The following is a 71,691-nucleotide window of genomic DNA, read 5'->3' as shown; positions in this document are numbered from 1 at the left end:
CTGATACAAGCCCAGCCTGACATCCCCTTGTCCCCGCTTATAAGTTGAGTAAATGAGCGACCCTCGACCTCACTGGCATGACAAAGGATGCCCTCAATCCAAGTTGATCTTAACTGTCTAACCTCTTGACCCCCACGCCACAATGTGGTCAGCTGCAACTCAGCCCTGAACGAGAGCAGAGGAACTGAATACACAGCAGTGAGGTGGACATTGCATTCCCAGAGAATATTGTTCAAGTGTGAATTTTGTTCAGCTCACATTCGGATCACTGCAGGGACTATGTCTCCTGTCATTTAAATGTCTTTGATCCCAATAACAGTCTAGTTTTGTTGTACATTTTGTGTGTTTTATCTGTGTTTCACCACATGATTTTCTGTTGCTGTCATTCCCATTAGGATGTGTGAATTCAGTACCAGATAATACTTCAGTTCTGAATTTTCCTTGAGGATTGTGTAGGACGTACTAAGTGTCAGTCAGAATGGAAGAAGGTCTACTGTTTATTTAACCCTTTGCTGTCCTTCTCCTGGGACTGTATGAATGGGGAAGTGTAGAGGAAGTTTTACTCTGTATCTAACCCAATGCAGTTTCTGTCTTGGCAGTGTTTGTTGGGGACAGTGTTGAGGTAGCTTCACTTGAAATTTAAGAGTAGAGGAAGCTTTATTCTGATTGTCATCCCATGCTGTCCTTGTCCTGGGAGGTTTAGATGGCATCTATAATTGAAGTGAATGCAGACTTGGCTGTGGGAGTGGAGGGTACTTCTACCTGAGCACACCTATCTTTGAGATTGCTGTGCTGATCAAGACAATCTCAGACACCTTCATTCACTTTTCCAACCAACCACAGGGTGGTTAAGGATGGGTATAAATGCTAGCATTGCCAGGGATGCCCACACCCCATGCATGAATAAATACTTTATGTTTAAATGTTACATTCACGTTCCAAACCCTCTAATGTATGATTACTTACATGGAAAATTCCTGTCTGCTAGAATTTCATTTTAAAACATAGGATTGTGTCAACCATGTAGAAATATAACAAGAACAACAAATGGAGAAGTTAACAGGTAATGAGCAGGACCAGAATGCTGAGTCAGCCTGACCCCCAAGGCTGAGAGAGTTCTCCCAGATGTTGAAGTTACACCAGTGCCTTTTACTCTTGCAGCTTCCCCAAAAGTTTGTCCCTGATGTAAGATCATTCAATGACCCGAAGTATGAACTGTTTTTATCTCCATAGCTGGTGCCAGACTTGCTGAGTAATTCCAACCCTTCTGCTCTTCCCTTTTATGGGATTTGAGCTTCCCTAAGTCAATGTAATGAAGAACTGCAGATGCTGGAGATCTGAAAAACAAAAGTGCATCAAATGCTGGAGAAACTCAATAGGACTGGCAGCACATGTGGATAGAGAAGCAGAGTTAGCATTTCAAGTGCTGTGACCCTTCTTCACAACTGTTCTGGACTCAGGCCAGGATATTGTCTTTGTTTCTTTCTCTCTCTCTCCACCGGTGTTGACAGACTGGCTGAGTTTCTCCAGCAATTTCTGTTATGACACTTTCATAAGGTTGATGTTTGTTATCCATCCCGAATTGCAAGGTATCTTGCTTGTGCCAATTCAGAGGGCAGTTTAAGAGTCAACCACATTGCTGTGGGTCTGGAGTCACATGTAAGACTGACCATGCAAGGATGGCAGATTCCCTCCTGAAAGGACATTGGTGAACATGGGATTTATGACAATTGTCGTCAGTGCCATCGATACCATACTGAGACTAACTTTGTGTTCCCCATTTATGATTTGAATTATTCACATCTCACCTCTTGCTGTGTTCATCCTGTGACATTATGACTACACTGTTGTTTCCCATTCTTTGCTATTTTGTGTTTGCTGTGCACGTCTTTGTCCTCTGATGTTTGGGAAATTGAACCTGTTTAAAAGATTGCCCTAAACCTGTACCTTTGACCTAATCTTTGGTCACCTGTCCTAATCTGTGCTCCGGTCTTGTGATTTTTAAATGAATTCTCATTATGTTCATTTGAAGCACTGTGACATAGTTCACTGTACCACAGGTATTATTTGATTGCTGCTTGTGTCCCTATCTTAATATCTGAAAGTACAGGGTCATATTTTAAATGTAGAAGACAAAAATGAGGATTATTTCTTTTCTTTCTGAGGGTTGTGTGTCTTCTTCAAAAGGCAGTGGATTCAAGATCATTAAGGCAGAGGTAGATAGGTTCTTCATAACCAAGTGGATGAAAGATTGTCGGGGATGTGTTGGAATGTAGAGTTGAGGTTGAATTCAGATCAGCCATGATCTTATTGAATGTTGCAGCAAGCTCAAAGTGCCGGTTGGCCTACTCCCACCCCTTATATGTTTGTATCAAGCAGTCTGTGTCTCCCCTCTTATAGCTATGAACTGGGTCATTCCTTTCCAATATTGCCCCTTGTAGACAGTTAATTTCACACCAGATGGCCCCCTATTGGGAGCAGGCACATTGTTGCAATTGCAGTATTTCTTGTGTTAATTTTGTTGCTTCTTACTCAGTGTTGCTGAGAATCTTCGAAATAAAAACCAAAACACTTGTATTATTATCGCACCAATGGAAGTGTAGGTTTGGATGTATCATTGTTGAATTAGCCATTCCCATCTTTTCCAGAATTCTGTGTTTAAAGCCCTCGAGTCTGGTTTCCACCCCTGAAACAGTTCTTATCAAGGTCATATTTGACATCCTTTGAAACGGTGATAGCGATAAACATTCCCTCATCGACCTGCGGACAGCCTTGATCAGAGTTAATGACAGTACTGACCCTCTCCAGCATCACTCTATCCTCTGGGAGGGTCTGGTTTTAGCGTCTTCCATTCTGATTTGTTTTAACGTAGCTGCTGTTGTTGGCATCTATACTGATAATATCCAACTGTGCCTGAACACCACTTCTCTCCCGACTCCTCTATCATTCATAATTTACCAATAATTTTATCTGAATGCCTGCCCAATTTCCAGCATTGGATAACCGTAGACATTCCCTTAGTTAAATATTGTGAAGTGTGAAGCCATTGTTTTAGTCCCCAAGTTCGACCTGAGCCCCCGTCCCCCCACCCCCGTCCCCACCCCCACCCCAGTAACTCTGTTGACAGCCTTCATGTCACTTTAAAACTAGGATCGATAGATTCGTGAAGAGTCGGGGGATGAACAGTTGCAGGAAAAGGGCAGGAAAGTGAATGTGGGGAATGCCAGATCACCCAGAATCCTACTGAATGGAGAAGCAGGCTCAAGGGGCTGAATGGCATATTCCTGTTCCTATTTCTTATGGTTCCCGAGCCCTTACCTCTGATACAGGACACTGACTTCAGTGTGTGCCATTACTGAGAGTGCTGATGTTCCCTTGTGTAATATCAACAACTTAGCAGCTGCTAAAACCTCTTGCTCCTTTATTACCTCCAAACACAATATGCCAATGTGTTCAGGGGAGGCGATGGCCGACTTTATTGTCACCAGACTATTCACCCAGGTAATGTTCCGGGGACTTGGATTCACAACCTGCCACGGCAGACGGTGGAATCTGAATTCAATATAAATCTGGAATTAAGAGTCTAATGATGAAATCGTTGTGGTTTGTTGTAAAAACTTATCTGGTTTCCTGCTGTCGGAAACTGGTCTGATCTACATGTGATTCAGATCAACTGTCAGATGGTTGAATCTTCACTGCCCTTTCAATCAAAACCTCCACGATAACCTCCCTACTTTTATACTCCATTTAAAGGCCACTCTCCCTTCTGCCTTCCCTATTAGTCACTGTGCTCCCAGAAGCAGGATTGTGGATCAGTTTAAAGTAGGTTCTATATCTCTGATTACATCGGTACACAAGGCAGTGAAGAAAGGTTTAGGCACACTGGCTTTCATCAGTTCGGCAAGTTATGTTGCAGGAATACAGGACGTTGATGAGGCTGCACCTGGAATATTGTGATCAGGTTTGGTCCCCTTGGTGTTCTGACTTCTGACTTCTTCAACTCTGGGTTTGTGTTGAACTTGATGGGATACTTTGTCCAACTCAGCATGTTTAAACAGTATCTCTCAGAGGGATTCATCTGAAACTTTTCAGGAGGTGAGCTCAACAAGATTGAACTATTCAAAGTTACTTGGACTCTATTTAAAACTTACATCAGGACCAGTAGTCAGAGACACGTACAGCATGGAAACAGACCCTTCGGTCCAACTTGTCCATGCTGACCTGATATCCTATATTAATCTAGTCCCATTTAACAGCACCTGACCCATATACTCTGGCACCTTATTTCATATATGTACCACCCTCTGAATGAAGAAGTTGTCCCTTTAATATATTTCGCCTCTCACCCTAAACCTATGCCCTCTAGTTCTGGACTCCCCCATCCCAGGGAAAAGACCTTGTCTATAACCCTGTCCATGCCCCTCATGATTTTGTAACCTCTACTAAGTCACTCCTCTGCCTCCGATGCTCCAGTGAAAACAGTCCCAGCCTATTCAGCCTCTCCCTGTAGCTCAAACCCTCCAACCCCCAGTAACATTCCTGTAAATCGTTTCTCATGGAGAAGTCAACGTTTCAGTTCTGAAGAAGGGTTAATACCCAAAACGCTGACTTCTCCACATCCTGGTGCTGCCTGGCTTGCTGCATTCTCCCAGCCTCCTGCTTGCCTACTTTGGGTTGCAATATGTAGTGGCTCAGTGTTTACCACTGCAGCGTCACAGCGCCAGGGACCCAGGATTGATTCCAGCCTTGGCTGACTGTCTGTTAGGAGTTTGCACATTGTCGCAGTGTCTGCGTGGGTTTTCACTGGGCGATCCTGTTTTCTTCCATAGTCCAAAGATGTTCAGGTCATGTGGATTGGTCATGCTTAATTGCCCATAGGGTTAGGTATATGAGTCAGAGGGAAATGGGTCTGGATGGGTTACTCTTCGGAGGGTCGATGTGGACTTGTTGGGACAAATGGCCTGGTTCCACACTGTAGCTAGTCTCATCTGCACTACTTTGTCACTAATGAATGGCAGAGTCGACTCGACGGGCCGAATGGCCGAACTTCTGCTCCGATGGTCTTGCGGTCTTAGGTTTCTCTGGATCATTTCATTTGGCAATGTGCAGTCCCTGGCTCAATGAGCAGCAGCTTCCAATGAAAACAAAGCTCATATGATGGTTGAACTCCTCCAGAGTGGAAACAGGTCCTTCAGCCCAACACATCTGCACTGATTCTCCGAATGGCAACCTACTCAGATCCATTTTCCTTACCTACATAAATTGCACACAGACCTCCAAGGGTAGAAGTATTCCTGGGTTCCTGGTGCCATGAGGCAGCAGTGCTAACCCTGAGCCACCATGAGGTTGTGGTTTCGGGGGGTGGGGGAGGCAATTGCAGTCCAGCAGAAAACAAAAACAGCCCACCTACTCTCCCACTGCACCCACTGTCAGAACTGGCAGGAGGTTCAGTCCTTGGGGGTGACTAAAGGCAGCGTCACCGGTGGGATCTGATTGCTGGGAGCGCTGGTGCCCCCGCTGGTGCTTCTGCAAGTTGCAAGAAAACATGAACCTCTTCCCACACTCGGGCCAGCTGAAGCGCCTCTTCCGGTGTGGACACACTGCTGCTTCAGCAGGGCGGAGGAATTGCTGAAGGACTTCCCGCACTGAGGGCAGCCGAAAGGCCTCCCCCCTCCGCCCCTTCCATCCCCCCAGGTGGACCAGCTGGTGATTCAGCAGTGTGGAGGAGCAGGAGAACGGCTTCTCCCCGGTGTGGACGGACTGGTGCATCAGCAGAGCTGAGGAATTGATGAAGGCCTTCCTGCACTTAGGCAACTGAACGATCTCTCCCCCATGTGGACCCACCAATGGGCCAGCAGGTCGGAAGAAAAAGCAAAGCCCTTCCTGCAATCGGGGCAGAAGAACGGCTTCTCCTCAATATGGACCCACTGGTGTCTCAGCAGGTGGGAAGAACTGCTGAAGGCCATCTCGCACTTGGGGCCGGAGAACAGCCTTCCACGGTGTGGACCAACTGGTGCGTCCGCAGGGCAGAGGAATCACTGAAGGCCTTCCCACACTCAGGGCAGCAGAAGGGCCTCTTCCCCTCTGTGGACCCATTGGTGCTTCAGAACCCTCTCAAATTTCACAATATCCTTCTGCTAGCAGGGAGACCAGAATTGCACACAATATTCCAAAAGTGGTCTAAAAACTGTCCTGTACAGCCACAACATAACTTCCCAACTCCAATACTCAGTCAGAGGATTGCGAAAGCTTTCAAAACCCAAACAAAACAAACAGGAAAGAATGGAGGTATAAACCGAATTTTTGAGAGTCAGCTTGAAAGCATCAATGAGAAATCGGCGGAGGGGGTTTATTGGGGACCCGTTCTCCTTAAATACACTATATCCGTATTTCTCTTGTGCTCTTCGTAGTTTCTCTGTGCTGCAGTGTGTAGTGGCTAGTTGAAATAATGTCCTGATGCAGCTTCGTTTGTGGGTGTTGGGATGATTGCCTCTGTGGTTTAGTATTTGGTTTGTGTGTGTTGTTCTCCTATAGATGCTAGTTTGAAGTTCCCCATTGACTGTTCGCTCTACTGTGACATCTAGGAATGGCACCTTGTTGTTCTCCTCCCCTTCAAACCAGGAGCACCACCACCACCAACCCCCCCCCCCAACCCCCTCAGACCATAGTCTCACGACTTGGAACACCAATATGCAGACTTGTCAAAGGCCTCCACTGAGGACGAAAACAGCAAGTCGAAGATTCACTCCACTCCATTTACTCCTACCAAGAATTCCGAAACACCAAAGACACGAAGATAGAAGAGGATGGAATAATGTTGCCCTTTGACAGAACAGCCCTGTTCACATCCATTAACATCAACGTGGCCAAAGAAAACTGAAGACACTACTCGAAGAACCAAAGACACAAACACAGCACCAACTTCATCAGCAAAGATAACACTGTCAAGCTCGTGGAGCTGTGCTTTACCACCAACTTCATATTCAATAACAAGCCCTACAAACAAATCAACGAAATACCCATGATACCACCAGCAGCATCAGGATTCCGAGCAGAAGCAATAATGCAGAGACTCGAACAAATAGCCCTTCCAACGATCCAACCCAAACTTTGAGTCCGCTACAGCGATGACACATTTGTCATCAAAAAATGAAACGAATTAGAAGAAACCTACAACACCATCAACAATATCCTTACTGGCATAAAATTCACAAAAGAGGAGAACAACGACAAAGTGCCGTTTCGAGATGTCACAGGAGAGCGAACAGTCAATGGTAAATTCAAAACAGCGTCTACAGGAAAACAATGCACACGAACCAAGAACTTAACTGCAGAAGCAATCATCCCTCCACATACAAACAAATCTGAATCAGGACACTATTTCAACGAGCCACTACACACTGCAGCACCCAGAAACTACGAAGAACAAAAAAAAACTGCAGTGAGCATTTAAGAAAAACGGGTAGCCTATAGACCCCCTGAAAATAGCTTCCCAGACTGGGAATCAAACCCAGACCGCAGCGGTGAGAGCACCGAATCCTAACCACTAGATGCAGCCCTGCCTTGATAGATCTACTGAAAATTTCTTCCCTGCCTGGAAATCGAATCCGGGCCATGGTCGGTCGAAGGCTTTCACCTGTGTATCCAACAATGTCATTTCTTGTATCCATTGCACCTGATGCAGTCTGCTCTACATTGGGGAGACTGGAGACTCCTCGCAGAGTCAAGTCACAGCGCTTGAGGGAACATCTCCAGGACACCGGCACCAATCAACCCCATTGCCCTATGGCCCAACATTTCAAACCCCCTCCCACTCTGCCGAGGACATGCAGGTCCTGAGCCTCCTCCATCGCCGCTCCCTCCCCACCCGATGCCTGGAGGATGAACGCCTCATCTTCCGCTTGGGGTCAATTCAACCCCAGGCCATCAATGTGGACTTCATCAGTTTCCTCATTTCCCCTCCCTCCGCCTTGCCTCAGTTCCAACCTTCCAGCTGAGCGCTGTCCTCAGGACCTGTCCTACCTGCCAATCTCCCTCCCCACCTATCCGCTCCACCCTGCTCTCTGATCTGTCACCTCCATCCCCACCCCCATTCACCTATTGTACGTTTTGCTACCTTCGGCCCAGCACACCCCACCCCCAATTTATCGCTCCACCCTGGGGGAGGAGGAGGGGGTCCTGCCTCTATTCCTGATGAAGGGCTTTTGCCCGAAACGTCGATTTTCCTGCTCCTCGGAAGCTGTCTGACCTGTTGTGCTTTTCCAGCACCACTCTGATCTAAACTCTGGTTTCCAGCATCTGCAGTCCTCACGTTTGCCTACCCAATAAACCCAGTGTGCCAATTTCACATCAACAAACTGACACAAGTAGACACAACGTCTGCAGAAACCCTAGCCGCATTTCTTTACATTGAAGACATCTGGGAAATGATGTCCAGACTACTCAAACCTCTCAGCAGCATGGTCGCCCACAAATTTACCAACACATTTAAACAGCGGCTAATGAACCTGAAATACCCGATACAAACAACCAGAAAAGTTTGTTATTTATAAAATACCTTACAAGGAAATATATATATGAACTCTGCCACACAGGTCTCTGTGGAAAGAAATGCTGGGATGAGATAAGGAAGATTTTTTTCAGCCAAAACGAATCGGTACTGACTGCACAGCCATTTAAAATCAACGCTCTGTGTTGGGAAAGTGAAATGTGCCCGTGAGCAGTGTATAGGGTCTTTCAGCTTCCCCTCCTCTGACAGCGCTGTGACTTGACTCTGATGTTCTCAGGGACATTTACTGATACGAGACAGTGAAAAGATTCTCATTCCTGCAGATTAGGAATTGTACCCATACGCCGGTTTCAGGACAATGAGAAAGATTAATTGGGATGTGTGAAGAAGCTGTGAGCTGCATTTGAAACAAGTAGGTGGAGTCAGATACGTCATCCATTGCCCCATGGTCCTGAGAGTACCTAACGCCACCATGCTCTGACGTTAACACGGACATGCGCAGCAATGGGTTCATTCAGAAAGTGAACAACCAAAGATAATCACCGTCACTGATTCCCTTCCACAGGCCCAACTTTGTGAAGCAGTACCTTTCACTGGCAAAGGAAACACCCATGTCTTCAGGTGCCTGCTTTATTTCGAACTCTATTTCAAGCCCCTCACTCTTCCAGTGTCATTTCCAAACACTTTGCTCATAGTCTCCAAAGAAGCTCTGCGGGTATCTGCTTGTTCCACCCGAACAGGCAGTGGGTTGCAGATTCCCACCAGTCCCAATTTGAGTGAAATATTTTTCCCCCTCCACTGATTTGAATCTTAAAGAAGAAGCGGGGGAGCAAACTCCCTTTCTTTTCGACGACATTTCTCATTTTGTACTCGGCAGGGTTCACACCTGCGTGGGGAAACCGCAATGGATTTCAAGTCCATCGCATCAACCACTCGGCCCACGATTCAGTACCACACTGACAGCTTGACTTCCCAGGTCTGTCTGCCTGTGGAGCTGAGAAAGAGTGAATCATCGCAGAGTTTGTTTGATTCCAATCACTTGACAGTGATTCGAAAGGGTTAAATATCGGCACATGGTGTTTGCAGATAATTAGGTGTTTCTCCCGAAAAGATGAAATGAACTTTCAGTGAGAAATTGCAGGAGGAACTCAGCAGGGCAGGCAACATCTGTGGAAAGAGTATCAGAGGCAACATTTCAAAATTTGGTTTTCTCCGACAGGTACTGTCAAACCTGTTGATTTTCTGTTTGGGTCTCGTCTTCTCAGCATACGCAGTCCCTTAGGTTAGACATGAAGTCAATTCGAAACCCCTTTTGGAGAAGATTTCCGTTTGGGGAACATTTTCCTGACCCCATTAAAAGCGCACAGCATCGAAGCCAAAGGAGAACAGCGAACACCCCGCACCTGGGTGGGCTCAAACCACCAACCTTTTAATCAACAGCCGAACGCGCTGACCAATTGCGCCACAGAGACAGGCGCAGATGCGGGCGGCACCATCGCTTAGTGATTTTATAATTCAGCCTCCCCGCCTAGAATTACAATTGTCCTCTATCAGTTTAACTTTTCCATAATGAAGCCTGGGAGATGCATTCTGGAGATACCGGGGGCTGTCTGCAGACACATCCATGTCACGAGGAACTAGCTTTCTTACTCCGGGGCCGTCGCCCTTCGAGCCTTTCAGTGTTTTGCCTGTTCCCGAGTTCTCTCATTGGCTCGGAGGCGAGGAGGGGTTTGAATTCCTGATGTGCAGGAACGACAATTCTTTCAATGTCTCAGATCAGTTCGTGTACCGAGAACATCAGAATCAACCTCCCGGCCTCTTCAACAAGGGGACCATGTCTGGACTGTCGGACAGGTCATCTTTCATTCTCCTCTAAATCCGCTTCCCAAAGTGTTTCTAAAGGTTCACAAAGCTGGAGACTGGGATTTCTGTTTTGCTTCATGAACATTTGAACATTTTTCCATTTCCTAACTGACAATATTTTGCCAAAATCTCTTCCCAATTGTACGACTTGCCTCATGTCCAGGGATGAGGAATTTCCATTCTGGGGAGACATTCCCAATGGTGAGAATGTTCGCTTTGGAGCAAACAAGGATAACTGGAGATTTCCTGGGGCTGTTGGTAATGATGGTAGAAGAAGCGGTGGGAATGGGCAGATTAATGATCAGAAGAACCAATTGCCACTGACCAGAGTCAGTTACCAGAGGACAGGGATTGAAGTTCTTGAATGAAAAGCAGCACTTGTGCCGAATAAACACAGAGAATACTGCAGAAAGCCAACAGGTCGAGCAGTATCTGTGGAAAGGTAAACAGAGCTGACGTTGTGAGTCTGATACGTTGTTTGTTCAGAACCCGAGTTTCCTGCATGGCAATCAATTCCCAGACATGAGAAAACGGGTCTTTATTGAGACGGGTTTTGTGAAGATTGAGCGATAATGCAACCAACAGGAAGTTATTTAAAATCGCCAGTGAAGAAAGCATAGCCAGCAGGTTAACACCCTGGGCGGGGAGCCCCAAATGATCTCTACGCCAACACCTTAAGTGTTCGGCCACAACTACACGCCCAAAGTTGAGGTCTAAACTTTCTCATGGAATAGTTCTAACAGGAAAGGTGAGTATTGGGCTTGTCCTGTCCGCGCCATAGTCCCAACGTTTCCTGTTCCCCTGGATTTGATCAGGACAGAGGAGGCTGATGGGAGATCGAATTGAACTACACACATCGATGAGAGATAGAGCGGCTGGGAAGGATCCATTCCCATGCGTAGAGAGATTAATAATCAGGACCGAAAATAAGGAGCCACTTCAAGAAATTTGGGGTTCATTCAGCAAAGCTAATGTAGAACTGTTCACAGAAAATTGTGATGAAAGTCTCTCGAGTTATTTTGATGAGAAGTGTTGATGATGCTAATACAATCGATAGGATGAACGTAGATTGGTCAATGTATTTGGTGACAGTTCTGTTCTAGCCCTGTGAGCGAAACCTGGATCTGAAGGAGTAGAAGGGACATTAACAACATCGATCTGAAATTGGACACGTGACAAGGAACAGAGCCATCATTAACAGTTGGCTTTTGAACTGGAGAGGGTTTCTCGTGAAATTAGCTTGAGGCTTGAGGTATGCAAGGTCAAGATAATTTAGGTAAAACATGGAAACACTATCCTCATTAGCAGACAGTGAAAGGATTACAAGACACAAATTAAACATTTTCGACAAGTGATACAGGGGACTGGGAAGATAAGTATTAGAAACTGGCAACAACAAAGTTCTGCAGCACAACACTGACATTCAAAGACCGAAAACATCCAGGTCCTGATTAATCAGATGGCATTGTGGTGCTATTCTGCAAAACATCTACTTGCAATGTCCTACAAAAGAGTGACAAAACCCATCGCTGTCAGCCTAGGATAGAAAATCCGAAGGGATGAACGTTTGCTGATTTTCTGAAGATTCACAGAGCTTAGAAGGGGTTTTGGTGATTGTTTCTTTTCCACTCCCAGGAGCCGCAGTGGTTGAGGCGTTGAGTTGGGGAGAATAAGATGTGCCCGTAAACAGCGTGTGGGGCTATTTCAGCTTCCCCTCATCTGACTGCGCTGTGAGTTGACTCAGATGTTCTCAGGGACATTTACTGACGCGAGACAGTGTAAGGATTCTCATTCCCGCAGATCGGGAATTCAAACCGTATGCCGGCTTCAGGACAATGAGAAAGATTAATTGGGGTGTGTGAAGAAGCTGTGAGCTGCATTTCAAACAGGTAGGTGGAGTTTGGTGCGCCAGTCCCTGTGCGCATCCAACGCCACCATGCTGCAGAGTTCTGACGCCAACACGGACATGCGCAGCAATGGGAACATTCACAAGGTGAACAACCAAATATAATCACCGTCACTGATTCCCTTCCACAGGCCCAACTTTGTGAAGCAGTATCTTTCACTGGCAAAGGAAACGCCTTTGTCCACAGGTACCTGCTTCATTTCGATCACGATTTCAAGCCCCTCACTCTTCTAGTCTCATTTCCAAACACTTTGCTCATAGCCTCCAAAGAAGCTCTGAGGGTATCTGCTTGTTCCACCCGAACAGGCAGTGGGTTGCAGATTCCCACCAGTCCCAATTTGAGTGAAATGTTTTTCCCCCTCCACTGATTTGAATCTTAAAGAAGAAGCGGGGGAGCAAACTCCCTTTCTTTTCGACGACACTTCTCATTTTGTACTCGGCAGGGTTCACACCTGCGTGGGGAAGCCGCAATGGATTTCAAGTCCATCGCATCAACCACTCGGCCCACGATTCAGTACCACACTGACAGTTTGACTTCCCAGGTCTGTCTGCCTGTGGAGCTGAGAAAGAGTGAATCATCGCAGAGTTTGTTTGACTCCAATCACTTCGCAGTGATTCCAAAGGGTTAAATATCTGCACATGGTGTTTGCAGATATTTCGGTGTTTCTCCCGAAAAGATGAAATGAACTTTCAGTGAGAAATTGCAGGAGGAATTCAGCAGGGCAGGCAACATCTGTGGAAAGAGAATCAGAGGCAACATTTCAGAATTTTGTTTGCTCCGACGGGTACTGTCAAACCTGTTGATTTTCTGTTTGGGTCTCGTCTTCTCAGCATACGCAGTCCCTTAGGTAAGACATGAAGTCAACTCGCAACCCCCCTGTGTGGAGAAGATTTCCGTTTGGGGAACATTCTCCTGACCCCATTAAAAGCGCACAGCTTCGAAGCCAAAGGAGAGCAGCGAACACACCGCCCCTGGGTGGGCTCGAACCACCAACCTTTCGGTTAACAGCCGAACGCGCTGACCAATTGCGCCACAGAGACAGGTGCAGATGGGGGCGGCACCATCGCTTAGTGATTTTATAATTCAGCCTCCCCGCCAAGAATTACAATTGTCGTCTATCAGTTTAACTTTTCCATAATCAAGCCTGGGAGATGCATTCTGGAGATACCGGGGGCTGTCTGCAGACACATCCATGTCACGAGGAACTAGCTTTCTTACTCCGGGGCCGTCGCCCTTCGAGCCTTTCAGTGTTTTGCCTGTTCCCGAGTTCTCTCATTGGCTCGGAGGCGAGAAGGGGTTTGAATTCCTGATGTTCACGAACGACAATTCTTTCAATGTCTCAGATCAGTTCGTGTGCCGAGAACATCAGAATCAACCTCCCGGCCTCTTCAACAAGGGGACGGTGTCTGGACTGTCGGACAGGTCATCTTTCATTCTCCTCCAAATCCGCTTCCCAAAGTGTTTCTAAAGGTTCACAAAGCTGGAGACTGGGATTTCTGTTTTGCTTCATGAACATTTGAACATTTTTCCATTTCCTAACTGACAATATTTTGCCAAAATCTCTTCCCAATTGTACGCCTTGTCTCATGTCCAGGGATGAGGAATTTCCATTTTGGGGAGACATTCCCAATGTTGAGAATGTTCGCTTTGGAGCAAACAAGGATAACTGGAGATTTCCTGGGGCTGTTGGTAATGATGGGAGAAGAAGCGGTGGGAATGGGCAGATTAATGATCAGAAGAACCAATTGCCACTGACCAGAGTCAGTTACCAGAGGACAGGGATTGAAGTTCTTGAATGAAAAGCAGCACTTGTGCCTAATAAACACAGAGAATACTGCAGAAAGCCAACAGGTCGAGCAGCATCTGTGGAAAGGTAAACAGAGCTGACGTTGTGAGTCTGATACGTTGTTTGTTCAGAACCCGAGTTTCCTGCATGGCAATCAATTCCCAGACATGAGAAAACGGGTCTTTATTGAGACGGGTTTTGTGAAGATTGAGCGATAATGCAACCAACAGGAAGTTATTTAAAATCGCCAGTGAAGAAAGCATAGCCAGCAGGTTAACACCCTGGGCGGGGAGCCCCAAATGATCTCTACGCCAACACCTTAAGTGTTCGGCCACAACTACACGCCCAAAGTTGAGGTCTAAACTTTCTCATGGAATAGTTCTAACAGGAAAGGTGAGTATTGGGCTTGTCCTGTCCGCGCCATAGTCCCAACGTTTCCTGTTCCCCTGGATTTGATCAGGACAGAGGAGGCTGATGGGAGATCGAATTGAACTACACACCTTGATGAAAGATAGAGCGGGTGGGAAGGATCTATTCCCATGCGTAGAGAGATTAATAATCAGGACCGAAAATAAGGAGCCACTTCAAGAAATTTGGGGTTCATTCAGCAAAGCTAATGTAGAACTGTTCACAGAAAATTGTGATGAAAGTCTCTCGAGTTATTTTGATGAGAAGTGTTGATGATGCTAATACAATCGATAGGATGAACGTAGATTGGTCAATGTATTTGGTGACAGTTCTGTTCTAGCCCTGTGAGCGAAACCTGGATCTGAAGGAGTAGAAGGGACATTAACAACATCGATCTGAAATTGGACACGTGACAAGGAACAGAGCCATCATTAACAGTTGGCTTTTGAACTGGAGAGGGTTTCTCGTGAAATTAGCTTGAGGCTTGAGGTATGCAAGGTCAAGATAATTTAGGTAAAACATGGAAACACTATCCTCATTAGCAGACAGTGAAAGGATTACAAGACACAAATTAAACATTTTCGACAAGTGATACAGGGGACTGGGAAGATAAGTATTAGAAACTGGCAACAACAAAGTTCTGCAGCACAACACTGACATTCAAAGACCGAAAACATCCAGGTCCTGATTAATCAGATGGCATTGTGGTGCTATTCTGCAAAACATCTACTTGCAATGTCCTACAAAAGAGTGACAAAACCCATCGCTGTCAGCCTAGGATAGAAAATCCGAAGGGATGAACGTTTGCTGATTTTCTGAAGATTCACAGAGCTTAGAAGGGGTTTTGGTGATTGTTTCTTTTCCACTCCCAGGAGCCGCAGTGGTTGAGGCGTTGAGTTGGGGAGAATAAGATGTGCCCGTAAACAGCGTGTGGGGCTATTTCAGCTTCCCCTCATCTGACTGCGCTGTGAGTTGACTCAGATGTTCTCAGGGACATTTACTGACGCGAGACAGTGTAAGGATTCTCATTCCCGCAGATCGGGAATTCAAACCGTATGCCGGCTTCAGGACAATGAGAAAGATTAATTGGGGTGTGTGAAGAAGCTGTGAGCTGCATTTCAAACAGGTAGGTGGAGTTTGGTGCGCCAGTCTCTGTGCGCATCCAACGCCACCATGCTGCAGAGTTCTGACGCCAACACGGACATGCGCAGCAATGGGAACATTCACAAGGTGAACAACCAAATATAATCACCGTCACTGATTCCCTTCCACAGGCCCAACTTTGTGAAGCAGTATCTTTCACTGGCAAAGGAAACGCCTTTTTCCACAGGTACCTGCTTCATTTCGATCACGATTTCAAGCCCCTCACTCTTCTAGTCTCATTTCCAAACACTTTGCTCATAGCCTCCAAAGAAGCTCTGAGGGTATCTGCTTGTTCCACCCGAACAGGCAGTGGGTTGCAGATTCCCACCAGTCCCAATTTGAGTGAAATGTTTTTCCCCCTCCACTGATTTGAATCTTAAAGAAGAAGCGGGGGAGCAAACTCCCTTTCTTTTCGACGACACTTCTCATTTTGTACTCGGCAGGGTTCACACCTGCGTGGGGAAGCCGCAATGGATTTCAAGTCCATCGCATCAACCACTCGGCCCACGATTCAGTACCACACTGACAGTTTGACTTCCCAGGTCTGTCTGCCTGTGGAGCTGAGAAAGAGTGAATCATCGCAGAGTTTGTTTGACTCCAATCACTTCGCAGTGATTCGAAAGGGTTAAATATCTGCACATGGTGTTTGCAGATATTTCGGTGTTTCTCCCGAAAAGATGAAATGAACTTTCAGTGAGAAATTGCAGGAGGAATTCAGCAGGGCAGGCAACATCTGTGGAAAGAGAATCAGAGGCAACATTTCAGAATTTTGTTTGCTCCGACGGGTACTGTCAAACCTGTTGATTTTCTGTTTGGGTCTCGTCTTCTCAGCATACGCAGTCCCTTAGGTAAGACATGAAGTCAACTCGCAACCCCCCTGTGTGGAGAAGATTTCCGTTTGGGGAACATTCTCCTGACCCCATTAAAAGCGCACAGCTTCGAAGCCAAAGGAGAGCAGCGAACACACCGCCCCTGGGTGGGCTCGAACCACCAACCTTTCGGTTAACAGCCGAATGCGCTGACCAATTGCGCCACAGAGACAGGTGCAGATGGGGGCGGCACCATCGCTTAGTGATTTTATAATTCAGCCTCCCCGCCAAGAATTACAATTGTCGTCTATCAGTTTAACTTTTCCATAATCAAGCCTGGGAGATGCATTCTGGAGATACCGGGGGCTGTCTGCAGACACATCCATGTCACGAGGAACGAGCTTTCTTACTCCGGGGCCGTCGCCCTTCGAGCCTTTCAGTGTTTTGCCTGTTCCCGAGTTCTCTCATTGGCTCGGAGGCGAGAAGGGGTTTGAATTCCTGATGTACACGAACGACAATTCTTTCAATGTCTCAGATCAGTTCGTGTGCCGAGAACATCAGAATCAACCTCCCGGCCTCTTCAACAAGGGGACGGTGTCTGGACTGTCGGACAGGTCATCTTTCATTCTCCTCCAAATCCGCTTCCCAAAGTGTTTCTAAAGGTTCACAAAGCTGGAGACTGGGATTTCTGTTTTGCTTCATGAACATTTGAACATTTTTCCATTTCCTAACTGACAATATTTTGCCAAAATCTCTTCCCAATTGTACGCCTTGTCTCATGTCCAGGGATGAGGAATTTCCATTTTGGGGAGACATTCCCAATGTAGAGAATGTTCGCTTTGGAGCAAACAAGGATAACTGGAGATTTCCTGGGGCTGTTGGTCATGATGGGAGAAGAAGCGTTGGGAATGGGCAGATTAATGATCAGAAGAACCAATTGCCACTGACCAGAGTCAGTTACCAGAGGACAGGGATTGAAGTTCTTGAATGAAAAGCAGCACTTGTGCCTAATAAACACAGAGAATACTGCAGAAAGCCAACAGGTCGAGCAGCATCCGTGGAAAGGTAAACAGAGCTGACGTTGTGAGTCTGATACGTTGTTTGTTCAGAACCCGAGTTTCCTGCATGGCAATCAATTCCCAGACATGAGAAAACGGGTCTTTATTGAGACGGGTTTTGTGAAGATTGAGCGATAATGCAACCAACAGGAAGTTATTTAAAATCGCCAGTGAAGAAAGCATAGCCAGCAGGTTAACACCCTGGGCGGGGAGCCCCAAATGATCTCTACGCCAACACCTTAAGTGTTCGGCCACAACTACACGCCCAAAGTTGAGGTCTAAACTTTCTCATGGAATAGTTCTAACAGGAAAGGTGAGTATTGGGCTTGTCCTGTCCGCGCCATAGTCCCAACGTTTCCTGTTCCCCTGGATTTGATCAGGACAGAGGAGGCTGATGGGAGATCGAATTGAACTACACACCTTGATGAAAGATAGAGCGGGTGGGAAGGATCCATTCCCATGCGGAGAGAGATTAATAATCAGGGCCGAAAATAAGGAGCCAATTCAAGAAATTTGGGGTTCATTCAGCAAAGCTAATGTAGAACTGTTCACAGAAAATTGTGATGAAAGTCTCTCGAGTTATTTTGATGAGAAGTGTTGATGATGCTAATACAATCGATAGGATGAACGTAGATTGGTAAATGTATTTGGTGACAGTTCTGTTCTAGCCCTGTGAGCGAAACCTGGATCTGAAGGAGTAGAAGGGACATTAACAACATCGATCTGAAATTGGACACGTGACAAGGAACAGAGCCATCATTAACAGTTGGCTTTTGAACTGGAGAGGGTTTCTCGTGAAATTAGCTTGAGGCTTGAGGTATGCAAGATCAAGATAATTTAGGTAAAACATGGAAACACTATCCTCATTAGCAGACAGTGAAAGGATTACAAGACACAAATTAAACATTTTCGACAAGTGATACAGGGGACTGGGAAGATAAGTATTAGAAACTGGCAACAACAAAGTTCTGCAGCACAACACTGACATTCAAAGACCGAAAACATCCAGGTCCTGATTAATCAGATGGCATTGTGGTGCTATTCTGCAAAACATCTACTTGCAATGTCCTACAAAAGAGTGACAAAACCCATCGCTGTCAGCCTAGGATAGAAAATCCGAAGGGATGAACGTTTGCTGATTTTCTGAAGATTCACAGAGCTTAGAAGGGGTTTTGGTGATTGTTTCTTTTCCACTCCCAGGAGCCGCAGTGGTTGAGGCGTTGAGTTGGGGAGAATAAGATGTGCCCGTAAACAGCGTGTGGGGCTATTTCAGCTTCCCCTCATCTGACTGCGCTGTGAGTTGACTCAGATGTTCTCAGGGACATTTACTGACGCGAGACAGTGTAAGGATTCTCATTCCCGCAGATCGGGAATTCAAACCGTATGCCGGCTTCAGGACAATGAGAAAGATTAATTGGGGTGTGTGAAGAAGCTGTGAGCTGCATTTCAAACAGGTAGGTGGAGTTTGGTGCGCCAGTCCCTGTGCGCATCCAACGCCACCATGCTGCAGAGTTCTGACGCCAACACGGACATGCGCAGCAATGGGAACATTCACAAGGTGAACAACCAAATATAATCACCGTCACTGATTCCCTTCCACAGGCCCAACTTTGTGAAGCAGTATCTTTCACTGGCAAAGGAAACGCCTTTGTCCACAGGTACCTGCTTCATTTCGATCACGATTTCAAGCCCCTCACTCTTCTAGTCTCATTTCCAAACACTTTGCTCATAGCCTCCAAAGAAGCTCTGAGGGTATCTGCTTGTTCCACCCGAACAGGCAGTGGGTTGCAGATTCCCACCAGTCCCAATTTGAGTGAAATGTTTTTCCCCCTCCACTGATTTGAATCTTAAAGAAGAAGCGGGGGAGCAAACTCCCTTTCTTTTCGACGACACTTCTCATTTTGTACTCGGCAGGGTTCACACCTGCGTGGGGAAGCCGCAATGGATTTCAAGTCCATCGCATCAACCACTCGGCCCACGATTCAGTACCACACTGACAGTTTGACTTCCCAGGTCTGTCTGCCTGTGGAGCTGAGAAAGAGTGAATCATCGCAGAGTTTGTTTGACTCCAATCACTTCGCAGTGATTCCAAAGGGTTAAATATCTGCACATGGTGTTTGCAGATATTTCGGTGTTTCTCCCGAAAAGATGAAATGAACTTTCAGTGAGAAATTGCAGGAGGAATTCAGCAGGGCAGGCAACATCTGTGGAAAGAGAATCAGAGGCAACATTTCAGAATTTTGTTTGCTCCGACGGGTACTGTCAAACCTGTTGATTTTCTGTTTGGGTCTCGTCTTCTCAGCATACGCAGTCCCTTAGGTAAGACATGAAGTCAACTCGCAACCCCCCTGTGTGGAGAAGATTTCCGTTTGGGGAACATTCTCCTGACCCCATTAAAAGCGCACAGCTTCGAAGCCAAAGGAGAGCAGCGAACACACCGCCCCTGGGTGGGCTCGAACCACCAACCTTTCGGTTAACAGCCGAACGCGCTGACCAATTGCGCCACAGAGACAGGTGCAGATGGGGGCGGCACCATCGCTTAGTGATTTTATAATTCAGCCTCCCCGCCAAGAATTACAATTGTCGTCTATCAGTTTAACTTTTCCATAATCAAGCCTGGGAGATGCATTCTGGAGATACCGGGGGCTGTCTGCAGACACATCCATGTCACGAGGAACTAGCTTTCTTACTCCGGGGCCGTCGCCCTTCGAGCCTTTCAGTGTTTTGCCTGTTCCCGAGTTCTCTCATTGGCTCGGAGGCGAGAAGGGGTTTGAATTCCTGATGTTCACGAACGACAATTCTTTCAATGTCTCAGATCAGTTCGTGTGCCGAGAACATCAGAATCAACCTCCCGGCCTCTTCAACAAGGGGACGGTGTCTGGACTGTCGGACAGGTCATCTTTCATTCTCCTCCAAATCCGCTTCCCAAAGTGTTTCTAAAGGTTCACAAAGCTGGAGACTGGGATTTCTGTTTTGCTTCATGAACATTTGAACATTTTTCCATTTCCTAACTGACAATATTTTGCCAAAATCTCTTCCCAATTGTACGCCTTGTCTCATGTCCAGGGATGAGGAATTTCCATTTTGGGGAGACATTCCCAATGTTGAGAATGTTCGCTTTGGAGCAAACAAGGATAACTGGAGATTTCCTGGGGCTGTTGGTAATGATGGGAGAAGAAGCGGTGGGAATGGGCAGATTAATGATCAGAAGAACCAATTGCCACTGACCAGAGTCAGTTACCAGAGGACAGGGATTGAAGTTCTTGAATGAAAAGCAGCACTTGTGCCTAATAAACACAGAGAATACTGCAGAAAGCCAACAGGTCGAGCAGCATCTGTGGAAAGGTAAACAGAGCTGACGTTGTGAGTCTGATACGTTGTTTGTTCAGAACCCGAGTTTCCTGCATGGCAATCAATTCCCAGACATGAGAAAACGGGTCTTTATTGAGACGGGTTTTGTGAAGATTGAGCGATAATGCAACCAACAGGAAGTTATTTAAAATCGCCAGTGAAGAAAGCATAGCCAGCAGGTTAACACCCTGGGCGGGGAGCCCCAAATGATCTCTACGCCAACACCTTAAGTGTTCGGCCACAACTACACGCCCAAAGTTGAGGTCTAAACTTTCTCATGGAATAGTTCTAACAGGAAAGGTGAGTATTGGGCTTGTCCTGTCCGCGCCATAGTCCCAACGTTTCCTGTTCCCCTGGATTTGATCAGGACAGAGGAGGCTGATGGGAGATCGAATTGAACTACACACCTTGATGAAAGATAGAGCGGGTGGGAAGGATCCATTCCCATGCGTAGAGAGATTAATAATCAGGGCCGAAAATAAGGAGCCGCTTCAAGAAATTTGGGGTTCATTCAGCAAAGCTAATGTAGAACTGTTCACAGAAAATTGTGATGAAAGTCTCTCGAGTTATTTTGATGAGAAGTGTTGATGATGCTAATACAATCGATAGGATGAACGTAGATTGGTCAATGTATTTGGTGACAGTTCTGTTCTAGCCCTGTGAGCGAAACCTGGATCTGAAGGAGTAGAAGGGACATTAACAACATCGATCTGAAATTGGACACGTGACAAGGAACAGAGCCATCATTAACAGTTGGCTTTTGAACTGGAGAGGGTTTCTCGTGAAATTAGCTTGAGGCTTGAGGTATGCAAGATCAAGATAATTTAGGTAAAACATGGAAACACTATCCTCATTAGCAGACAGTGAAAGGATTACAAGACACAAATTAAACATTTTCGACAAGTGATACAGGGGACTGGGAAGATAAGTATTAGAAACTGGCAACAACAAAGTTCTGCAGCACAACACTGACATTCAAAGACCGAAAACATCCAGGTCCTGATTAATCAGATGGCATTGTGGTGCTATTCTGCAAAACATCTACTTGCAATGTCCTACAAAAGAGTGACAAAACCCATCGCTGTCAGCCTAGGATAGAAAATCCGAAGGGATGAACGTTTGCTGATTTTCTGAAGATTCACAGAGCTTAGAAGGGGTTTTGGTGATTGTTTCTTTTCCACTCCCAGGAGCCGCAGTGGTTGAGGCGTTGAGTTGGGGAGAATAAGATGTGCCCGTAAACAGCGTGTGGGGCTATTTCAGCTTCCCCTCATCTGACTGCGCTGTGAGTTGACTCAGATGTTCTCAGGGACATTTACTGACGCGAGACAGTGTAAGGATTCTCATTCCCGCAGATCGGGAATTCAAACCGTATGCCGGCTTCAGGACAATGAGAAAGATTAATTGGGGTGTGTGAAGAAGCTGTGAGCTGCATTTCAAACAGGTAGGTGGAGTTTGGTGCGCCAGTCCCTGTGCGCATCCAACGCCACCATGCTGCAGAGTTCTGACGCCAACACGGACATGCGCAGCAATGGGAACATTCACAAGGTGAACAACCAAATATAATCACCGTCACTGATTCCCTTCCACAGGCCCAACTTTGTGAAGCAGTATCTTTCACTGGCAAAGGAAACGCCTTTGTCCACAGGTACCTGCTTCATTTCGATCACGATTTCAAGCCCCTCACTCTTCTAGTCTCATTTCCAAACACTTTGCTCATAGCCTCCAAAGAAGCTCTGAGGGTATCTGCTTGTTCCACCCGAACAGGCAGTGGGTTGCAGATTCCCACCAGTCCCAATTTGAGTGAAATGTTTTTCCCCCTCCACTGATTTGAATCTTAAAGAAGAAGCGGGGGAGCAAACTCCCTTTCTTTTCGACGACACTTCTCATTTTGTACTCGGCAGGGTTCACACCTGCGTGGGGAAGCCGCAATGGATTTCAAGTCCATCGCATCAACCACTCGGCCCACGATTCAGTACCACACTGACAGTTTGACTTCCCAGGTCTGTCTGCCTGTGGAGCTGAGAAAGAGTGAATCATCGCAGAGTTTGTTTGACTCCAATCACTTCGCAGTGATTCCAAAGGGTTAAATATCTGCACATGGTGTTTGCAGATATTTCGGTGTTTCTCCCGAAAAGATGAAATGAACTTTCAGTGAGAAATTGCAGGAGGAATTCAGCAGGGCAGGCAACATCTGTGGAAAGAGAATAGAACATAGAACATAGAACATAGAACAATACAGCACAGAACAGGCCCTTCGGCCCACGATGTTGTGCCGAACTTCTATCCTAGATTAAGCACCCATCCATGTACCTATCCAAATGCCGCTTAAAGGTCGCCAATGAATCTGACTCTACCACTCCCACGGGCAGTGCATTCCATGCCCCCACCACTCTCTGGGTGAAGAACCCACCCCTGACATCTCCCCTATACCTTCCACCCTTCACCTTAAATTTATGTCCCCTTGTAACACTCTGTTGTACCCGGGGAAAAAGTTTCTGACTGTCTACTCTATCTATTCCTCTGATCATCTTATAAACCTCTATCAAGTCACCCCTCATCCTTCGCCGTTCCAACGAGAAAAGGCCGAGAACTCTCAACCTATCCTCGTATGACCTACTCTCCATTCCAGGCAACATCCTGGTAAATCTTCTCTGCACCCTCTCCAAAGCTTCCACATCTTTCCTAAAGTGAGGCGACCAGAACTGCACACAGTACTCCAAATGTGGCCTAACCAAAGTCCTGTACAGCTGCAACATCACCTCACGACTCTTGAATTCAATCCCTCTGCTAATGAACGATAATACTCCATAGGCCTTCTTACAAACTCTATCCACCTGAGTGGCAACCTTCAAAGATCTATGTACATAGACCCCAAGATCCCTCTGTTCCTCCACCTGACCAAGAACCCTACCATTAACCCTGTATTCCGCATTCTTATTTGTTCTTCCAAAATGGACAACTTCACACTTGGCAGGGTTGAACTCCATCTGCCACTCCTCAGCCCAGCTCTGCATCATATCTAAGTCCCTCTGCAGCCGACAACAGCCCTCCTCACTGTCCACAACTCCACCTATCTTTGTATCATCTGCAAATTTACTGACCCACCCTTCGACTCCCTCATCTAAGTCATTAATAAAAATTACAAACAGCAGAGGGCCCAGAACTGATCCCTGCGGAACTCCACTTGTAACTGGACTCCATGCTGAATATTTACCATCTACCACCACTCTCTGACTTCGACCGGTTAGCCAGTTTTCTATCCAATTGGCCAAATTTCCCTCTATCCCATGCCTCCTGACTTTCCGCATAAGCCTACCATGGGGAACCTTATCAAATGCCTTACTAAAATCCATGTACACTACATCCACTGCTCTACCCTCATCCACATGCTTGGTCACCTCCTCGAAGAATTCAATAAGACTTGTAAGGCAAGACCTACCCTTCACAAATCCGTGCTGGCTGTCCCTAATCAAGCAGTGCCGTTCCAGATACTCGTAAATCCTATCCCTCAGTACCCTTTCCATTACTTTGCCTACCACAGAAGTAAGACTAACTGGCCTGTAATTCCCGGGGTTATCCCTATTCCCTTTTTTGAACAGGGGCACAACATTCGCTACTCTCCAGTCCCCTGGTACCACCCCCGTTGCCAGTGAAGACGAGAAGATCATTGCCAACGGTACTGCAATTTCCTCTCTTGCTTCCCACATAATCCTAGGATATATCCCGTCAGGCCCGGGGGACTTGTCTATCCTCAAGTTGTTCAAAATGTCCAACACATCTTCCTTCCTAACAGATATCTCTTCTAGCTTATCAGTCCGTTTCACACTCTCCTCTTCAACAATACAGTCCCTCTCGTTCGTAAATACTGAAGAGAAGTACTTGTTCAAGACCTCTCCTATCTCTTCCGACTCAATACACAGTCTCCCACCACTGTCCTTGATCGGACCTACCCTCGTTCTCGTCATTCTCAGGTTTCTCACATACGCATAGAATGCCTTGGGGTTATCCTTGATCCTATCCGCCAGGGATTTTTCATGCCCTCTCTTAGCTCTCCTAATCCCTTTCTTCAGGTCCCTTCTGGCTATCCTGTATCCCTCCACTGCTCTGTCTGAACCTTGTTTCCTCAACCTTATGTAAGCCTCCTTCTTCCTCTTTACTAGACATTCAACCTCCCTCGTCAACCAAGGCTCCCTCACACGACCATTTCTTTCCTGCCTGATCGGTACATACATATCAAGGACACGTCGTATCTGCTCCTTGAAAAAGTCCCACATTTCCACCACATCCTTCCCTGACAGCCTATGCTCCCAACGTATGCTCCTCAAATCCTGTCTTACAGCATCGTAATTTCCCTTCCCCCAATTGTAAAAACTTCCTTGTTGTGTGCACCTATCCCTCTCCATAACCAAGGTGAAAGTGACAGAATTGTGGTCGCCATCACCAAAATGTTCACCCACTAACAAGCCCACCACTTGTCCCGGAGGCAACATTTCAGAATTTTGTTTGCTCCGACGGGTACTGTCAAACCTGTTGATTTTCTGTTTGGGTCTCGTCTTCTCAGCATACGCAGTCCCTTAGGTAAGACATGAAGTCAACTCGCAACCCCCCTGTGTGGAGAAGATTTCCGTTTGGGGAACATTCTCCTGACCCCATTAAAAGCGCACAGCTTCGAAGCCAAAGGAGAGCAGCGAACACACCGCCCCTGGGTGGGCTCGAACCACCAACCTTTCGGTTAACAGCCGAACGCGCTGACCAATTGCGCCACAGAGACAGGTGCAGATGGGGGCGGCACCATCGCTTAGTGATTTTATAATTCAGCCTCCCCGCCAAGAATTACAATTGTCGTCTATCAGTTTAACTTTTCCATAATCAAGCCTGGGAGATGCATTCTGGAGATACCGGGGGCTGTCTGCAGACACATCCATGTCACGAGGAACTAGCTTTCTTACTCCGGGGCCGTCGCCCTTCGAGCCTTTCAGTGTTTTGCCTGTTCCCGAGTTCTCTCATTGGCTCGGAGGCGAGAAGGGGTTTGAATTCCTGATGTTCACGAACGACAATTCTTTCAATGTCTCAGATCAGTTCGTGTGCCGAGAACATCAGAATCAACCTCCCGGCCTCTTCAACAAGGGGACGGTGTCTGGACTGTCGGACAGGTCATCTTTCATTCTCCTCCAAATCCGCTTCCCAAAGTGTTTCTAAAGGTTCACAAAGCTGGAGACTGGGATTTCTGTTTTGCTTCATGAACATTTGAACATTTTTCCATTTCCTAACTGACAATATTTTGCCAAAATCTCTTCCCAATTGTACGCCTTGTCTCATGTCCAGGGATGAGGAATTTCCATTTTGGGGAGACATTCCCAATGTTGAGAATGTTCGCTTTGGAGCAAACAAGGATAACTGGAGATTTCCTGGGGCTGTTGGTAATGATGGGAGAAGAAGCGGTGGGAATGGGCAGATTAATGATCAGAAGAACCAATTGCCACTGACCAGAGTCAGTTACCAGAGGACAGGGATTGAAGTTCTTGAATGAAAAGCAGCACTTGTGCCTAATAAACACAGAGAATACTGCAGAAAGCCAACAGGTCGAGCAGCATCTGTGGAAAGGTAAACAGAGCTGACGTTGTGAGTCTGATACGTTGTTTGTTCAGAACCCGAGTTTCCTGCATGGCAATCAATTCCCAGACATGAGAAAACGGGTCTTTATTGAGACGGGTTTTGTGAAGATTGAGCGATAATGCAACCAACAGGAAGTTATTTAAAATCGCCAGTGAAGAAAGCATAGCCAGCAGGTTAACACCCTGGGCGGGGAGCCCCAAATGATCTCTACGCCAACACCTTAAGTGTTCGGCCACAACTACACGCCCAAAGTTGAGGTCTAAACTTTCTCATGGAATAGTTCTAACAGGAAAGGTGAGTATTGGGCTTGTCCTGTCCGCGCCATAGTCCCAACGTTTCCTGTTCCCCTGGATTTGATCAGGACAGAGGAGGCTGATGGGAGATCGAATTGAACTACACACCTTGATGAAAGATAGAGCGGGTGGGAAGGATCTATTCCCATGCGTAGAGAGATTAATAATCAGGGCCGAAAATAAGGAGCCACTTCAAGAAATTTGGGGTTCATTCAGCAAAGCTAATGTAGAACTGTTCACAGAAAATTGTGATGAAAGTCTCTCGAGTTATTTTGATGAGAAGTGTTGATGATGCTAATACAATCGATAGGATGAACGTAGATTGGTCAATGTATTTGGTGACAGTTCTGTTCTAGCCCTGTGAGCGAAACCTGGATCTGAAGGAGTAGAAGGGACATTAACAACATCGATCTGAAATTGGACACGTGACAAGGAACAGAGCCATCATTAACAGTTGGCTTTTGAACTGGAGAGGGTTTCTCGTGAAATTAGCTTGAGGCTTGAGGTATGCAAGGTCAAGATAATTTAGGTAAAACATGGAAACACTATCCTCATTAGCAGACAGTGAAAGGATTACAAGACACAAATTAAACATTTTCGACAAGTGATACAGGGGACTGGGAAGATAAGTATTAGAAACTGGCAACAACAAAGTTCTGCAGCACAACACTGACATTCAAAGACCGAAAACATCCAGGTCCTGATTAATCAGATGGCATTGTGGTGCTATTCTGCAAAACATCTACTTGCAATGTCCTACAAAAGAGTGACAAAACCCATCGCTGTCAGCCTAGGATAGAAAATCCGAAGGGATGAACGTTTGCTGATTTTCTGAAGATTCACAGAGCTTAGAAGGGGTTTTGGTGATTGTTTCTTTTCCACTCCCAGGAGCCGCAGTGGTTGAGGCGTTGAGTTGGGGAGAATAAGATGTGCCCGTAAACAGCGTGTGGGGCTATTTCAGCTTCCCCTCATCTGACTGCGCTGTGAGTTGACTCAGATGTTCTCAGGGACATTTACTGACGCGAGACAGTGTAAGGATTCTCATTCCCGCAGATCGGGAATTCAAACCGTATGCCGGCTTCAGGACAATGAGAAAGATTAATTGGGGTGTGTGAAGAAGCTGTGAGCTGCATTTCAAACAGGTAGGTGGAGTTTGGTGCGCCAGTCTCTGTGCGCATCCAACGCCACCATGCTGCAGAGTTCTGACGCCAACACGGACATGCGCAGCAATGGGAACATTCACAAGGTGAACAACCAAATATAATCACCGTCACTGATTCCCTTCCACAGGCCCAACTTTGTGAAGCAGTATCTTTCACTGGCAAAGGAAACGCCTTTTTCCACAGGTACCTGCTTCATTTCGATCACGATTTCAAGCCCCTCACTCTTCTAGTCTCATTTCCAAACACTTTGCTCATAGCCTCCAAAGAAGCTCTGAGGGTATCTGCTTGTTCCACCCGAACAGGCAGTGGGTTGCAGATTCCCACCAGTCCCAATTTGAGTGAAATGTTTTTCCCCCTCCACTGATTTGAATCTTAAAGAAGAAGCGGGGGAGCAAACTCCCTTTCTTTTCGACGACACTTCTCATTTTGTACTCGGCAGGGTTCACACCTGCGTGGGGAAGCCGCAATGGATTTCAAGTCCATCGCATCAACCACTCGGCCCACGATTCAGTACCACACTGACAGTTTGACTTCCCAGGTCTGTCTGCCTGTGGAGCTGAGAAAGAGTGAATCATCGCAGAGTTTGTTTGACTCCAATCACTTCGCAGTGATTCGAAAGGGTTAAATATCTGCACATGGTGTTTGCAGATATTTCGGTGTTTCTCCCGAAAAGATGAAATGAACTTTCAGTGAGAAATTGCAGGAGGAATTCAGCAGGGCAGGCAACATCTGTGGAAAGAGAATCAGAGGCAACATTTCAGAATTTTGTTTGCTCCGACGGGTACTGTCAAACCTGTTGATTTTCTGTTTGGGTCTCGTCTTCTCAGCATACGCAGTCCCTTAGGTAAGACATGAAGTCAACTCGCAACCCCCCTGTGTGGAGAAGATTTCCGTTTGGGGAACATTCTCCTGACCCCATTAAAAGCGCACAGCTTCGAAGCCAAAGGAGAGCAGCGAACACACCGCCCCTGGGTGGGCTCGAACCACCAACCTTTCGGTTAACAGCCGAATGCGCTGACCAATTGCGCCACAGAGACAGGTGCAGATGGGGGCGGCACCATCGCTTAGTGATTTTATAATTCAGCCTCCCCGCCAAGAATTACAATTGTCGTCTATCAGTTTAACTTTTCCATAATCAAGCCTGGGAGATGCATTCTGGAGATACCGGGGGCTGTCTGCAGACACATCCATGTCACGAGGAACGAGCTTTCTTACTCCGGGGCCGTCGCCCTTCGAGCCTTTCAGTGTTTTGCCTGTTCCCGAGTTCTCTCATTGGCTCGGAGGCGAGAAGGGGTTTGAATTCCTGATGTACACGAACGACAATTCTTTCAATGTCTCAGATCAGTTCGTGTGCCGAGAACATCAGAATCAACCTCCCGGCCTCTTCAACAAGGGGACGGTGTCTGGACTGTCGGACAGGTCATCTTTCATTCTCCTCCAAATCCGCTTCCCAGAGTGTTTCTAAAGGTTCACAAAGCTGGAGACTGGGATTTCTGTTTTGCTTCATGAACATTTGAACATTTTTCCATTTCCTAACTGACAATATTTTGCCAAAATCTCTTCCCAATTGTACGCCTTGTCTCATGTCCAGGGATGAGGAATTTCCATTTTGGGGAGACATTCCCAATGTTGAGAATGTTCGCTTTGGAGCAAACAAGGATAACTGGAGATTTCCTGGGGCTGTTGGTCATGATGGGAGAAGAAGCGTTGGGAATGGGCAGATTAATGATCAGAAGAACCAATTGCCACTGACCAGAGTCAGTTACCAGAGGACAGGGATTGAAGTTCTTGAATGAAAAGCAGCACTTGTGCCTAATAAACACAGAGAATACTGCAGAAAGCCAACAGGTCGAGCAGCATCTGTGGAAAGGTAAACAGAGCTGACGTTGTGAGTCTGATACGTTGTTTGTTCAGAACCCGAGTTTCCTGCATGGCAATCAATTCCCAGACATGAGAAAACGGGTCTTTATTGAGACGGGTTTTGTGAAGATTGAGCGATAATGCAACCAACAGGAAGTTATTTAAAATCGCCAGTGAAGAAAGCATAGCCAGCAGGTTAACACCCTGGGCGGGGAGCCCCAAATGATCTCTACGCCAACACCTTAAGTGTTCGGCCACAACTACACGCCCAAAGTTGAGGTCTAAACTTTCTCATGGAATAGTTCTAACAGGAAAGGTGAGTATTGGGCTTGTCCTGTCCGCGCCATAGTCCCAACGTTTCCTGTTCCCCTGGATTTGATCAGGACAGAGGAGGCTGATGGGAGATCGAATTGAACTACACACATTGATGAGAGATAGAGCGGGTGGGAAGGATCCATTCCCATGCGTAGAGAGATTAATAATCAGGGCCGAAAATAAGGAGCCACTTCAAGAAATTTGGGGTTCATTCAGCAAAGCTAATGTAGAACTGTTCACAGAAAATTGTGATGAAAGTCTCTCGAGTTATTTTGATGAGAAGTGTTGATGATGCTAATACAATCGATAGGATGAACGTAGATTGGTCAATGTATTTGGTGACAGTTCTGTTCTAGCCCTGTGAGCGAAACCTGGATCTGAAGGAGTAGAAGGGACATTAACAACATCGATCTGAAATTGGACACGTGACAAGGAACAGAGCCATCATTAACAGTTGGCTTTTGAACTGGAGAGGGTTTCTCGTGAAATTAGCTTGAGGCTTGAGGTATGCAAGGTCAAGATAATTTAGGTAAAACATGGAAACACTATCCTCATTAGCAGACAGTGAAAGGATTACAAGACACAAATTAAACATTTTCGACAAGTGATACAGGGGACTGGGAAGATAAGTATTAGAAACTGGCAACAACAAAGTTCTGCAGCACAACACTGACATTCAAAGACCGAAAACATCCAGGTCCTGATTAATCAGATGGCATTGTGGTGCTATTCTGCAAAACATCTACTTGCAATGTCCTACAAAAGAGTGACAAAACCCATCGCTGTCAGCCTAGGATAGAAAATCCGAAGGGATGAACGTTTGCTGATTTTCTGAAGATTCACAGAGCTTAGAAGGGGTTTTGGTGATTGTTTCTTTTCCACTCCCAGGAGCCGCAGTGGTTGAGGCGTTGAGTTGGGGAGAATAAGATGTGCCCGTAAACAGCGTGTGGGGCTATTTCAGCTTCCCCTCATCTGACTGCGCTGTGAGTTGACTCAGATGTTCTCAGGGACATTTACTGACGCGAGACAGTGTAAGGATTCTCATTCCCGCAGATCGGGAATTCAAACCGTATGCCGGCTTCAGGACAATGAGAAAGATTAATTGGGGTGTGTGAAGAAGCTGTGAGCTGCATTTCAAACAGGTAGGTGGAGTTTGGTGCGCCAGTCCCTGTGCGCATCCAACGCCACCATGCTGCAGAGTTCTGACGCCAACACGGACATGCGCAGCAATGGGAACATTCACAAGGTGAACAACCAAATATAATCACCGTCACTGATTCCCTTCCACAGGCCCAACTTTGTGAAGCAGTATCTTTCACTGGCAAAGGAAACGCCTTTGTCCACAGGTACCTGCTTCATTTCGATCACGATTTCAAGCCCCTCACTCTTCTAGTCTCATTTCCAAACACTTTGCTCATAGCCTCCAAAGAAGCTCTGAGGGTATCTGCTTGTTCCACCCGAACAGGCAGTGGGTTGCAGATTCCCACCAGTCCCAATTTGAGTGAAATGTTTTTCCCCCTCCACTGATTTGAATCTTAAAGAAGAAGCGGGGGAGCAAACTCCCTTTCTTTTCGACGACACTTCTCATTTTGTACTCGGCAGGGTTCACACCTGCGTGGGGAAGCCGCAATGGATTTCAAGTCCATCGCATCAACCACTCGGCCCACGATTCAGTACCACACTGACAGTTTGACTTCCCAGGTCTGTCTGCCTGTGGAGCTGAGAAAGAGTGAATCATCGCAGAGTTTGTTTGACTCCAATCACTTCGCAGTGATTCCAAAGGGTTAAATATCTGCACATGGTGTTTGCAGATATTTCGGTGTTTCTCCCGAAAAGATGAAATGAACTTTCAGTGAGAAATTGCAGGAGGAATTCAGCAGGGCAGGCAACATCTGTGGAAAGAGAATCAGAGGCAACATTTCAGAATTTTGTTTGCTCCGACGGGTACTGTCAAACCTGTTGATTTTCTGTTTGGGTCTCGTCTTCTCAGCATACGCAGTCCCTTAGGTAAGACATGAAGTCAACTCGCAACCCCCCTGTGTGGAGAAGATTTCCGTTTGGGGAACATTCTCCTGACCCCATTAAAAGCGCACAGCTTCGAAGCCAAAGGAGAGCAGCGAACACACCGCCCCTGGGTGGGCTCGAACCACCAACCTTTCGGTTAACAGCCGAACGCGCTGACCAATTGCGCCACAGAGACAGGTGCAGATGGGGGCGGCACCATCGCTTAGTGATTTTATAATTCAGCCTCCCCGCCAAGAATTACAATTGTCGTCTATCAGTTTAACTTTTCCATAATCAAGCCTGGGAGATGCATTCTGGAGATACCGGGGGCTGTCTGCAGACACATCCATGTCACGAGGAACTAGCTTTCTTACTCCGGGGCCGTCGCCCTTCGAGCCTTTCAGTGTTTTGCCTGTTCCCGAGTTCTCTCATTGGCTCGGAGGCGAGAAGGGGTTTGAATTCCTGATGTTCACGAACGACAATTCTTTCAATGTCTCAGATCAGTTCGTGTGCCGAGAACATCAGAATCAACCTCCCGGCCTCTTCAACAAGGGGACGGTGTCTGGACTGTCGGACAGGTCATCTTTCATTCTCCTCCAAATCCGCTTCCCAAAGTGTTTCTAAAGGTTCACAAAGCTGGAGACTGGGATTTCTGTTTTGCTTCATGAACATTTGAACATTTTTCCATTTCCTAACTGACAATATTTTGCCAAAATCTCTTCCCAATTGTACACCTTGTCTCATGTCCAGGGATGAGGAATTTCCATTTTGGGGAGACATTCCCAATGTTGAGAATGTTCGCTTTGGAGCAAACAAGGATAACTGGAGATTTCCTGGGGCTGTTGGTAATGATGGGAGAAGAAGCGGTGGGAATGGGCAGATTAATGATCAGAAGAACCAATTGCCACTGACCAGAGTCAGTTACCAGAGGACAGGGATTGAAGTTCTTGAATGAAAAGCAGCACTTGTGCCTAATAAACACAGAGAATACTGCAGAAAGCCAACAGGTCGAGCAGCATCTGTGGAAAGGTAAACAGAGCTGACGTTGTGAGTCTGATACGTTGTTTGTTCAGAACCCGAGTTTCCTGCATGGCAATCAATTCCCAGACATGAGAAAACGGGTCTTTATTGAGACGGGTTTTGTGAAGATTGAGCGATAATGCAACCAACAGGAAGTTATTTAAAATCGCCAGTGAAGAAAGCATAGCCAGCAGGTTAACACCCTGGGCGGGGAGCCCCAAATGATCTCTACGCCAACACCTTAAGTGTTCGGCCACAACTACACGCCCAAAGTTGAGGTCTAAACTTTCTCATGGAATAGTTCTAACAGGAAAGGTGAGTATTGGGCTTGTCCTGTCCGCGCCATAGTCCCAACGTTTCCTGTTCCCCTGGATTTGATCAGGACAGAGGAGGCTGATGGGAGATCGAATTGAACTACACACCTTGATGAAAGATAGAGCGGGTGGGAAGGATCCATTCCCATGCGTAGAGAGATTAATAATCAGGGCCGAAAATAAGGAGCCACTTCAAGAAATTTGGGGTTCATTCAGCAAAGCTAATGTAGAACTGTTCACAGAAAATTGTGATGAAAGTCTCTCGAGTTATTTTGATGAGAAGTGTTGATGATGCTAATACAATCGATAGGATGAACGTAGATTGGTCAATGTATTTGGTGACAGTTCTGTTCTAGCCCTGTGAGCGAAACCTGGATCTGAAGGAGTAGAAGGGACATTAACAACATCGATCTGAAATTGGACACGTGACAAGGAACAGAGCCATCATTAACAGTTGGCTTTTGAACTGGAGAGGGTTTCTCGTGAAATTAGCTTGAGGCTTGAGGTATGCAAGGTCAAGATAATTTAGGTAAAACATGGAAACACTATCCTCATTAGCAGACAGTGAAAGGATTACAAGACACAAATTAAACATTTTCGACAAGTGATACAGGGGACTGGGAAGATAAGTATTAGAAACTGGCAACAACAAAGTTCTGCAGCACAACACTGACATTCAAAGACCGAAAACATCCAGGTCCTGATTAATCAGATGGCATTGTGGTGCTATTCTGCAAAACATCTACTTGCAATGTCCTACAAAAGAGTGACAAAACCCATCGCTGTCAGCCTAGGATAGAAAATCCGAAGGGATGAACGTTTGCTGATTTTCTGAAGATTCACAGAGCTTAGAAGGGGTTTTGGTGATTGTTTCTTTTCCACTCCCAGGAGCCGCAGTGGTTGAGGCGTTGAGTTGGGGAGAATAAGATGTGCCCGTAAACAGCGTGTGGGGCTATTTCAGCTTCCCCTCATCTGACTGCGCTGTGAGTTGACTCAGATGTTCTCAGGGACATTTACTGACGCGAGACAGTGTAAGGATTCTCATTCCCGTAGATCGGGAATTCAAACCGTATGCCGGCTTCAGGACAATGAGAAAGATTAATTGGGGTGTGTGAAGAAGCTGTGAGCTGCATTTCAAACAGGTAGGTGGAGTTTGGTGCGCCAGTCTCTGTGCGCATCCAACGCCACCATGCTGCAGAGTTCTGACGCCAACACGGACATGCGCAGCAATGGGAACATTCACAAGGTGAACAACCAAATATAATCACCGTCACTGATTCCCTTCCACAGGCCCAACTTTGTGAAGCAGTATCTTTCACTGGCAAAGGAAACGCCTTTTTCCACAGGTACCTGCTTCATTTCGATCACGATTTCAAGCCCCTCACTCTTCTAGTCTCATTTCCAAACACTTTGCTCATAGCCTCCAAAGAAGCTCTGAGGGTATCTGCTTGTTCCACCCGAACAGGCAGTGGGTTGCAGATTCCCACCAGTCCCAATTTGAGTGAAATGTTTTTCCCCCTCCACTGATTTGAATCTTAAAGAAGAAGCGGGGGAGCAAACTCCCTTTCTTTTCGACGACACTTCTCATTTTGTACTCGGCAGGGTTCACACCTGCGTGGGGAAGCCGCAATGGATTTCAAGTCCATCGCATCAACCACTCGGCCCACGATTCAGTACCACACTGACAGTTTGACTTCCCAGGTCTGTCTGCCTGTGGAGCTGAGAAAGAGTGAATCATCGCAGAGTTTGTTTGACTCCAATCACTTCGCAGTGATTCGAAAGGGTTAAATATCTGCACATGGTGTTTGCAGATATTTCGGTGTTTCTCCCGAAAAGATGAAATGAACTTTCAGTGAGAAATTGCAGGAGGAATTCAGCAGGGCAGGCAACATCTGTGGAAAGAGAATCAGAGGCAACATTTCAGAATTTTGTTTGCTCCGACGGGTACTGTCAAACCTGTTGATTTTCTGTTTGGGTCTCGTCTTCTCAGCATACGCAGTCCCTTAGGTAAGACATGAAGTCAACTCGCAACCCCCCTGTGTGGAGAAGATTTCCGTTTGGGGAACATTCTCCTGACCCCATTAAAAGCGCACAGCTTCGAAGCCAAAGGAGAGCAGCGAACACACCGCCCCTGGGTGGGCTCGAACCACCAACCTTTCGGTTAACAGCCGAATGCGCTGACCAATTGCGCCACAGAGACAGGTGCAGATGGGGGCGGCACCATCGCTTAGTGATTTTATAATTCAGCCTCCCCGCCAAGAATTACAATTGTCGTCTATCAGTTTAACTTTTCCATAATCAAGCCTGGGAGATGCATTCTGGAGATACCGGGGGCTGTCTGCAGACACATCCATGTCACGAGGAACGAGCTTTCTTACTCCGGGGCCGTCGCCCTTCGAGCCTTTCAGTGTTTTGCCTGTTCCCGAGTTCTCTCATTGGCTCGGAGGCGAGAAGGGGTTTGAATTCCTGATGTACACGAACGACAATTCTTTCAATGTCTCAGATCAGTTCGTGTGCCGAGAACATCAGAATCAACCTCCCGGCCTCTTCAACAAGGGGACGGTGTCTGGACTGTCGGACAGGTCATCTTTCATTCTCCTCCAAATCCGCTTCCCAAAGTGTTTCTAAAGGTTCACAAAGCTGGAGACTGGGATTTCTGTTTTGCTTCATGAACATTTGAACATTTTTCCATTTCCTAACTGACAATATTTTGCCAAAATCTCTTCCCAATTGTACGCCTTGTCTCATGTCCAGGGATGAGGAATTTCCATTTTGGGGAGACATTCCCAATGTTGAGAATGTTCGCTTTGGAGCAAACAAGGATAACTGGAGATTTCCTGGGGCTGTTGGTCATGATGGGAGAAGAAGCGTTGGGAATGGGCAGATTAATGATCAGAAGAACCAATTGCCACTGACCAGAGTCAGTTACCAGAGGACAGGGATTGAAGTTCTTGAATGAAAAGCAGCACTTGTGCCTAATAAACACAGAGAATACTGCAGAAAGCCAACAGGTCGAGCAGCATCTGTGGAAAGGTAAACAGAGCTGACGTTGTGAGTCTGATACGTTGTTTGTTCAGAACCCGAGTTTCCTGCATGGCAATCAATTCCCAGACATGAGAAAACGGGTCTTTATTGAGACGGGTTTTGTGAAGATTGAGCGATAATGCAACCAACAGGAAGTTATTTAAAATCGCCAGTGAAGAAAGCATAGCCAGCAGGTTAACACCCTGGGCGGGGAGCCCCAAATGATCTCTACGCCAACACCTTAAGTGTTCGGCCACAACTACACGCCCAAAGTTGAGGTCTAAACTTTCTCATGGAATAGTTCTAACAGGAAAGGTGAGTATTGGGCTTGTCCTGTCCGCGCCATAGTCCCAACGTTTCCTGTTCCCCTGGATTTGATCAGGACAGAGGAGGCTGATGGGAGATCGAATTGAACTACACACATTGATGAGAGATAGAGCGGGTGGGAAGGATCCATTCCCATGCGTAGAGAGATTAATAATCAGGGCCGAAAATAAGGAGCCACTTCAAGAAATTTGGGGTTCATTCAGCAAAGCTAATGTAGAACTGTTCACAGAAAATTGTGATGAAAGTCTCTCGAGTTATTTTGATGAGAAGTGTTGATGATGCTAATACAATCGATAGGATGAACGTAGATTGGTCAATGTATTTGGTGACAGTTCTGTTCTAGCCCTGTGAGCGAAACCTGGATCTGAAGGAGTAGAAGGGACATTAACAACATCGATCTGAAATTGGACACGTGACAAGGAACAGAGCCATCATTAACAGTTGGCTTTTGAACTGGAGAGGGTTTCTCGTGAAATTAGCTTGAGGCTTGAGGTATGCAAGGTCAAGATAATTTAGGTAAAACATGGAAACACTATCCTCATTAGCAGACAGTGAAAGGATTACAAGACACAAATTAAACATTTTCGACAAGTGATACAGGGGACTGGGAAGATAAGTATTAGAAACTGGCAACAACAAAGTTCTGCAGCACAACACTGACATTCAAAGACCGAAAACATCCAGGTCCTGATTAATCAGATGGCATTGTGGTGCTATTCTGCAAAACATCTACTTGCAATGTCCTACAAAAGAGTGACAAAACCCATCGCTGTCAGCCTAGGATAGAAAATCCGAAGGGATGAACGTTTGCTGATTTTCTGAAGATTCACAGAGCTTAGAAGGGGTTTTGGTGATTGTTTCTTTTCCACTCCCAGGAGCCGCAGTGGTTGAGGCGTTGAGTTGGGGAGAATAAGATGTGCCCGTAAACAGCGTGTGGGGCTATTTCAGCTTCCCCTCATCTGACTGCGCTGTGAGTTGACTCAGATGTTCTCAGGGACATTTACTGACGCGAGACAGTGTAAGGATTCTCATTCCCGCAGATCGGGAATTCAAACCGTATGCCGGCTTCAGGACAATGAGAAAGATTAATTGGGGTGTGTGAAGAAGCTGTGAGCTGCATTTCAAACAGGTAGGTGGAGTTTGGTGCGCCAGTCCCTGTGCGCATCCAACGCCACCATGCTGCAGAGTTCTGACGCCAACACGGACATGCGCAGCAATGGGAACATTCACAAGGTGAACAACCAAATATAATCACCGTCACTGATTCCCTTCCACAGGCCCAACTTTGTGAAGCAGTATCTTTCACTGGCAAAGGAAACGCCTTTGTCCACAGGTACCTGCTTCATTTCGATCACGATTTCAAGCCCCTCACTCTTCTAGTCTCATTTCCAAACACTTTGCTCATAGCCTCCAAAGAAGCTCTGAGGGTATCTGCTTGTTCCACCCGAACAGGCAGTGGGTTGCAGATTCCCACCAGTCCCAATTTGAGTGAAATGTTTTTCCCCCTCCACTGATTTGAATCTTAAAGAAGAAGCGGGGGAGCAAACTCCCTTTCTTTTCGACAACACTTCTCATTTTGTACTCGGCAGGGTTCACACCTGCGTGGGGAAGCCGCAATGGATTTCAAGTCCATCGCATCAACCACTCGGCCCACGATTCAGTACCACACTGACAGTTTGACTTCCCAGGTCTGTCTGCCTGTGGAGCTGAGAAAGAGTGAATCATCGCAGAGTTTGTTTGACTCCAATCACTTCGCAGTGATTCGAAAGGGTTAAATATCTGCACATGGTGTTTGCAGATATTTCGGTGTTTCTCCCGAAAAGATGAAATGAACTTTCAGTGAGAAATTGCAGGAGGAATTCAGCAGGGCAGGCAACATCTGTGGAAAGAGAATCAGAGGCAACATTTCAGAATTTTGTTTGCTCCGACGGGTACTGTCAAACCTGTTGATTTTCTGTTTGGGTCTCGTCTTCTCAGCATACGCAGTCCCTTAGGTAAGACATGAAGTCAACTCGCAACCCCCCTGTGTGGAGAAGATTTCCGTTTGGGGAACATTCTCCTGACCCCATTAAAAGCGCACAGCTTCGAAGCCAAAGGAGAGCAGCGAACACACCGCCCCTGGGTGGGCTCGAACCACCAACCTTTCGGTTAACAGCCGAACTCGCTGACCAATTGCGCCACAGAGACAGGTGCAGATGGGGGCGGCACCATCGCTTAGTGATTTTATAATTCAGCCTCCCCGCCAAGAATTACAATTGTCGTCTATCAGTTTAACTTTTCCATAATCAAGCCTGGGAGATGCATTCTGGAGATACCGGGGGCTGTCTGCAGACACATCCATGTCACGAGGAACTAGCTTTCTTACTCCGGGGCCGTCGCCCTTCGAGCCTTTCAGTGTTTTGCCTGTTCCCGAGTTCTCTCATTGGCTCGGAGGCGAGAAGGGGTTTGAATTCCTGATGTTCACGAACGACAATTCTTTCAATGTCTCAGATCAGTTCGTGTGCCGAGAACATCAGAATCAACCTCCCGGCCTCTTCAACAAGGGGACGGTGTCTGGACTGTCGGACAGGTCATCTTTCATTCTCCTCCAAATCCGCTTCCCAAAGTGTTTCTAAAGGTTCACAAAGCTGGAGACTGGGATTTCTGTTTTGCTTCATGAACATTTGAACATTTTTCCATTTCCTAACTGACAATATTTTGCCAAAATCTCTTCCCAATTGTACGCCTTGTCTCATGTCCAGGGATGAGGAATTTCCATTTTGGGGAGACATTCCCAATGTTGAGAATGTTCGCTTTGGAGCAAACAAGGATAACTGGAGATTTCCTGGGGCTGTTGGTCATGATGGGAGAAGAAGCGTTGGGAATGGGCAGATTAATGATCAGAAGAACCAATTGCCACTGACCAGAGTCAGTTACCAGAGGACAGGGATTGAAGTTCTTGAATGAAAAGCAGCACTTGTGCCTAATAAACACAGAGAATACTGCAGAAAGCCAACAGGTCGAGCAGCATCTGTGGAAAGGTAAACAGAGCTGACGTTGTGAGTCTGATACGTTGTTTGTTCAGAACCCGAGTTTCCTGCATGGCAATCAATTCCCAGACATGAGAAAACGGGTCTTTATTGAGACGGGTTTTGTGAAGATTGAGCGATAATGCAACCAACAGGAAGTTATTTAAAATCGCCAGTGAAGAAAGCATAGCCAGCAGGTTACCACCCTGGGCGGGGAGCCCCAAATGATCTCTACGCCAACACCTTAAGTGTTCGGCCACAACGACACGCCCAAAGTTGAGGTCTAAACTTTCTCATGGAATAGTTCTAAAAGGAAAGGTGAGTATTGGGCTTGTCCTGTCCGCGCCATAGTCCCAACGTTTCCTGTTCCCCTGGATTTGATCAGGACAGAGGAGGCTGATGGGAGATCGAATTGAACTACACACATTGATGAGAGATAGAGCGGGTGGGAAGGATCCATTCCCATGCGGAGAGAGATTAATAATCAGGGCCGAAAATAAGGAGCCGCTTCAAGAAATTTGGGGTTCATTCAGCAAAGCTAATGTATGACTGTTCACAGAAAATTGTGATGAAAGTCTCTCGAGTTATTTTGATGAGAAGTGTTGATGATGCTAATACAATCGATAGGATGAACGTAGATTGGTCAATGTATTTGGTGACAGTTCTGTTCTAGCCCTGTGAGCGAAACCTGGATCCGAAGGAGTAGAAGGGACATTAACAACATCGATCTGAAATTGGACACGTGACAAGGAACAGAGCCATCATTAACAGTTGGCTTTTGAACTGGAGAGGGTTTCTCGTGAAATTAGCTTGAGGCTTGAGGTATGCAAGGTCAAGATAATTTAGGTAAAACATGGAAACACTATCCTCATTAGCAGACAGTGAAAGGATTACAAGACACAAATTAAACATTTTCGACAAGTGATACAGGGGACTGGGAAGATAAGTATTAGAAACTGGCAACAACAAAGTTCTGCAGCACAACACTGACATTCAAAGACCGAAAACATCCAGGTCCTGATTAATCAGATGGCATTGTGGTGCTATTCTGCAAAACATCTACTTGCAATGTCCTACAAAAGAGTGACAAAACCCATCGCTGTCAGCCTAGGATAGAAAATCCGAAGGGATGAACGTTTGCTGATTTTCTGAAGATTCACAGAGCTTAGAAGGGGTTTTGGTGATTGTTTCTTTTCCACTGCCAGGAGCCGCAGTGGTTGAGGCGTTGAGTTGGGGAGAATAACATGTGCCCGTGAACAGCGTGTGGGGCTATTTCAGCTTCCCCTCATCTGACTGCGCTGTGAGTTGACTCAGATGTTCTCAGGGACATTTACTGACGCGAGACAGTGTAAGGATTCTCATTCCCGCAGGTCGGGAATTCAAACCGTACGCCGGCTTCAGAACAATGAGAAAGATTAATTGAGGTGTGTGAACAAGCTGTGAGCTGCATTTCAAACAGGTAGGTGGAGTTTGGTGCGCCAGTCCCTGTGCGCATCTAACGCCAACATGCTGCAGAGTTCTGACGCCAACACGGACATGCGCAGCAATGGGAACATTCACAAGGTGAACAACCAAAGATAATCACCGTCACTGATTCCCTTCCACAGGCCCAACTTTGTGAAGCAGTATCTTTCACTGGCAAAGGAAACGCCTTTGTCCACAGGTGCCTGCTTCATTTCGATCACGATTACAAGCTCGTCTGTCTTCTAGTCTCATTTCCAAACACTTTGCTCATAGCCTCCAAAGAAGCTCTGAGGGTATCTGCTTGTTCCACCCGAACAGGCAGTGGGTTTCACATTCCCACCAGTCCCAATTTGAGTGAAATATTTTCCCCCCTCCACTGATTTGAATCTTAAAGAAGAAGCGGGGGAGCAAACTCCCTTTTTTTTCGACGACACTTCTCATTTTGTACTCGGCAGGGTTCACACCTGCGTTGGGAAGCCGCAATGGATTTCAAGTCCATCGCATTAACCACTCAGCCCACGAATACAGAACCACACTTACAGTTTCCTTCCCCTTGTCTGTCTGCCTGTGGAGCTGAGAAAGAGTGCATCATCGCAGAGTTTGTTTGACTCCAATCACGTCACAGTAATTCGAAAGGGTTATATATCTGCATACGGCGACTCCAGTTGTTTCATCCCAAAAGATGAAATGAACTTTCAGTAAAAAACAAAACTAGAAATTGCAGGAGAAACTGAGAAGGTCAGGCAACGTCTGTGGAAAGAGAATCAGCGACAACATTTCAGAATTTTGTTTTCTCTGACAGGTACTGTCAAACCTACCGAGTTTCTCTTTTGGTCTCGGCTTCTCAGCAGACGCAGTCCCTTACGTGAGACATTCATTCAATTCAGAAACCCCTTTGTGGAGAAGATTTCCGTTTGGGGAACATTTTCCTGACCCCATTAAAAGCGCACAGCTTCAGCGTAAGGGCATGTGTGAGCTTGTGGCGCAACGGTAGCGCGTCTGACTCGAGATCCGAAAGTTGCATGTTTGAATCTCAAATGGCTCCATAACGTCGACTCCTTACGTTTCAAATCACGAAAGGAGTCCGTTAACTCCGTGTATCGTTTGGCCAAGTCTTGCCGTTTGCGTATAATGAATCTGCCTCTTTGTCAGTTTGGGATTTACTGACCCCAACCAGTCCCTTTTCAAAAGCGTTCTTCCTAATGTCACTTTTGTTTCTTTTCCTCATGACTTTTAAACTCTGCCGAATCGTTGTCGATCCTTTCAGACGTGGGAACATTTTGACGGCATTACTTTCTCTGTCTAGACTTTGCATGACTTGAAAAGCTTCAATCGGGCCAGATTTCAAACTTCTGTACTCCGAAGAGAGTTCTCCCAAATTTCCAATCGACCCTCATCGCTGACATCCCTCAAACACTGCACCACTCACGTCAACCTCTTCAACGCTATCTCCAATCATTTCACTTCGCTGCTTTCTGTCCCATTGGTTCTCCAGGGAGCCCAACCTCGTTTTACGAAGGTGCTTTTTGAGGAAATTAAACAGCACTTTCGCACAAGTCATGAAACGCGGTCTCCTCCGGGATTTGAATCCGGGATCTCTCGAACGCCTGCGTCAATGAATACCCAAAGCAAAAATCACACCCCGACACCAACGAGCCACACGGCTAGCGCGCTGGCGCCCCTGCCCCCACCCTACCTCTTGAACCAGCTGAGTCTTGCTCAGAGGAAAGTCCAGTTGACATTGAACAGGCTGGGGCTGTTTTCTCTGGAACGTCGGAGGTTGAAGGGTGACTTTATGGAGGTTTATAAAATTATGAGGGGCATGGATAGGATAAATAGGCAAAGCCTTTTCCCTGGGGTCGGGGAGTCAAGAACGAGAGGGCATAGGTTTAGGGTGAGAGGAGAAAGATATAAAAGATATCTAAGGGGCAACCTTTTCACGCAGAGGGTGGTGCGTGTATGGAATGAGCTGCCAGAGAAAGTGGCGGAGACTGGTACAATTGCAACATTTCAGAAGCGTTTGGATGGATATATGAATAGGAAGGGTTTGGAGGTATATGGGCCAGGTGCTGGCAGGTGGGACTAGATTGGGGTGGGATTGGGGTCGGCATGGACGGGTTGGACCGAAGGGTCTGTTTCCATGCTGTACATCTCTATGACTGTATGAACAGCTGCTTCTCATTCCGTCTCTCTGCTGCCGTTTGCCCGTCCCCAGGAACCGGGCCCTCTCTACTGCCAGAAGATTAACCCGTTTTCTGTCTCAACTTTTCTCTGACACCGGAGTGACCAGTGACAAGTATTGCCCTCCTCAACATCGGGAACAGAGAACAGGAGAAGACCCCGCAGACCTCCACGGGTGTGGCATCTCAACTCTGCATACTGGGCCTGTGTATCAATATTGACGTCGAAGTTTTTTGGGAAGCAGATGAGAAGGCGAGGTGCACAACAGTGCGCCGTTATACGGGAAAGCTGCTAAACTCGACATTGAGTGAATAGGGAAGATGGTTTCCCTTCTGGGTTATGCTCCCATCGCGCACCGGCAGACATATCGGTGACGAACAAATATTAACTCTGTCTAAATTGCCACATTCTGTTTTTACGAACCGTGATTTCACTCAGAAGCACAATTTACCTGCTCCCTCCTGGATATCCTTCCAGGTGAAGCAGCTCTTTACCTGCACATTTGCTGCTACCTCGTCTACTGCATTCGCTCGTCCTCGTGACTTTAAATCTCTGCCGAATCACTATAGATCATTTCAGGCATGGGAGCATTGTCACAGCATTATTTCCTGTTTCTCGGCCTCTACTGACTTGGAAAACTTCGGTTCTCCGAGGAGAGCTGGCCCAATATTTCAATTTACCTTTATTGCTGACATTCCGCAAACACCGCACCACTCACGTCAACCTGTTCAACGCGATCTCCAACCATTTCACTTCCCTGTTTTCTGCCTCATTCGTATTCGTGGCAGCCCAACCTCGTTTCACGAAGGTGCTTTTTGAGAAAACTAATGGGGCATTTTTGCCCAAATCAAGTTAAGCGACGCAGCCTCGTCTGGGATGTGAATCCAGGACCGCACACAAGTCTGCACTGTTAAAGACTCTACCTGGGAACATGCCCCGAGACCAACAAGCCAAAGAGTGGTTCATTCCTCATCCACCACACTCCTCTTGAGCTCGCTGAGACTTGCTTAGTGTCAAATACATTTGACATTGTTCGAAGAATTGCAAGTGACAAAGAGTTTCCAGAACAGCTGCTTCTCATTCTGTCTCCCTGCTGCTGTTTGTCCCGTCCCCAGGAATCGGACTCCCTCCACTGTTTCGAAACTTTTCTCTGACACCAGAATAGCCAGTGACAAGCATTGCCCTCCTCAACATAGGATACAGAGAACAGGAGACCACTCAGAGGTTGTCACCTTAACTGTACACATTGGGCCAGTATATCATTGTGAAATATTTATGTCGAAGCTCTTTTGGGAAGCGGAGGCAAGGTGCAGAACAGAGCGCCATTATACGGGAAAGCTGCTAAAGACGACGTTGAATGAATAGGAGAGAATGGTCTCTCCTTTGGGTTCTGGTTCCAACACGCACGCGTTGTGCCATTCTCTTGCATTGCTCGGCAGTTTTTCCACAGAAGTATTCAGCTTTTCATCTGGCGTGTGGCAGGCACGTTTGAGAATGAGGTCAGAAGATCTTCACTGCTGTCGTGTCATATGCTGTTGTGCAGACATATCGTCGATGTGCAAAAATAAACTCAGTCTAAATACCCACATTCTGTTTTTCGAACTGTGATTTCGCTCAGAATCACTAATTTTCAAAACTCGCTATATTCAAACTTTAACAAAGTGCTCATAGAAACGATTAGTGAACACCTGGAAGAAATTCTTCCAAACTTACCTGGGGAATTTCGCTTTGAGGGGTCTTGAACTTTGTGGAAGGAAGGGAAATTTGCCTCGAGGCTGTTTAATGTGGAGATGTGTTCTCCATGTAAACTGGTCGTAGTTGACCATCCCAGTGCTTCCCGATGCAGGGCTGCCTGACCCCCAGGGAGGTTTACTTGAAGCAACTGGAGAGAATCCAGAGAGGGAGCAGATTCTGCAAAGGTGCTCAAATACTTTCTATCTCTCTTTTAGGTCTTTTCCTCGTGTATTCCTTCAGTTTAGCACGTATGCAGTTTGCACCCTGGAAAATGATTGCTTTTTTCCTCATGTTCACAATTAAATGTGTAGTTTCGCTTGGAACTGATCCGCATTGACAGGATTGGCATATTGATATATATATATATATGTACACGTATTTAGTTTAAGATTAGATTATATTTGAATGAAGTTTTCCTCTAAACACACCTAAGCCTATCTGGCTGCATGAGGGATTTCAGGTTTCTGTGTGCTGGGTATTATGTGATAAGCAGGCATCTGGCAAACTACAGGAACTGTCACCTATGTTATGTTCGTTTAAGTATACTGACAATGACCACTTATTTTGTGACTTTTTTTTGCAGGAAGACGTGCCGAAAGAAATCTGAAAACAAATGATACATCAACTTCTGACAGAGCCGCTTGATTCATTGGGACTTCAATATCAGCAGCCATTCCAATCAAGAAGACATGGTTGCTTTTGTTTGCTTGAGAGATTTTGGACACTGGTGCGGCAGGAAGAATACTGAGACACCGAGTGAGGGAGATTCAGTGCGCTGACTGTGAAAAGTGCTTTACACCATTTACTCAGCTTGGGGGTATCAAAGTCTCATCCCTGACAGTGGGGATAGACTATGTCCCCGTTCTGATTGTAATTTCAAACCCAGACCAACACAAGGAAAGCTCCCCCAATGGGAAACTGTGGAAATGTGGGGACTGAGGGAAAGGATTCCCTTCCCCATCCGTGTTGGAAACCCACAGACGTAATCACAGCGGGGAGAGGCCATTCACCTGCTCGGTGTGCAGGAAGGGCTTCATTCGGATCAGCCAAATGGAGACGCACGAGTGGGTCCACAAGTGAGAGAAGCCATTCACGTGCCCCATGTACGGAAGGGGGTTCACTCAGTCAGCTGCACTGCTGACCCACCAGTGGGTCCACACCCACTAATACATTGAAGAAACCTGTTAAGTCTTTCATCTTTTAAAATAGGTTCCAGATTTCGGTTCATTAATCTGTAAATCCCAGAACTTCTTTTTAGTAATATTCTCCAGGTAACTTAATGTTTTATAAAGGGAGGTGACACCTGAGTTCAGATAACGCATGAAAGCTGTGAGTTTAGAGTCGTTCTGTATCACAGTCTTGAGTCAGACTTTTTCTATTTCCAAACATACAATCCTGCAAATGCAATTCACCCCAAAGACTTCTATGTGTGACTGCATTCATGAGACAGAGCGTCTGAGTGTGTCTGTGTGTGTGTGCATGCTGGGTAAAGTGTGCGTGTAATGGTGTATAATTGTGTGAGAAGGTGTGTGCATGGATGAGAGTGTGAGGGGTGTATCCATGTGTGTCTGAGAGAGACCCCTGTCTATCAGAGAGGGTCTGCACGACCGTGTGAGGACTTGTGTGTGTGTGTGTGTGTGTGTGTGTGTGTGTGTGTGTGTATGAGAGAGAAGAGAGAAGAGAGAGAGAGAGAGACAGATTCAGAGAGAGAGATAGGGTTTGTGTGTATTGTGGAGCTGGTTCTCCTGTAGTGAGACATGAATCCAAGGTTTCAGCTGAGGTCATTCTCGTGTGTTCCAAACTTGTTATTAGCCTCTGCTCGGCCACTAGAAATGATTAAGCAGTTAAGCAGTTTCACAACACACACTAGAGAGGGCAAGGTGAAGGGCTGATGTCTGAAACGTTGACTCCCCTGCTCCTTGGATGCTGCCTGACCTGCTGTGCTTTTTCAACACAACACTCTCGACTCTGATCTCCGGCATCTGCATTTCTCACTTTCTCCTCATGGGCGAGGTGGGACTTGTCTTTTATTCACTCATTCACTCTTACAGCCTGTCCTTGGTTGTGGCCCAACTGTGCATCCTGAAGAAGGGCTTATGCCCGAAACGTCGATTCTCCTGTTCCTTGGATGCTTCCTGACCTGCTGCGCCTTTCCAGCAACACAATTTCAGCTCTGATCTCCAGTATTTGCAGTCCTCACTTTCTACTCAGAGAATAGGGCCCGTCAAAGATCAGAAAGGCGGTCTTTGTGTGGAGCCACAGAAAATGGGGGACATACTAAATGAATACTTTGCATCAGTATTTACTGTGGACAAGGATATGGAAGATATAGACTGAAGGGAAATAGATGGTGACACCTTGCAAAAAGTTCAGATTACAGAGGAAGAAGTGCTGGATGTCTTGAAACGGTTAAAGATGGATAAATCCCCAGGACCTGATCAGGTGTAACCAAGAACTCTGTGGGAAGCTAGAGAAGTGATTGCTGGGCCTCTTGCTGAGTTATTTGTATCATCAATAGTCACAGGTGAGGTGCCGGAAGACTGGAGGTTGGCAAATGTGGTGCCACTGTTTAAGAAGGGCGGTAAAGACAGTACAGGGGACCATAGACCGGTGAGCCTGACCACGGTGGTGGCCAAGTTGTTGGAGGGAATCCTGAGGGGCAGGATGTACATGTATTTGGAAAGGCAAGGACTGATTCGGGATAGTCAACATGGCTTTGTGCATTGGAATTCATGTCTCAGAAACTTGATTGAGTTTTTTGAAGAAGTAACAAAGAAGATTGATGAGGGCAGAGCAGTAGATGTGATCTATATGGACTTCAGTAAGGCGTTCGACAAGGTTCCCCATGGGAGATTGATTAGCAAGGTTAGATCTCAGGGAGAACTAGCCATTTGGATACAGAACTGGCTCAAAGGTAGAAGGCAGAGGTTGGTGGTGGAGGGCAGTTTTTCCGGCTGGAGGCCTGTGACCAGTGGAGTGCCACAAGGATCAGTGCTAGGCCCTCTACTTTTTGTCATTTACGTAAATGATTTGGATGCGACCATAAAAGGGACTGTTAGTAAGTTTTCAGATGACACCAAAATTGGAGCTGTTGTGGACAGCAAAGAGGGTTACCTCAGATGACAACAGGATCTGGACCAGATGGGCCAAGGAGCTGAGAAGTGGCAGATGGAGTTTAATTCAGATAAATGTGAGGTGCTGCATTTTGGGAAAGCAAATCTTAGCAGGACTTCTACAATTAATCATAAGCTCCTAGGGAGTGTTGCTGAACAAAGAGACCTTGGAGTGCAGGTTCATAGCTCCTGAACATTGGAGTCGCAGGTAGATAGGATAGTGAAGAAGGCGTTTGGTATGCTTTCCTTTATTGGTCAGTGTATTGAGTACAGCATTTGGGCGGTCATGTTGCGGCTGTACAGGACATTGGTTCGGCCGCTGTTGGAATATTGCGTGCAATTCTGGTCTCCTTCCAATTGGAAAGATGTCGTGAAACTTGAAAGGGTTCAGAAAAGATTTACAAGGATGTTGAGGGTTGGAGGATCTGAGCGAGAGGGAGAGGCTGAACAGGCTGGGACTGTTTTCCCTGGCGCATCAGAGACTGAGGGGTGACCTTATAGAGGTTTACAAAATTATGAGGGGCATGGATAGAATAAATAGGCAAAGGTTTTTCTCTGGGTTCGGGGAGTCCAGAACGAGAGGGCATAGGTTTAGGGTGAGAGGGGAAAGATAGAAATGAGACTGAAGGAGCAACTGAATCACGCAGAGGGTGGTACGTGTATGGAATGAGCTGTCAGAGGAAACGGTGGAGGCTGGTACAATTGCCACATTTAAGAGGCTTTTGGATGGCTCTATGAATAGGAAGGGTTTGGAAGGATATATTTGGGTGCTGGTAGGTGGGACTAGATTGGGTTGTGATATCTGGTCGGCATGGATGAGTTAGACTAAAGGGTCTGTTTCCATGCTGGACATCTCTGTGACTCTATGATTTTGTCTGGCAGCTCAACGTTTGTATATCTATTCCCCAGAGTAGAGGGTGTCCAAAACTAGAGGTGTTTAGGCTGAGAGGGAAAAGGTTTAAAAGGGACTGAACGGGGGAACTTTTTCACACAGAGCGTGGCATGCGTTTGGAATAAGCTGCCAGAGGCAGTGGTCGAGGCTGGTAGAATTACAACATTTAAAAGGCATCTGGATGGAGGTATGAATAGGAAGGGCTGAGAGAGATATGGGCCAAATGCTGGCAAATGGATCACGAGGGTAATGTAGGAAATGTTGTCGGCGTGGACCGAAAGGTTTGTTTCTGATCTCTGCAAGTCTATGACTGTATTTCTACATATTCTGAACCAATTCACAAGACTAGGAATAGGCCATTCCAAGCTTACCGGCTGTCCTCAATTGTGGCCTAACTGCGCAGATTTCAATGCAAGTTTCAGAAAGATGTCTGCAGCTTTTTTTTTAAACATTTGAATGTGCTTTCAGACATTACTGATGTTTCTGAATACATCATTTTAGCTATTCTCAATGTTAAAGGTCAGCCAATTCTCACGCTTCCCTTCCCCACCCCCACCCCAGGTCGCCATCACCATCCATTCTCTCTCTATCATTAGAAGGGTTTGATACAGAGATCAAAGAGGGCTCGAGGCACGAGAAAGGACGGGGGAGGGTACTCAGAGTGAGATTGAACGGGGGGGGGGCGCAGAGACTGGGGAAGAGAAAGAGAGAAAATAGGTAGAAGAGCAGAGCATTGGTGGTAGAGAATGCATGGGGGTACACAGGGTGGGAGCAGAGAGAGAGAATTTGGTGAAGAGGATTGGGGAGGAGAGAGAGAATGCAGAGTTGCAAAGTGTGAAGTGAAAGAAATTGGTTCCAGAGTGTGGGGAGAGAGAATGGACGGGGCAGTGGGTGGGGAGAGAATGGATGGGGGTCTGTGGTGGGGAGATAATGGACGGGGCAGTGGGTGGGGAGAGAATGGACGGGGGCAATGGGTGGGGAGAGAATTCATGGGGCAGTGGATGGGGAGAGATTGGACGGGGAGCAGTGGATCAGGACAGAATGGACACGGGGCAGTGGGCGGGGAGAGAATGGATGGGGCAGTAGGTGGGGAGAGAATGAATGGGGTCAATGGGTGGGGAGAGAATGGACGGGGAGCAGTGGGTGGGGAGAGAATGGACGGGCGGCAGTGGGTGGGGACAGAATGGACGGGGCAAAGGTTGGGGTGAGAATGGAAGGGGTAGAGGGTGGAGAAAGAGAGCAACAATGAATGGCAGGAGAAGGTGGGGGAGAGAAGGAATGGATGAGGGGAGCGTGTGGGAGGTGAGAGAAAATGAGTGTAAGGGAAGGGACTGGATTGGGGAAGGCAGAGGGTGGAGCGATAAAGGGAATGGATGGGTACAGAGGGTGGATGAGGGACTGGACAGAGGGCAGAGGGTGCAGAGATAGAATGGACGGGGTGGGGAGAGTGGCATGTGGGGAGAGAGAGAGAAGGGACTGGTAGGTTAGGGTAGAGAGAGAGAATGGACAGGGGATGCTATGGGTGGCGGTAAGGGAATGGACAGGGGACGCTATGGGGATGATTGGATGGGGAGGTGAGAATGCATCCCACCCACTCCCAGCATCCCCTTCTCTGCACATGTGCAGTGCAGACTTTTCTGAATGACACGAGAGACGAGTCTGGAACACTGTGAATGCAATCACCATCACATCCAGGCATCAGCAAACCACTGCCTTTCTGTCTTAAAAACTAAATAAAGATGTGGGCTATACACTAATGATGGCGAGATATGGCTGAGAAACTGAACAGATGGTCAGCACTTTCAGGAGAGGGGAGCTGGGCAAAGGGAGGAGGATGGAAGGATGAATTTGGGTTGGAATACATTGAAAGGTTTAGGAATTGAGAGACAGTGATTTCGGGTAGAAGATAGAGAAGGCTGTTCTCTGCAAACCAAAATTCTCTCATCCTATTTTCTGCCCTGCACTGACAGCAGTGATCTGTTTTCTCAAGTTATTAGCAGAGGAGGATTTGCTTTTCAGGCATGGAATAGAAATTTAGTCAGGGCCTGAATATCAGCAGTGTTTGAATCCGGGAGGTGAAATGTTTGTCTGCAGGAAATGATTTCAAATATCAACATGCATTGAGAATCCCCGTGAATACACGCAGCCTGCGTGGGAGTACTCAAGGGTTCTCATTGCGGAGAGGACTTTAATTTTTCAACGAAATGTGGACCAGTGTTCTCGCTATAGACGAGCCCTTCATTGGATCGTTCAATCTGCCGAGTAACAACGACCCCTTCCCCGTGGAAACTCTGTGAAAGCAAATTGAATTCCTCAAACTGATTGGAGTGTCACCAAGATTGGGGAGAAGCCAATCGAATGCATAGAGCTGGAGAGGGGATTCCTCGCAGCGCCAGGGACCTGGGTTCGATCCGACCCGCACAGTGACTGTGTGGAGTTTGCACTTTCCTACCCCTCCCCCACCCCCTGTTCACGTCGGTTTCCTCTGGGTGCTCGCGTTTTCTCCCATGTTCCAAAGATGTGCAGGCTAGAGTGGATTGGGCGTTCGAAATTCAGGGATTAGCTGTGGGGTTAACTGGTGGGTCGGGGAGTGGGGGTATGTTCTTCGGAGGGTCAGTGTGGACTTGGTGGATCAAACGGCCTGTTTCCACAGTGAATCCCCCAACGTGTCTGCAGACTGGTTTCCAGCTCCATCTTCTCTGTGCCGAAGGTCCTCCAGTATGTGTATTCCTTCGTTTTCAGCACCCAGAACGTCTCACCTTCTGCAAATCGAAAGACAAGTCCCACTCGGCCCTCTCTAATGTGTATTGTGTAACTGCTTAATCATTTTTAGTGGCCCAGCAAACGCTGATAACCAAGTTCGGAAACCAGGAGGATGGCCTCAATCGCGAACTTGGGTTCATGTCACATGACAGGTAACCCCACTTCACTGTTACGCTCTCTCTCTCTCACTCTCTCACTCTCACACTCACTCTTCCATACTCACACGCTCATGCAGAGCCTTTCCGATAGACATGCTCTCTCTCAGACACACACTAATACGCCCCCCCCACTCACACCCACGCATACATCTTCGCACATGATTACACTCCATCACACACACACTTTACCCAGCATGCACAAGCACATACACACTCTCTCTCTCATGCATTCACTCACACATTTGGGATGAATTTGCTTTTGCAGGATTATATATTTGGAAATAGAAACAGTCTGACTCAAGATTGGGATACAGACAGACTCACCTCACAGCTTTCATGCGTTGTTTGATGTGAGGTGTTACCTCCTTGTATAAAACATCAAGTTTCCTGGAGAACGTGACTTAACAGTTCTGGAATGTACATATTAATGAACCGAAATCTGCAACCCATTTTAAAAGATGAAAGATTTAACAGCAATCTAGGTTTCTTCAATACGTCACTTATGTTGAATGACACTATAATGTTTTTGTGATATATTCTGTGTCTTGTGATTCTACACCACAGCTACCTGAAGAAGGAGCAGCACTTCGAAACATAGTGCTTCCAAATAAACCTGTTAGAATATACCCTGGTGTTTGTGAGATTTTAAAACTTTGTTTCCAGTGAATACAGCCCACACCTCCCACTGTTGCCAGTAAACTTTGCAATTCCAATGAAACAATGAACCTGAAGTCCTGAAAAAATATACAATTTGTAACAATATTAGCGACTCATTCACTGGTCCTTCTGAGACATGACATTAGTGCTGGAGGCTGAAAGAAATGAACAGCTTTAAAACAAAAACCTGTTGGACGTCACAGAGTCTAAGCCGGGTGGTAAGTTCAGGTAACCTTTACTACGACCCTCTTTTGTTACAGCTTCAGATTTCCCCAGGAAAAGGGCATACAAAAAGTAGTTTTTAAAGAAAACACCTCCAGCTCAAAATGCACCCACTCTCTCCCCCCCCCCCCCCCCACTTTCTTTGTTGGTCAGCTGAGTTGACCCTTTGTAACTGGATCCCTGGTACAGCCGGGTAAAACATGCAGCTGGGATGACTGAGTGAACCCTTTCCCGCAACGGCAGTTTCCTTCACTAAAAAGGTCATGAGTGAATCAGATGGTGTTTTTTCCCCCTAAAAGTGGTTTCATCCTTAGATTCTGAAGTCCAGATTACTGAACGAGCTCCAATTCTGCCATCCACCGCAGTGGGATTCGAACCTGGGACGCCCCAGTGCTGGGTTGATCGGAGCACTTGGCCATCGCTCCTTCGATCCCCTTGCACTGGCACGTGAACTCGATGGTGCCTCCTCAGGTGGGAGGAGCAGGTGAAGCCCTTTTGGAACTTACAGCAGGTGAATGGCCTCTCTCCAGTGTGGACCCACTGGTGGGTCAGCAGTGCAGCTGACTGAGTGAGCTCTCCCCTGCACATGGGGCACGTGAATGGCTTCTCTCTGACTGAACCCCTTCCTGGACACTGAGCAGGTGAACGTCCTCACCCCGTTGTGAATGCGTCTGTGGGTTTCCAGCACTGATGGGGAAGGGAATCCTTTCCCACAGTCCCCACATTTCCACGGTTTCCCCATTGGGTGGAGCTTTCCTTGTGTTGCTCTGGGTTTGAAATTACAAACAGAGCGGGGACATCGTCTTTCACACCGCGAGGGGTGTGATTTTAATTCCCCAATCTGAGTAAATGGTTTGAAGCACTTTTCACAGTCAGCGCACTGAATCTTCTTCACTCGGTATCTCAGTATTCTCCCTGCCACACCAGTGTCCAAAGTCTCTCAAGCAGACAAAAGCAAACATTTCTTCAGGACCATGGGGACAATGGATGACGTATCTGACTCCACCTACTTGTTTCAACTGCAGCTCACAGCTTCTTCACACATCCCAATTAATCTTTCTCATTGTCATGAAACCGGCGTATGGGTACAATTCCTAATCTGCAGGAATGAGAATCGTTTCACTGTCTCGCGTCAGTAAATGTCCCTGAGAACATCAAAGTCAAGTCACAGCGCTGTCAGAGGAGGGGAAGCTGAAAGAGACCCACATGCTGCTCATGGGCACATTTCACTTTCCCCAACTCACCGCCCCAACCACTGCGGCTCTTGGGAGTGGAAATGGAACAAACACCAAAACCCAGTCTCAGCTTTGTAAATCTTCAGGAAATAAGAAAACTGTACATCCCTTCGGGTCTTCCATCCTGGGCTGACAGCGTTGATTTTAAATGGCTGTCCAGTCAGTGTCGATTCGTTTTGGCTGAAAAAATCTTCCTTATCTCATCCCAGCATTTCTTGCCACAGAGAACTGTGCGGCAGAGTTCATGTATATATTTCCTTGTATGGTATTTTGTAAATTACATTCGTTTTCTGGTTGTTTGTATCGGGTATTTCAGGTTCATTAGCCGCTGTTTAAGTTGTGTTGGTAGGTTTGTGGGCTACCATGATGCTGAGAGGATTGAGTTTTCCGGACATCATTTCCCAGATGTCTTTAATGTAAAGCAATGTGGCTAGGGTTTCTCCAGACGTTGTGTCTACTTGTGTCAGTTTGTTGGTGTGAAATTGGCACACTGGGTTTATTGGGTCGGCAAAAGTGAGGACTGCAGATGCTGGAAACCAGAGTTTAGATCAGAGTGGTGCTAGAAAAGCACAGCAGGTCAGACAGCTTCCGAGGAGCAGGAAAATCGACGTTTCGGGCAAAAGCCCTTCATCAGGAATAGAGGCAGGACCCCTCCAGGGTGGAGAGATAAATTGGGGCTGAGGTGTGCGGGGCCAAAGGTAGCAAAAAGTACAATAGGTGAATGGGGGTGGGGATGGAGGTGACAGATCAGAGAGGAGGGTGGAGTGGATAGGTGGGGAGGGAGATTGGCAGGTAGGACAGATCATGAGGACAGCGCTGAGCTGGAAGGCTAGAATTGAGGTAAGGTGGGGGAGGGGAAATGAGGAAACTGATGAAGTCCACATTGATGGCCTGGGGTTGAATTTACCCCAAGCGGAAGATGAGACGTTCATCCTCCAGGCATCGGGTGGGGAGGGAGCGGCGATGGAGGAGGCCCAGGACCTGCATGTCCTCGGCAGAGTGGGAGGGGGTTTGAAATGTTGGGCCATAGGGCGATGGGGTTGATTGGTGCGGGTGTCCTGGAGATGTTCCCTCAAGCGCTGTGACTTGACTCTTCGAGGAGTCTCTAGTCTCCCCAATGTGGAGGAGACTGCATCAGGAGCAATGGATACAAGAAATGACATTGTTGGATGCACAGGTGAAAGCCTTCGACCGACCATGGCCCGGATTCGATTTCCGGGCAGGAAAGTATTGTTCGGTAGAGCTGTGAGGCTGTGCTTGCATCTCCCTGGTGGTCTAGTGGTTAGGATTCGGCGCTTTCACCGCCGCGGCCCGGGTTCGATTCCCGGTCAGGGAAACTGTTTTCAGGGGGTTAAGGGGCTCCCCGTTCTTCGGAAATGCTCTGTGCAGTTATTTATTGATCTTCGTCGTTCCTGGGTGCAGCAGTGTGTCGTGGCTCGCTGAAATAGTGTCCTGATTCAGATGTGTTTGATTGTGTAGGGGTGATTGCATCTGTAGTTAAGTTCTTGGTTCGCGTGCATTGTTTTCCTGTAGACGCTGTTTTGAATTTACCATTGACTGTTCGCTCCACTGTGACATCAAGAAATGGCACTTTGTTGTTGTTCTCCTCTTTTGTGAATCTTATGCCAGTAAGGAGATTGTTGATGGTGTTGTAGGTTTCCTCTAATTTGTTTCATTTTTTGATGAGAAAAGTGTAATCGCTGTAGCGGACCCAAAGTTTGGGTTGGATCGTTGGAAGGGCTGTCTGTTCGAGTCTCTGCATTATTGCTTCTGCTAGGAATCCTGATGCTGGAGGTTTCGTGCGTATTTCGTTGATTTGTTTGTAGGGCTTGTTATTGAATATGAAGTGGATGGTAAGGCACAGTTCCACGAGCTTGACAGTGCTATCTTTGCTGATGAAGTTGATGCTGTGTTTGTGACTTTGGTTCTTCGAGTAGTGTCTTCAGTTTTCTTTGGCCACGTTGATGTTAATGGATGTGAACAGGGCTGTTATGTCAAAGGACAACATTAATCCATCCTCTTCTATCTCAGTGTCTTTGGTGTTCAGGAATTCTTGGATGGAGTAAATGGAGTGGAGTGAATCTTCGACTTGGGGTTTTAGTCCTCAGTGGAGGTGTTTTAGCCTTCAGTGGAGGCCTTTGACTAGTCTGTATATTAGTGTTCCAAGTAGTGAGACTATGGTCTAAGGGGGGCTCCTGGTTTGACGGGGAGGAGAACAACAAAGTGCCATTCCTTGATGTCACAGTGGAGCGAACAGTCAATGCGGAACTTCAAACTGGCATCTACAGAAAAACAACAGACCCAAACCAAGTACTTAACTGCAGAAGCAATCATCCCAACACCCACAAACGAAGCTGCATCAGGAGATTATTTCAACGAGCCACTACACACTGCAGCACAGAGAAACTACGAAGAGCACAAGAGAAATACGTATATAGTGTATTAAAGGAGAACGGGTCCCCAATAAACCCCCTCCGCCGATTTCTCATTGATACTTTCAAGGTGACTCTCAAAAATTCGGTTTGACCCTCCATTCTTTCCTGTTTGTTTTTTGTGGGTTTTGAAAGATTTCCCAATCCTCTGACTGAGTATTGGAGTTGGAAGGTTGTGTTGTGGTTGTACAGGACACTTTTTAGGCCACTTTTGGAATATTGTGTACAATTCTAGTCTCCCTCGTATCAGACGGATATTGTGAAATTTGAAAGGGTTCTGAAGCACCAATGGTTCCACAGAGATGAAGAGGCCCTTCTGCTGCCCTGAGTGTGGGAAGGCCTTCAGTGATTCCGCTGCCCTGCTGACGCACCAGTTGGTCCACACCGGGGAAGGCTGTTCTCCAGCCCCAAGTGCGAGATGGCCTTCAGCAGTTCTTCCCACCTGCTGAGACACCAGTGGGTCCACACTGAGGAGAGGCCGTTCTTCTGCCCCGATTGCAGGAAGGGCTTTGCACTTTCCTCCGACCTGCTGGCCCATTGGTGGGTCCACATGGGGGAGAGGCCGTTCAGTTGCCTAAGTGAAGGAAAGACTTCATCAATTCCTCTGTCTTACTGAGGCACCAGTCCGTCCACACCGGGGAGATGCCATTCTCCTGCCCAAGTGTGAGAAGGGCTTTACCCGCTCCTCCACACTGCTGAAGCACCAGCTGATCCACACGGGGGGATGGGGGGGTGGAGAGGGGAGGCATTTTTGCTGCCCTGAGTGCGGGAGGTCCTTCAGCAATTCCTCCACCCTGCTGAAGCACCAGTGTGTCCACACCGGGAGAGGCCCTTCAGCTGGCCCGAGGGTGGGAAGAGGTTCATGTTTTCCTGCAACTTGCGGAAGCACCAGCGGGGGCACCAGTGCTCCCAGCAATCAGATCCCACCGGTAACGCTGCCTTTAGTCACCCCCCAGTACTGAACCTCCTGCCAGTTCTGACAGTGGGTGCAGTGGGAGAGTAGGTGGGCTGTTTTTGTTTTCTGCTGGACTGCAATTGCCTGCCCCACCCCCCACAACTACAACCCCATGGTGGCTCAAGGTTAGCACTGCTGCCTCATGTCACCAGGAACCCAGGAATACTTCCACCCTTGGGGCTCTGTGTGCAATTTATGGAGGGTAGGAAAATGGATCTGAGTGGGTTACTCTTTGGAGAATCTGTGCAGATGTGTTGGGCTGAAGGACCTGTTTCCACACTGTAGGAGTTCAACCATCATATGAGCTTTGCTTTCATTGGAAACTGCTGCTCATTGAGCCAGGGACTGCACATTGCCAAATGAAATGATCCAGAGAAACGTAAGACCGCAAGACCATCGGAGCAGAAGTTAGGCCATTCGGCCCATCGAGTCTACTCAGCAATACGTTAGTGACAAAAGTAGTGCAGATGAGATTAGCTACAGTGTGGAAACAGGCCATTTGTCCCAACAAGTCCACAGCGACCCTCCGAAGAGTCACCCATCCAGACCCATTTCTCTCTGACTAATATACCTAACTCTGTGGGCAGTTAAGCATGGCCAATCCACATGACCTGAACATCTTTGGACGATGGAAGAAAACAGGACCACCCAGAGAAAACCCACGCAGACACCGGGAGAATATGAAAACTCCTCACAGACAGCCACCCAAGGCTGGAATCAAACCTGGGTCCCTAGCACGGTAAGCCTGCAGTGGTAAACACTGAGCCACTACATATTGCAACCCGAAGTAGGCAAGCAGGAGGTTGGGAGAATGCAGCAAGCCAGGCAGCACCAGGATGTGGAGTAGTCAGCGGTTTGGGTATTAACCCTTCTTCAGGACTGAAACGTTGACTTCTCTTTGAGAAATGATTTACGGGAATGTTGCTGGGGGTTGGAGGATTTGAGCTACAGGGAGAGGCTGAATAGGCTGGAACTGTTTTCACTGGACCATCAGAGGCAGAGGAGTGACCTAATAGAGGTTACAAAATCATGAGTGGCATGGACAGGTTAATAGACAAGGTATTTTCCCTGGGATGGGGGAGTCCAGAACTAGAGGGCATAGGTTTAGGGTGAGAGGCGAAATATATTAAAGGGACAACTTCTTCATGCAGAGGGTGGTACTTATATGAAATGAGCTGCCACAGGATTTGGGTCAGGTGCTGTCAAATGGGACTAGATTAGTTTAGGAAATCAGGTCAGCATTGGCAAGTTGGACGAAAGGGTCTGTTTCCATGTTGTATGTGTCTCTGACTACTGGTCCTGATGTAAGTTTAAAATCGAGTCCAAGTAACTTTGAATAGTTCAATCTTGTTGAGCTCACCTCCTGAAAAGTTTCAGATGAATCCCTCTGAGCGATACTGTTTAAACATGCTGAGTTGGACAAAGTATCCCATCAAGTTCAACACAAACCCAGAGTTGAAGAAGTCAGAAGTCAGAACACCAAGGGGACCAAAACTGATCATAATATTCCAGGTGCAGCCTCATCAACTTCCTGTATAACGACAACATAACTATATCTAAACTCAATTCCCGAACTGATGAAGGTTAGTGTGCCTAAACCTTTCTTCACTGCCTTGTGTATCGATGTAACCAGAGATATAGGACCTACTTTAAACTGAGCCACAATCCTGCTTCTGGGAGCACAGTGACTAATAGGGACGGCAAAAGGGAGATTGACCTTTAAATGGAGTATAAAAGTAGGGAAGTTATAGTGGAGGTTTTGATTGAAAGGGCAGTGAAGATTAAACCAGCTGACAGTGGATCTCAATCACATGTAGATCAGACCAGGTTCGGACAGCAGGAAACCAGATAGGTTTTTACAACAAACCACAACGAGGTCATCATTAGACTCTTAATTCCGGATTTATATTGAATTCAGATTCCACCATCTGCCGTGGCAGGTTTTGAACACAAGTCCCTAGAACATTACTTGGGTGAATAGTCTGGTGACAATAAAGTCGGCCATCGCCTCCCCTGAACACATTGGCTGATTGTGTTCAGAGGTAACAAAGGAGCAAGAGGTTTTAGCAGCTGCTAAGTTGTTGATATTACACAAGGGAACATCAGTACTCTCAGTAATGGCACATACTGAAGTCAGTGTCCTGTATCAGAGGGAAGGGCTCGGGAACCATAAGAAATAGGAACAGGAATATGCCATTCAGCCCCTTGAGCCTGCTTCTCCATTCAGTAGGATTCTGGGTGATCTGGCATTCTCCACATTCACTTTCCTGCCCTTTTCCTGTAACTGTTCATCCCCCGACTCTTCACGAATCTATCGATCCTAGTTTTAAAGTGACATGAAGGCTGTCAACAGAGTTACTGGGGTGGGGGTGGGGGGTGGGGACGGGGGCTCAGGTCGAACTTGGGGACTAAAACAATGGCTTCACACTTCACAATATTTAACTAAGGGAATGTTTATGGTTATCCAATGCTGGAAATTGGGCAGGCATTCAGATAAAATTATTGGTAAATTATGAATGATAGAGGAGTCGGGAGAGAAGTGGTGTTCAGGCACAGTTGGATATCATTAGTATAGATGCTAACACCAGCAGCTACGGTAAAACAAATAAGAACGGAAGACACTAAAAGCAGACCCTACCAGAGGATAGAGTGATGCTGGAGAGGGTCAGTTCTGTCATTAACCCTGATCAAGGCTGTCCGCAGGTCGACGAAGGAATGTTCATCCCTGTCACCGTTACAAAGGATGTCAAATATGACCTTGATAAGAACTGTTTCAGGGGTAGAAACCAGACTTGAAGGCTTTAAACACAGAATTCTGGAAGAGATGGGAATGGCTAATTCAACAATGTTACATCCAAACCAACACTTCTATTCGTGCGATAATAATAGAAGTGTTTTGGTTTTTATTTCGAAGATTCTCAGCAACACTGAGTAAGAAGCAACAAAATTAACACAAGAAGTACTGCAATTGCTACAATGTGCCTGCTCCCAATAGGGGGCCATCGGTGTGAAATTAACTGTCTACAAGGGACAATATTGTAAAGGAATTACCCAGTTCATAGCTATAAGAGGGGAGACACAGACTGCTTGATCCAAACATATAATGGGCGGGAGTTGGCCACCGGGCACTTCGAGCCTGCTGCAACATTCAATAAGATCATGGCTGAACTGAATTCAACCTCAACTCTCCATTCCAACATATCCCCGACAATCTTTCATCCACTTGGTTATCAAGAACCTATCTACCTCTGCCTTAAAGATTTTGAATCCACTGCCTTTTGAAGAAGACACACAACCCTCAGAAAGAAAATAAATCATCCTCATTTTTGTCTTCTACATTTAAAATATGACCCTGTACTTTCAGATATTAAGATAGGGACACATGCTGCATTCAAATAATACCTGTGGTACAGTTAACTATCTCAAAGTGCTTCACATGAACATTGTGAGAATTCCTTTAAAAATCACAAGACCGGAGCACAGATGAGACAGGTGACCAAATTCTTGGTCAAAGGGACAAGTCTAGGGCAATCTTTTGAACAGGTTCAATTTCCCAAACATCAGAGGACAAAGACGTGCACAGCAAACTCAAAATAGCAAAGAATGGGGAACAACAGTGTCGTCATAACGTCACAGGATGAGTAATCCAGGGAACATGAGTTCAAATCCCACCACAGCAAGAGGTAAGATGTGAATAATTCAAATCATAAATGGGGAACACAAAGTAAGTCTCAGTATGGTATCGATGGCACTGACGTCAATTGTCCTAAAAACCCATGTTCACCAATGTCCTTTCATGAGGGAAACTGCCATCCTTGCATGGTCTGACTTACATGTGACTCCAGACCCACAGCAATGTGGTTGACTCTTAAACTGCCCTCTGAATTAGCACAAGCAAGACACCTTGCACTTAGGGATGGATAACAAACATCAACCTTGTGAAAGTGTCATAACAGAAATTGCTGGAGAAACTCAGCCAGTCTGGCAACACTGGTGGAGAGAGAGAGAAAGAAACAAAGACAATATCCTGGCTTGAGTCCAGAACAGTTGTGAAGAAGGGTCACAGCACTTGAAATGCTAACTCTGCTTCTCTCTCCACATGTGCTGCCAGTCCTATTGGATTTCTCCAGTATTTGACGCATTTTTGTGTTTCAGATCTCCATCATCTGCAGTTCTTCATTACACTGACTTAGGGAAGCTCAAATCCCATAAAAGGGTAGAGCAGAAGCGCTGGAATTACTCAGCAAGTCTGGCACCAGTTATGGAGATTAAAAACACTTCGTACTTCGGGTCATTGAATGATCTTACATCAGGGACAAACTTTTGGGGAAGCTGCAAGAGTAAAAGGCACCAGTGTAACTTCAACATCTGGGAGAACTCTCTCAGCCTTAGGGGTCAGGCTGACTCAGCATTCTGGTCCTGCTCATTACCTGTTAAATTCTCCATTTGTTGTTCTTGTTATATTTCTACATGGTTGACACATTCCTATGTTTTAAAATGAAATTCCAGCAGGCAGGAATTTTCCATGTATGTAATCATACATTAGAGGGTTTGGAACGTGGATGTAACTTTTAAACAGAAAGTATTTATTCATGCATGGGGTGTGGGCATCGCTGGCAATGCCAGCATTTATACCCATCCTTAACCACCCTGTGGTTGTTTGGAAAAGTGCATGAAGGTGTCTGAGATTGTCTTGATCAGCACAGCAATCTCAAAGATGGGTGTGCTCAGGTACAAGTACCCTCCACTCCCACAGCCAAGTCTGCATTCACTTCAATTATAGATGCCATCTAAACCTCCCAGGACAAGGACAGCATGGGATGACAATCAGAATAAAGCTTCCTCTACTCTTCAATTGCAAGTGAAGCTACCTCAACACTGTCCCCAACAAACACTGCCAAGACAGAGACTGCATTGGGTTAGGTACAGAGTAAAACTTCCTCTACACTTCCCCATTCATACAGTCCCAGGGGAAGGACAGCAAAGGGTTAAATAAACAGTAGAGCTTCTTCCATTCTGACTGACACTTAGTCCGTACTATACCAATCCTCAAGGAAAATTCAGAACTGAGACTATTATCTGGTACTGAATTCACACATCCTAATGGGAATGACAGCAACAGAAAATCATGACGTGACACACAGATAAAACACACACAATGTACAACAAAACTCGACTGTTATTGGGATCAAAGACATTGAAATTACAGGAGACATAGTCCCTGCAGTGATCCAAATGTGAGCTGAACAAATTTTACACTTGAACAATATTCCCTGAGAATGCAATATCCACCTCACTGCTGTCTATTCAGTTCCTGTGCTCTCGTTCAGGGCTGAGGTGCGGCTGACCACATTGTGGCGTGTGGGTTAAGAGGTTGGACAGTTAAGGTCAACTTGGATTGAGGGCATCCTTTGTCATGCCAGTGAGGTCAAGGGTCGCTCATTTACTCAACTTATAATCGGGGACAAGGGGATGTCAGGCTGGGCTTGTATCAGTTTAAGTTTACAAGAAACAGATGATCCAATGGAGCTGTATAACATCTGGAGAGGACTTATTGTAAATGTAATGTCAACTCAATTCTAGCCAGAGACTAGTCTCTCATTTAAGATAGGAGAGTTTTTTATTTCTCTCAAGTGTTCTCGAGTCTTTGAAATTCACTTCTTTAGAGACCAGCATGTGGTGGTGGGTAACGAACTGGTTCTGGGTTGGACGGTCAGTCAATGTTGACTCGATGGGCTGAATGGCTTACTTGCACGCAATTGACCTATATCAATCAATAATATGCACTTGCTTTATGGTTACCGACATCAAATTACATGAGTGGTTTTGGTGATTTCATCTCTTATTATTGTATTCAACCAACTACAGCATCTAGAAACTTGCTTAATTACAATATCCAATATCTGCAGAGTACTTTTTCTTTTTGTCAAGACCATTATCTTGAACTCCGACGTGTGACCTCCTCATTGCTGTCAAAGTTCTTTATTTGTCTCTACATTGTCATGTTTTTACTTTGTCGAATGTCCTCCTGGCATTTACAGTTAAGACCCTATATTCTGCCCTCGTCAACATTTTCCCTTACAATTCTCTACTAAGGATTTCATGACAAACCTCAGAGTGTGGTGAGACTGCGGAACTCACTACCACAGTGAATAGTTGGAGTGGAATACACTACAACTGAGGGTAAGCAACCCAATACAACTGAATGTCACTGTCACCAGATCCACAACACAGTGAAATTTAAACATGCAATGTCCCTCAATTTCTCAACTGTCCCGAACCAGACTTGATGAAGAACAGATCTTGCACATCAACATTATAATTTAAACAACAACCAAATTATAAATATGGCAAATTTTCTCGGACAAAGTTAAAGATGATAATCTCATTAATAGCAATTATTTAAACCCTTTGATCAAGTCCCCCACCATCTCAGAGACAGAGACTTTAGCGGCAAATTAAGAAAGATTTTTTTTTTAAACTTACAATTTCAAGCAAACAGTTTCCAACAATGGATTGCCAAGCCTTTGTGCAATCTTTGGACTATGACTGTTTCACAGACACGTAACTGTAAATCTAATTTAAAAGTCACTGCTGAATGTGAATAGACACCCCAGTATTCAGCCATTTCTTACAGGCTGGGACTCATTCCCAGAAAGAGCCAACAATTCTTTAACTGGACAGTAGAATCTAGAGAGAACAGCTCCTGGTCTCAAAGAGCAGCAGTGCCCAATGGAAGCAAAGTTGCAGGGGTGGGGGAGCACGACCGCATAAAACAAAAAAAAAGACCGACTTTCCCATTATCAGTACTGTCAGAATGTGCAGGAGTTCAGTCCTCGCAGTGGCCCACAGCAGCTTCACCAGCAGAATCAGATTGTTGGGAGCACTGGTGTGCGCGCTGGTGCTTCTGCAAGGTGCAGAATGATGAGAACCTCCGCTTCCACTCGGGGCAGGTGAACAGCCTCTCCCCGGTATGGCCCCATCTGTGCCTCAGCAGTTGGGAGGAATTGCTGAAGGCCTTCCATCACTCTGGGCAGGGGAAGGGCCTCTCCCCCGTATGGACCCGAAGGTGGGATGCCTGGGTAAAGTCCTTCCCGCACTTGAGGCAGGAGAATGGGCTCTCCCCGGTGTGGACCCAATGTTGCCTCAGCAGGGCAGAGGTATCATTGAAGGCCTTCCCGTACTTGGAGCAGCTGAAGGGCTTCTCTAATATGTGAACCCGGCGGTGGGTCAGTAGGACAGAGGAATAGCTGAAGGTCTTCCCGCATTTGGGGCAGGAGAATGGCCTCTCGCCTGTGTGGACCCCCTGGTGGCTCTGCAGAGAGTAGGAATGCTGAAGGTCTTTCCGCACTCAGGGCAGGAGAACAGTCTCACCCCGGTGTGACTGAGCCCATGAGTCTCCAGGTCAGATGGGAAACGGAAGCCTTTCCTACAGTTGCCACATTTTCATGGTTTCTCCACGGGGTGGGATTCCTTGGGTTTCTCAATGACAGAAGCTTCAGCTGCACACAAACGCGTGGACAGCACCTCCCTGCCGTGAATTCCACTTCCCAGTCTGTATAACATTTACTGGCTCCACAATCAGAGTGCTGCAACAGTCGGGTCTCTCTTTCAGTCTCACTGATGCTGAAAACGTACTGAAAGAGGAATCAAAAAGCTTGGTTCCTTTTCACAGAATCATAGTCGAAACTTGTTATAGTCCCGATGGATTCAGTGACTGCCAGACATTGACGTGAAATTGAGGACTGCAAATGCTGGAGATTCAGAGTCAAAGCACAGCAGATCAGGCAGCATCTGAGGAGCAGCAGAGTCAATGTTTCAGGCAAAGCTCTTCATCTATTGATATTGAAACGTCCATCTTCAGATCTTCAAATAATCTGTAAAAAGAGATGACAAAAGTCATTACAGTCAGTCGAGGTTATAAATTCCCAACAAGCAATTCTACTTTCTGCAGAACATTCTTTTCTTTTTCCACAAAATTGAAAGCACCATCCCACCCCCTCTCACCCCTCTATTCTCACTCCGCTCAAACTAATCCTCCCGACGGTACTGATTCAGGATCTTACAGAGACCGAAAAGTGAAAACATCAAGACAGACACCTTAGAATTTTAGATACCTCCACCTGAAAGTTAGTATCTTTCACTACATCTAGGAGTGAGTAAGTCTGATTTTGGGAAGCAAAAAAAAGTGTTAATTCAGGATGGACCTTCAATGCAGCTTCTTGAGAAACAACCAGACACGAAATGGTTAACATCTGGGGAGGTGGAAGTGGGGAGATGGAGGAAATGAGATATCAAGGCATTGACACCGACACCAGACAGAAACTGAACACACAGGCAGGGCAAACATTACGGGCAAGCCAGAGTCACAGAGATACACTGCACAGAGACAGGTCCTTCAGTCCAACTCATCCGTGCCGACCAGATAGCCTAAATTAATCTCGTCTCATTTACCAGCACTTGGCCCATATTCCTCTGAACTCTTCCTATTCATATACCCATCCAGATGCCTTTTAAATGTTATAATTGGACCTACATCCATCACTTCCTCCGGCAGATCATTCCTTACACTTGCCTCCCTCACCTCAAACATATTATCCTCCTGTTCTGGAGTTCTCCCATCCCAGGGAAATGACCTTGTCTATTTACCCTATCCATGCCTCTCATGATTCTATAAATTCTGTAAGATCACCCCTCAGCCTCTGGTATACCGGGGAAAACAGCTCAAGCAATGCACTGCGTTTCCTTTTAGCTTCACACTCACAGAACCTTACTCCCGGGTAAAACATTGTTTCCCTCCCCCACACTGTCCATGGGAAAAGCCAAGACTGCTGAGACTCTGGAGTTGGGGGAATGCCACGTAGAATTCCTGCAATGTGGAAACACGCCATTCAGCCCAACAAGTCCTCATCGACCATCCAAAGCGTAACTCATGTGGACACATTCCCCCTATCCCATTCCACTACACTTACTGCACACTATGGGCCCATCTAGTATGGCCACTTCTCCCGAAACTGAACACCTTTAGATGTTGGGAGGAAACTAGAGCACCCGGAGAAAACCCAGCAGACCCGGCAGAGAGAATGGGCAATCTCCACACAGAGAGTCGCCCCAAGGCTGGAATGGAAAGTAGATCCCTGGCGCTGTAAGGCAGCAGTGCGAACCACTGATCCATCGTGCTGCCCATGTGTGCAGAAAGAGGTGGGGGCTGGGAACTTTGTTAATTGTACTACGCAGTGGATTGTTGTGTAAGGTTAAATCTCACGGCATCCAGGGAGAGCTAACCAACTGGGCACAAAATTTAGCAGCGCGTTGTTGGAGATGCTGGAATCCTTCCTGAAAACAACAAATGCTGGAGATCACAGTGGGTCAGGCAGCGCTGTGCTACTCTATGCCTGGACAGTGTGGACGTGGAGATGATGTTTCCACTAGGAGAAGGGTTGAGGATGCCAAGTCATTGAGGGCATTTAAAACAGAGATAGGTTCTTGATTAATAAGGGGTCAAGGGTTATGAGGAGAGGGCAGCAGAATGGGATAGAGAAACATATCAGCCATGATCGACTGGTGGAGCAGACTCGATGGGCCAAATGGCCTCATCCTGCTCCTGTGTATTGTGGTCTTAAAGCTGGGCAGGTGACTTAAGGGGTTCTCACAAACTATTTCAGAATCCTGAAGAGGGGTTGTTGGAATCGAAACTTTAACTCTGCTTTCTCTCCACAGATGCTTCCAGTCCTGCTGAGTTTTTCCCGTGTTCTCAGTTTTTGTTTCAAATTTCCAGCATCCACAGGTCTTTGTCTTATTTATCACAGTCATTTCTTGCCCTTCCCAAGTGTCGGAACCTCATCTCCCTGATCTACAAACTGTTCACTTACCCTAGAAATGACCACTACCTCCTTATCAAAGTAGATCACTTTGTTGCAAAATGATTGTTCAATTCTGTGACCAAAATTATTGCATTCGTAATTACTTACACCAGGGACTCTCAATATCTCAGGCCAGAACACAGCTAGATTGTTTCAGACAGTACATTTATGTGATTTGATACAATTCCCTATTCCCGACTTTACCAGCGTGTTGCAGGGAATAGAGGGTTTGAATTAAGAAGAAGCTGGGACATTTTTCCAATGGAGCCGAGGAAGTTGACAGTTAACCTTATAGAGTTTTTTAAAATCAGAAAGGGTATAGATAAGGTCTCATTCCCAGGAGGCTCAGAATATTTTATTGCTCCAGATGGTGCAAAAGGGGGTCAAAGCTTCAACAGAAATCGAGCAGAGCTGAGAACAGACAACATTTAACTCTGTGGGAACAGGGAGATCAGAGGACACAGAAATCAGGACCTGAAATCCGAGCTGACACCAGACTACCATGTTATCAGTGCTTTGATTAGCAGTGCCCACCCTCCACCTTTACTGAGCCTCTCAGTCGACTTGAATGCCACGTATCCCCTCGATATTCCGGATCCAATCCTTGTCATTCTGAAGCCATATCTCTGTGAGGAGTCTCTGATCATAATTATTCTCTACAATGTGTGCAGTCAATTAATTCGCTTTTGTTACAATGCAGCACACATTCACAGACTGAGCTTTTAGTCTTATTTTTTGTGAAGGTTAGAATCCAGTTTTGATTGCTAGTACATTTATTCTTCTTGTCCCTTTCTCTCATTCTCTGGTGTTTGGTTTCCACATCACTCCATTGCTCACTGGCCTTGATTTGGACTGGCTGTGGTAAATTGCCCAGTGTTTAGGGATGTGCAGGTTAGGTGGGTTGGCCATGGGAAACGCAGGGTTATCGTTTCAAAGTAATTGAAGGAGTAGGCTATTTGGCCCATCGACCCTGCTCTGTCATTCATTAAAATCATGGCGGATCGATCAATCGTCTCAGCACCTCCTAATTGCATTATCCCAACTTCCCTTAATTCCCTTTCCACGCAAAAAACCCATCCAACAGTGTCTTAATGAAGCTGCCTCTACTGCTTCCTTGAGCACAGAATTCCATTAATTTACCATTAACCACATAGGTCCTGCCCTGAGTTGCCTCATCAAAATGCAACAGCTCATATTTGTCTAAATTAAACTCCATCCACTACTCCTTGGCCCATCGGCTCATCTGATCAATTATAATTTATATTAAACTTTCTTTCCTACCTTCTTCCCTAAAAGCTGAAAATCTCCACCCCACACTCTCACCCTCCATTCTCACTTTGTTGAATCTAATCACGGATGTCCTCATCCTGAAGGGTTTGGTTCATGCTGATTAACAGGCCCACATTCAAGGGGGATCTAACTGAAACGTGCAGAACATTGAACGCCCTGGACAGATTGGATATTGGGAAGATGTTTTCATTGGGAGGAGAGACTAATACCCATGGGCATAGCCTTAGCATAAAGGGAGAATGGAGATTAGGAGAAATTTCTTTAGCCAGAGAGTGGTGAATCTATGGAATTCATTGTCACAGAAAACTGTGGAGGCCAGGTCACTGAGTATGTTTAACATTGAGATAGAGATGTACAGCACAGAAACAGACTGTTTGGTCCAACTTGTCCATGCCGACCAACTATCCCAACCCAATCTAGTCCCACCTGACAGCACACGGCCCCATATCCCTCCAAACCATTCCTATTCATACACCTACCCAAATGCATTTTAAATGTTGCAATCGTACTAGCCTTCACCACTTCCTCTGGCAGATCATTCAATAAACGTACCATCCTCTGCGTGAAAAAGTTGCCTCTTAGGTCTCTTTTGTATCTTTCCCCTCTAACACGAAACCCATTCCCTCTCGGTCTGGACTCACCCACCCCAGGAAAAGACTTTGTCTATTAATCCTATCCATGCCCCTCATGTTTTTATACATGTACAGTTACAACGTTTAAAAGACATTTGGATAAGTACATGAATACGAAAGTTTCGAAGGTTTATGGGCCAAACACTGGTCGGTGAGCCGAGTTTAGTTTGAGAACATACTCAGCACGGACTAGTTGGATGAAGGGTCTGTTCAGTGCTGTCAGACTCTGTGAATGACCTGTACTGGTCTTAAAACCATTTTCTTACCTCCCCCGATAAGCATCCACTTCTTTGTTGTTCAAAACTCAGATGAACTTAGCCTTAAATATGTTCAATGACCCCACTTCTGAACTCAATTCCTCTTCGTAATATACCACTTGCCTCGCTCATTGCCTGCTGCATCTGCCCGACAACTGGCATTGACTGGTTTGGAAGGAATCTGAGACCGCTTAGTACATCCATACATCATTCCTGATGAAGGGCTTGTTCCCGAAACGTTCCCTGTCCTTCTCCTCAGATGCTACCTGTTGTGCTTTTCCAGTGCCACATTTTTCGACTTTCACCTCCAGTCCTCACTTCCTCCACATTCCAATATGTCACCATTTCAACAATGCACTGCTTTTCTTTTAAACAGCAAAGGCTATAACTTCACATTGCCGCACTGCACTTGCCATGTGTTTGTCAATTGAGACACAGACCTGGACCAACTTCGGGAAGAGGCAAAACACTGAGGTCTGAACAAAAACCGTAGCACACTCAAAACGTCGGCTCTGTTTACCTTTCCACTGATGCTACTCGACCCGTTGGCTTTCTGCAGTATTCGCTGTGTTTGTTCGACACAAATGCTGCTTTCCATTAAAGAACTTCAATCCCTGTCCTCTGGTAACTGACCCGAGTCAGTGGCAATAGGTTCTTCTGATCATTAAGGTAAAAACAATGACTGCAGATGCTGAAAACCAAATACTGGATTAGTGGTGCTGGAAGAGCACAGCAGTTCAGGCAGCATCCAACGAGCAGCGAAATCGACGTTTCGGGCAAAAGCCCTTCATCAGGAATAAAGGCAGCGAGCCTGAAGCATGGAGAGATAAGCTAGAGGAGGGTGGGGGTGAGGAGAGAGTAGCATAGAGTACAATGGGTGAGTGGGGGAGGAGATGAAGGTGACAGGTCAAGGAGGAGAGGGTGGAGTGGATAGGTGGAAAAGAAGATAGGCAGGTCGGACAAGTCAAGGAGACAGTAACTGAGCTGGAAGTTTGAAACTAGGCAAATGTGGCTGTGGTACCGAGTTTGTTTCACAACATGGTTGAAGAGCTTCAGAGCAGAGGAAATGACCTGGGAGTTGCAGTGGGAGAGGGACCCCCTGAGATTCTTGTCGAGAGAGGAGGAAAAATTCTTCAAGGCAGGCATCCTTGCAAGAGGATTCGCAGTCGGGTTTAAATCAACGAGGTAAAAACAATGACTGCAGATGCTGAAAACCAAATACTGGATTAGTGGTGCTGGAAGAGCACAGCAGTTCAGGCAGCATCCAACGAGCAGCGAAAACACCACGTCTTCTCCCATCATTGACAACAGCCCCTGAAAATCTCCAGTTAACCATCTTTGCTCCAAAGAGAACATTCCCAAACTTGGGAATGTCTCCACAAAATGGAAATTGCTCATCCCTGAACATGATGCATGTGTTACAATGGGGAAGAGGTTTTGGCAAAATATTGTCAGTTAGCAGGTGGAAAAATGTTCAGGAAGTAAAACACAAATCCCAGTCTCCAGCTTTGTGAATCTTTAGAAACTCTTTGGGAAGTGGAATTCGAGGAGAATGAAGGATGAACTGTCCGACTGAGCAGAGACAGTCCAGACACCGTCCCCTTGTTTAAGAGGCCGATTGACTCTGATATTCTCCGGAGATGAACTGACCCGAGACATTGAAAGAATTCTCTGCACATCAGGAATTCAAACCCATTCTCGGCTCGGGGCCAATGAGAAAATTCGGGAAGAGGCAAAACACTGAAAGGCTTGGAGGGCGATGGCCCCGGTGTAGGAGAGCTCGTTCCTAGTGTCATGGATGTGCCTGCAGATGGTGGGATCAGGCTGTCCCCATGTCTCCATAATGAATGTCCAAGGCTTTATTATGGAAAATTAAAACTGATAGAAGATAATGGTAATTTTGGGCGGGGCGGGTTGAATTATGAATTGAATAGTAGGTTCCTCAAAGACACTTTGCCAGCCGCGCTGGGACCTGTCTCTGTGGCGCAATTGGTCAGCGCGTTCGGCTGTTAACCGAAAGGTTGGTGGTTCGAGACCACCCAGGGACGGAGTGCTACTTGTTCTC

The 71,691-nt window shown here is 46.5% G+C and overlaps 10 non-coding genes across 10 annotated transcripts; 2 read left to right on the top strand and 8 right to left on the bottom strand.

Annotated features, from left to right (window-relative positions):
• Window positions 1-13,245: 13,245 nt before the first annotated feature.
• On the bottom strand, window positions 13,246-13,319 carry trnan-guu (transfer RNA asparagine (anticodon GUU)). Its single transcript has one exon. It is a non-coding gene; the product is annotated as a tRNA-Asn (tRNA).
• A 3,264-nt stretch (window positions 13,320-16,583) lies between these two features.
• trnan-guu (transfer RNA asparagine (anticodon GUU)) lies at window positions 16,584-16,657 on the bottom strand. Its single transcript has one exon. It is a non-coding gene; the product is annotated as a tRNA-Asn (tRNA).
• Window positions 16,658-19,921: 3,264 nt separating this feature from the next.
• Window positions 19,922-19,995, bottom strand: trnan-guu (transfer RNA asparagine (anticodon GUU)). Its single transcript has one exon. It is a non-coding gene; the product is annotated as a tRNA-Asn (tRNA).
• A 5,536-nt stretch (window positions 19,996-25,531) lies between these two features.
• trnan-guu (transfer RNA asparagine (anticodon GUU)) lies at window positions 25,532-25,605 on the bottom strand. Its single transcript has one exon. It is a non-coding gene; the product is annotated as a tRNA-Asn (tRNA).
• A 3,264-nt stretch (window positions 25,606-28,869) lies between these two features.
• trnan-guu (transfer RNA asparagine (anticodon GUU)) lies at window positions 28,870-28,943 on the bottom strand. Its single transcript has one exon. It is a non-coding gene; the product is annotated as a tRNA-Asn (tRNA).
• A 3,264-nt stretch (window positions 28,944-32,207) lies between these two features.
• trnan-guu (transfer RNA asparagine (anticodon GUU)) lies at window positions 32,208-32,281 on the bottom strand. Its single transcript has one exon. It is a non-coding gene; the product is annotated as a tRNA-Asn (tRNA).
• A 3,264-nt stretch (window positions 32,282-35,545) lies between these two features.
• On the bottom strand, window positions 35,546-35,619 carry trnan-guu (transfer RNA asparagine (anticodon GUU)). Its single transcript has one exon. It is a non-coding gene; the product is annotated as a tRNA-Asn (tRNA).
• A 3,264-nt stretch (window positions 35,620-38,883) lies between these two features.
• Window positions 38,884-38,957, bottom strand: trnan-guu (transfer RNA asparagine (anticodon GUU)). The gene has a single exon. It is a non-coding gene; the product is annotated as a tRNA-Asn (tRNA).
• A 16,504-nt stretch (window positions 38,958-55,461) lies between these two features.
• On the top strand, window positions 55,462-55,533 carry trnae-uuc (transfer RNA glutamic acid (anticodon UUC)). The gene has a single exon. It is a non-coding gene; the product is annotated as a tRNA-Glu (tRNA).
• Window positions 55,534-71,600: 16,067 nt separating this feature from the next.
• On the top strand, window positions 71,601-71,674 carry trnan-guu (transfer RNA asparagine (anticodon GUU)). The gene has a single exon. It is a non-coding gene; the product is annotated as a tRNA-Asn (tRNA).
• The last annotated feature ends 17 nt before the right edge of the window (window positions 71,675-71,691 follow it).

Source organism: Chiloscyllium punctatum, chromosome 36, assembly GCF_047496795.1.
Source record: "Chiloscyllium punctatum isolate Juve2018m chromosome 36, sChiPun1.3, whole genome shotgun sequence".
Classification (NCBI taxonomy): Eukaryota; Metazoa; Chordata; class Chondrichthyes; order Orectolobiformes; family Hemiscylliidae; genus Chiloscyllium; species Chiloscyllium punctatum.
This window is presented reverse-complemented; position numbering and strand designations above follow the sequence as displayed.